The sequence below is a fragment of the Salarias fasciatus genome, chromosome 6, assembly GCF_902148845.1.
Source record: "Salarias fasciatus chromosome 6, fSalaFa1.1, whole genome shotgun sequence".
NCBI classification, from domain to species: Eukaryota; Metazoa; Chordata; class Actinopteri; order Blenniiformes; family Blenniidae; genus Salarias; species Salarias fasciatus.
The window spans coordinates 39,443,554-39,515,129 of NC_043750.1; the positions used below are offsets into that span (position 1 = coordinate 39,443,554).

General features: G+C 42.7%; 4 protein-coding genes across 4 annotated transcripts; 2 read left to right on the forward strand and 2 right to left on the reverse strand.

Moving 5' to 3' along the window:
• Window positions 1-2,870: 2,870 nt before the first annotated feature.
• LOC115391083 (prostaglandin D2 receptor 2-like) lies at window positions 2,871-9,207 on the forward strand. Its single transcript, XM_030095186.1, has 3 exons — window positions 2,871-2,989; window positions 3,196-3,219; window positions 6,335-9,207. Exon 3 carries the CDS (start codon window positions 6,351-6,353, stop codon window positions 7,749-7,751), a length of 1,401 nt encoding a protein of 466 aa, XP_029951046.1. The 5' UTR covers window positions 2,871-2,989; window positions 3,196-3,219; window positions 6,335-6,350; the 3' UTR covers window positions 7,752-9,207.
• A 6,910-nt stretch (window positions 9,208-16,117) lies between these two features.
• On the forward strand, window positions 16,118-37,721 carry cabp2a (calcium binding protein 2a). The gene is made up of 7 exons (XM_030094016.1): window positions 16,118-16,257; window positions 16,387-16,569; window positions 33,946-33,976; window positions 35,551-35,685; window positions 36,323-36,432; window positions 37,038-37,185; window positions 37,594-37,721. The coding sequence occupies exons 1-7, from the start codon at window positions 16,198-16,200 to the stop codon at window positions 37,617-37,619; spliced, it is 693 nt and encodes a 230-aa protein (XP_029949876.1). The 5' UTR covers window positions 16,118-16,197; the 3' UTR covers window positions 37,620-37,721.
• Window positions 37,722-48,604: 10,883 nt separating this feature from the next.
• Window positions 48,605-53,696, reverse strand: LOC115391119 (C-type lectin domain family 4 member M-like). The gene is made up of 7 exons (XM_030095228.1): window positions 53,333-53,696; window positions 53,026-53,139; window positions 52,038-52,136; window positions 51,164-51,958; window positions 50,806-50,954; window positions 50,546-50,655; window positions 48,605-50,270 (listed from the first exon to the last, which is right to left on the reverse strand). Exons 2-7 carry the CDS (start codon window positions 53,129-53,131, stop codon window positions 50,132-50,134), a joined length of 1,398 nt encoding a protein of 465 aa, XP_029951088.1. The 5' UTR covers window positions 53,132-53,139; window positions 53,333-53,696; the 3' UTR covers window positions 48,605-50,131.
• A 6,394-nt stretch (window positions 53,697-60,090) lies between these two features.
• LOC115389876 (N-acetylaspartate synthetase-like) lies at window positions 60,091-61,987 on the reverse strand. Its single transcript, XM_030093442.1, has 3 exons — window positions 61,771-61,987; window positions 61,515-61,679; window positions 60,091-60,458 (listed from the first exon to the last, which is right to left on the reverse strand). Exons 1-3 carry the CDS (start codon window positions 61,985-61,987, stop codon window positions 60,091-60,093), a joined length of 750 nt encoding a protein of 249 aa, XP_029949302.1.
• Between the last annotated feature and the right edge of the window lie 9,589 nt (window positions 61,988-71,576).

Below are 71,576 nucleotides of genomic sequence, written 5' to 3' on the forward strand. Positions count from 1 at the left end.
AGATGCGAATAATGATTGATTAATCTATTAAAGAGAAGAAAATGTATCAACACATCATTAACAATCAATTAGCATGCACAAATGCTGATGATGTTGTGGTTCCAGATTTGTTGCTGTTCTGTTTTACCTTGTATGTATTGCTTTTTTTTAAATGTTCTGATTAAAAAGTAGGGATGCAATTAATTATCACTTAATTGTCGATAAGAAATTACCCATTTAAAATAAATTAATTGCAATTAATTGCAAACCGTAATTTGCTCCTAACAGACAGTTCACTTCTTTATTTTCATGTTTCAAGTCACTCTTTGGGGATCATCTCTGCAAAGATGTGCACAGATCAACAAATGATGGCTATGATTGACAGCCTGTTTAACTGTTCAGAAATCTCTCAAAATAAAAATTAAAAAGAAATCAAAAACTTACCTTTTCTGGCCTCTCATTTCTGGGCTCTGAGTCACGTGACTCATCAGAAATATTAAACCCTTTGCCTTGGAGCATGTGTAGACCCGCAGCATTCTTAATTTACTCTGTTCGTATAGCTGGGCCACTGTTACTTCAGGGGATACAACATTATGGCTGTAATCACGAATATCAAACTCAAAGTCTTCCACCGGACCTTTGGATGTCTGCAGCAGCTCGCCCACAGTTATAGACTTTTGAACTGACAGATGCCATGTTCTGCCTCCATTTCTTGTTCTGATTTGGTGATAAGTGCCTCTCTCAAAGTTGAGTCATTCCATCTCAACCTGCCGGGTGACTTTGACTACGAATGTATTGTCAGCACTGCGTTCTCTGTTAGTGGTAGCAGAGTCTCCCCGTTCCTCCAACCTGTGCCTTCTGTTCCGCAAGAGGGCAGGCTTCACTGTCTCTGTTCCCGCTCGGTTTTTATTTGTTACAGCTCTCTGACGACAAAATGCCTTTATTGCAAGTCGGTCCCCATATCTTGTGATATACTGTCCTAATTCTCCATCAGTCATAACACTAATGACGCTGATGTCGATCTGTGAAAAGGCAGGCAAGCAACAAAAACGTTTGAGACAGCCATCGAGAAAGCTACAGCAACATCACTTTGCAGCCGAGCATACAATGCATATTTCATATTTACCTTGTCATCTCCAAGTCGATTAATTACACTTTCCGGTATATTTCGGCCGCTCAGGAAAGATAACAAGTCTTCCTCTACCATTTTTAAGGTTAGGGAGTGGTTAGCCGGGAGGCTGAAGCACCTCTGTGTGCCTCAGAGAGCTTGGCCTGTACGGAGCATCAGGAAGGGAAGAACCTTCCTGATGCTCTTCTTCTATGTTTTAGGTGCACACGTGAAAATTTCTGGTGAGCACACGAAAGTTTCAGGTGAGCACCTGAAGTGTTTTTTTTTTTAATTTTATTTTTTGCACGTCCCTTTAGAGGCTCTGTATGAAACTGTAAGAAAATATACCTAAATTTATCCATGAAACCTCTTGAACATGTTTGTATGTAGAGCAGTTCAACTCAACTTTATTTATAAAGCACTTTAAAAACAACCACTGCTGCAACAAAGTGCTGGATGGACAGCATGGGAGTAAGTAAAGAGAGAAACAGTGGAGCGAAAACTGATCCCTGAGGGACGCCACATGAGACTGAAGCAGAGGAAAACTCCGAGCCAGCAAGGTTCACACACACACACGCACGCACGCACGCACACACATACACACACACGTTTGTATTTGTATAGTTGTGAGGACACTCATTGACATAATGCACTTCCTAGCCCCTTACCCTAACCCTAACCATCAAAAATTAATGCCTAACCCTAACCTGTATCCTAAACCTAACCTAAACCTGATTGTAACCCTAAACCAAAAATCAAGTCTTAACCCTCAAAAAGGTCAAAAAAGGTCTGTCAGAAAGTGTGGACCGGCAAAAATGTCCTCACTTTCCAAAATTGTCCTCACTTGTAAGGTTATAAACCCCATGGGCCTCACAAAAGGTCCTCACAACTATAGCTGTGCAAGTACACACACACACACACACACACACACACACACACACACACACACACACACACACACACACGCTTCTGTCTGCCAGACAAACCATGTTAGTGCAGACCACTGATAACCGCCAGGTGAAAGTCATGATCCCTGGTGTCACATGCAGCAGTTCAGCTCCAGCTAACAGCATTTTTTTCAATGTGTTTGATCTTAAATTCATGTAAATACTGTGTTACGTGGCTCCAGACAAATTTTACTTGGTGGAAAACCATGAAATCATCTCTTTTGGTCATAGAGGTTGCGGTTCCCTGTTTCAGAAGAGAGATTAATTATATCTTCAACTGTTCTAGTAATAAAATTAAAATACACGCAGTAGGATAGATGAGATGTGCAGAAGATGGGTGAATTCACCAGCAGATGGCAGCAGAGACGTGACTAAATCCAACATTTCTCAGTTTTACAGATTGTTGTTACACTTTGACAGCAGCTAAAGCAAAATAAATTCATTAATTTGCATCTGTTTATATTATTTAACCTTTATTTTGCCAGGGAAGTTCCAATGAGATTAAAAACCTCTTTTTCAAGGGAGTTCAGCGTTAACAACACACAGGATGCTTACAGTAAGCCTGTGTGTCCCATACACTTCACTGGTGTGTCATCAGTTCACACACCCACACACAGCTTGTTGGCAGTTTCAGACCAAGACTTATCTCAGAAATCATCTTTCATTGTTTGCTCCTCTCATTTCCATTTTGCTGTTTGGACTCAGCTCAGTTTGCATGTCTCTTTCCTACTTTATTTTCAGCACGGTGGGAGGAGCTTGTGTGTGTGTGTGTGTGTGTGTGTGTGTGTGTGTGTGTGTGTGTGTGTGTGTGTGTGTGTGTGTGAGAAGTGACAGAACTGGAGGGATGAGTATCTTTAACAAGACTTAGGAGGAGGAAGAAGGCACTGCAGGAATTTTAAGACGCTTTTACTTTCCCTCTTTCTTTGTTTCTGTCCTGTGAAGAAAAGTCCTTCAGGTGAGTGAAATAAACTATATTTAATCAGCTTCACACAATGAAAATGAATGATTAGAATCGGTCTCTCTGCAGATGTCCATAGATTCTCACTTCTCGTAGTTTTGATCACTCTGTTTGTTGTTTATCTTTCTGAAACTATTTTTTACATTTAATGTCATTTTATTGAAATCCTACACATGTTCCATGAGTTGTTGTTTTCTCTCCAGGTTGCACCGACTCTCCTCCAGGAGGTACGTCTCATGTTTTTATTCATCTTGCACAGTTCAAACTTGGTAACATCACAGAAACACACATGTAAAATAACTGGTGGTGCATTCAGGGTCAGTTGTGTTTTTCTCATAAACATTATTTTATTCTGATGTGTTGTGTTCTAATAAACCATAAATGTTAACTGGACACTATTAGTGTGAGTGCAAACAGACTCTCATGTTGGCTCAGTCACCATTGATCGGTTGTATCTCAGATTCTAGCTGGTTATTCGGCTTTACAGTCGTTTTACGGCGTCTCATTATGACATATCTTGTTCTGTCCAATGCGGTCAATGACTGAAGACTCATTATGTGTATTTACTAAATGATTGGACTGAATGTTTCCACCAAACAGCTGCTGTGCTGACCGCAGTCATCAACACAAACTGAGCAACACTCTGACATAATGCATCAGTTTGATCCAATCTGCTGAGAAGTCTTCTGCACCCGCTGTGATCACAGTGTTGTTGTTGTATGTCAGTCAGTCTGAAGTCACTTTTCACTACTCATCATGTTTGTTTGAGTGGAAAGAAGAGATCACTGAGGCGTTGCTACGCCAGCAGCCGTTTACTCACTCGTCTGTGTTCGTGTGCAGGCATGGCGCTATTGATCAGTCTGGGTAGTCAGAGCGGCGGGACGTGACTCGGCTCCAGTTTACATGACAACGTTTCAAATGGAAACGCAACGGTTTGAGTTTTCATTTCAGAAACGTTTCTTGTTTTCACGGACATCCTGTGGACAGACCGCCATGTTGGATTGTTATTACAGGGACTGGGACCAGGACCAGGACCAGGAGGATGATTATAATATAATAATTATATCTTTAATCCCTTCCCCTTGTTTGGGAGATCCTGTAAATGTTAAATACTGACATTAGCCATATGCCTCCTCACCACCTTGTGAACAAACACTCAGCTTTGTGCCGTTTCCATGCGTGCAGGCAATGTTATCCTTTGATTTTACAATTAAGAGATGTAATCACAGAGAAAAGCCTGCTAAGCGTTGGAATCCTCACAACATGCTGGCGTGTCTTGGATTTCTTGGGCTTTCCGTCCCGCTCCGCTGAGCGTGTGCAGTTACCCAACGGCTGGTATGTGGACAGACTGCAGCTGCAGGCTTCGACACGTTCCCATCAAACGGGACACTTGGATGACAGATGAAGTATTACCAAAGCAAACAAGTGCTGTGTGTGGAGTAAATGATACTTTATCAACATTAATTTAGACAGATTCATCAATGGATGCACCTGAAAGCAAACATCAAACATACAACACTTACATTTGTTTGACAATGTTTTTTTTGTATATTTGCAAGCAGTGTAGTGTGTGATCAATAGGAAAGGTGATGTTATGGTGTGTCCCCAGACCTAACCCAGACTGATTAGATCCACCATGTTGCCAAAAGTATTTGCTCACCTGCCTTCACACGCATGTGAACTCAGGTGACATCCCACTCTTCACCCACCACAGGATTTAGGATGTTGGGCCACCATCTGCAGCTGCAACAGCTTCAGCTCTTCAAGGCTTTCCACGGGGATTAGGAGTGTTCATGGGAGGTTTTGAACATCCTTCCAGAAGGGACATGTCAGCCATTAGATGTGGGATGAGAGGGCCTGACTCGCAGTCTCTGCTCTGATTTCTGTTTGTAGAAACAGCCTGCATGGCTCGCTGCTTGATTTTATCCTCCTGTGGTCATGGAAGGGATTAGAATACCCAAATGCATCGATTGAAATCAATGATTTATGATTTGAATAGCCGAACAAATACTTTTGGTAACAGATATTATACTGTTAAGCAAACATAGAGCCTTATCATTGTGTTTATTTGTAATGCATGGGGAAAGTTACATTTCCACAGCTACTGACTTTATTAGAAGATGTTTCATGTGACATTTGGGGACTGAATCCATATTTTTGTTCTATAGCTCAACCCAGTAACAACACATCCAACTCCACATCTTTCTGCTTGTAGGAACTGAAGCTAGTTTTAATGAAACCTTAATGTTCAAAATATCATGAAATGCCCAATAATCTTTCCCTTTAGGTTTTTGCATTCTGCATGTTGCATTTTGTCTGCTACTCTTAAGAAATTTGTTTTTAAAAGATCAATATTTTCTTTGAAATTTAAACAGTCTGCCTGACTTTTTTGGCGAGCCGCATTGAAGCATCTTGCAGGCCAGTTTCGACCCACAGGCATTTTGTTTGGAAACTCTGGTCTAAAACATGCAGGAGCACTCGTTTGAATACTCCTGCCGATGCTGCTGTTGGTATAAATCTTAGTTGATCACCTGAAAAGTGCAATTTATGTGAGTGCACATTTCTGCATGCTTTATACAGAATATCAGTAAATCAGGACATTAAAATCTGAAGCATTATGAGCTTTTTGACTCTACAAAAGATAAACTCAGCTCTACTGCTCATCAATGCACGTCCCTTAGAAATGCCGCGTATTGCAAATAGGCATTGCCTCGATTCTCCACGTCTCCTTGTGAACCTGTTTCCCCTTCTTAAAATCTCCACATGCAGTCGAAGATTGTGTAACAGTTTGACGCTGCAGAGCAAGTTGTGACTGCACGCCGGAAAAAATGCAACCTGTCAGCGAGCGTTATGCTGAAAGCAGGCGAGAGCACAACACAGACTCCTGCTGCCAAATCCAGACTCATTATCACCTTGTTCCTGTCACTCCTGCAGTTATTTAACTAGCTGCCTTCATCAGGGAGTCCTTCACCAATTTCCTGACGGTAATTTGAAATTATAATTGGTGGTTAGAGAAGTTTGAATTCATTTCAGTGAGTCAGCTGAGCTGAAGACGGGGAGTGGAAACAGTTACAACCAGGAGAACATCTGGCATTTATGACAACATCTGGATCATTAATGTCATCACCTCGTAAATGTAGTAAATCAGCTCGTCACTTTTTCCACTGCTGATAACATAAACTACTGCAAGGGGGGGGAAAGAGAAGCACATACCGGGGATTCAGTCCCAGGAAGTTTTTTACATCCTTTATCTGATCTGATATCAGCCACAGATATCTCGACCTTTCTATTGTGAGGCAATAAGGTTTGAGACACTGAGGTCTTTGTCTGGGTTTCCTCCAGGGAAAAGGTGTCCAGCATGTCCCTGAACCGGAGCGTCTCGGACGGACAGGTCTTCTGCCCTCAGCTGCAGCTGATGAGAGACCATGCCCTCAACAACAACACCCGGGTCAACCTGGCCATGGTGTGCGTCCACGGTTTGGTCTCCTGCCTGGGCATCCTGGAGAACGCCCTCATCATCTGGGTGGTGGGCTTCCGGCTGCGGAGCCGCACCGTGGCCTCCGTCTGGGTGCTGAACCTGGCGCTGTCGGACTTCCTGGCCACCCTGACGCTCCCCCTCTTCACCTTCTACCTGGCCTCGCTGCACAGCTGGGAGCTGGGCGAGCCGCTCTGCAAGGCGCAGGCCTCCGTCTTTTTCCTCAACATGTTTGTGTCGGCCTTCCTGCTGGCCGCCATCTCTCTGGACCGCCTTCTCCTGGTGGCGAAGCCGGTGTGGAGCCAGAACCATCGCTCGGTGGCCGGAGCGTGGAAGGTGTGTGCCGCCGGCTGGATTTGGGCCGTGGTCAACACCTTACCGTACTACGTGTTCCGCTCGGTGACGGAGAAGCGGGACGGCAGGAAGCTGTGCTACCATGACTTTGCTTTGTATTTGTCCGACGTCGCCGCGCTGGAGAGAACCTGCAACGCGAGGCAGACTTCCACGGCCGTGTCTAAGCTGCTGCTCGCCTTCCTGTTCCCCCTGGTGGTGATCGCAGGGAGCTACATCAAGATCGGCCTGAGCCTGAGGACCCGGGACAGGCGGAGGAAGCAGAGCACCGTCAGGATAACCGACGCATCTATCATATCAAGCAAAAATGGAGAGTCGGGAAATGTCCAGACAAGCACAAAAAGTACAAATTTCTTCCTGAAGCTCCCGTCCTCCAAGTTACCTTCAACCCCGACCGAGAAGAAACTGTCCCCCACCACCTCCGCTCAGACGAGCCTGAGCCCGCTCTCCCAGAGTTTCACCAAGATGGTGACATCCGTGATCGCGGCCTTCGCTCTGTGCTGGGCTCCTTACCACATCTTCTGCATGATCGAAGTCACAGCGCAGTACCAGAAAGACAATCTGAAGCTGGTGGAGGTGGGCCTGCCGCTGGCGACCACCATCGCCTTCCTCAACCCGGTGCTGAACCCCATCCTGTACGCCTTCAGCTGCCCGCACTTCTGCGTCAGGATCCGGCAGAGCCTGGGCGCGGTGTTCGACGGGCTGGTGGAGGAAGGCGGCGGGCTGCTCATGGTCCCGGGGAAAAGCATCAGGGCTCACATCCGCCGCAGGAGCAGCCGAGACGTCGAGCTCGCGGTGCCCGGGTCGCCCAAAGCCGCCTCACCCTGTCCGTCGCCAGACCACCGTCCTCCACCGTCGTCACCTCTGCTCCCCAGAGACCCGGAAACAGAGCAAACTCCACAGGACTCCAGTAAAGAGATGGAGCAATGTTGAACAGCCTTATATACATGATACCACAGAATCCCACCGGCTGAAACTGGACCTTCGCTCTGATTCAGACATCCCAAAAATGACTGTTTGAATTTTCGTACAGACATTTGTGTGTTCGGTCTACAGCGTGTTTATTCTCTTCTGTTGTTTTATTTATTGACTGTTCTTTCAGTGTGAGACGAGGCAGGAAACAGACCTGTGCTGGCTCCGGTCCCACCGCTCTCACTCAGCAGACTGTAAGTGTGGAAAAATCAGCCCAGAGGAGACGAACATTTCAACATGACGTGCGTTTTCGCCCCGTCATGACTCAGGTTACTGCCAGCAGTGACGATCATTCAGGCTGTAAACGTCGTGAGCACAAAGTCAGTCAGCAGCTTTCCAGGCACTGGAATGAAATTAAAGACCATCATTTCATGACGAACCCAACTCACACCCATGATCTGGAAGATTGATCCTGACTCTTCCTCAGTCCCATCATTATTTAAACATTTAATTTAGTCTTTTTATGTTTCTCTCTATGGCATGTCATTGGCATGGTTCTGTCTCTAACCGGGACGTGAACATTGTTAAAACTGCAGAAAAATGTCTAAAAGATACAAACCCGAGTGAAATTTTATTTTGTACTTTGCATTTTGTGCAGAGTAACTTGTATTGTCTTGATGGACATCAACCACTGAGGACATGCTAATCGTCGATATAGACACTATAAGTGTGTTTGCTTGCTAATTTTAGGATTTCAGCGCAAATCTGCAAAGCCTCTTTTTTTTTGTTGGGTTATTTTGGTCAGTCTGACGACGTGTCAGTGGTAATAAATGAGAACGGTGTCAGAGTGAACTGTTTTTTTTTTTTTCATTTCTCAGCCTTTTCTCTTGTTCATTATGTTTAATTCATCTCAATAAATCAAGTTTTCCACCCCACCAAATTCTGCAATCAGTCATTAGAAAACAATGTATTGGATAAAAATCAGGATTAAGATGATATATAATTCATATTTTATAATATAATATTAAATTCAAGTTAAATGCAAATCATATCTTGATGAACAACAATCTACATTGCTGTCAATAAGTAGAATTATGAGAATTTATTTTTATATGAAATATTTTAATTAACACCTCTAAGCTTAAATTCAAGTTAAATGATAACCTGTATAATTTCTCATCAATAAACTGCAGTATTTACACCGACAAAGACAATAATAACTATACTTTTAATGCATAAAGTGTGTATAGATGCTTTTGCATGATGATCCCATATCTGAAAAACAGATCGTGCATCAATAATGTTAGAACTAATAGAAATACAAAAAGAACTATTTGCCTGAATATACATTTAGGTTAAGATTGTACAAATATTCTGATATTCAATATTGAATTATTTTTAATTATTACCAAGAAAAATGCACAATAATGAGAATTTAGAAATAAATATGTTACTGCAAATAAATATGTTAAATAAAGAAGTTGGATCACTACTTTTACTCTCACCAGTCTTTTTTGTTTGATTTGACTAATTTTCTCTGTATTTTTACTAAAAGTAACTTTTTATTTAATAAGCAAAAGTAGTTTTTCCAATCCTGCAATGTAATTCAACCTGAGTAATATTTTAAGAAATATTTCTGGAATATTTAGCTTGTATATTTACTTGTGAGCAGTGGTAGTCCTCGGTTCCAGGCTGCTGAAGGAAGTGGAAAGGAAGTGGAAGGAAGTGGAAACATGACTTTCTATGTTTCTGCAGCCTCCGGCCAGCAGGGGGCAGATCGCGTCTGACTGCATGAGGACAGTTGAGGCTATAAAGCTGGATTATGGTCTTCAGGTGGTGTAATCCAGGAGCGTTTTACATGTGAACAGCCCGGCGTCTGAGCACCTTTCAGAGTGATTGGATTTGATCGTATCCCATATCCGCTCCTGATTGACCGTCTCATCCCAGCCGCCGCGGCCCTCCGCTCCGGCCTTCACACACCGGCCGGGCGAATCCCCTTTATGTAGGCCACCGCAGGGTGGGATTACTGTGAAGGTAGCTGTAATTCACAGGGAATATTAGAGAGTGAAGATCCACAATACAAAGACAGGGAGGGATTAAATGTGTGAGTGTGGCGTGTAAAGTTCCACTAACAGATTATCTGCTTCTACCTGGCGAACCGAGTGAAATCAAATGAAAAGAAACAAAGAAGGAAATGTTGATTTTGCTTAAAAAAAAAAAGAGAGACCAGACAAAACACATTATAAAAACAGATGACTTTCCTAATCAGATATTAAATGTACTTTATTCATCTCAAGATCTGTTGTGATGTGTGGCTTTTCTTTGAGTCACATTTATTTGAATATAGTTAAAATAAAACATGGGATTAGATTCAATTTCCTCAATCAAAACAGGAGAAACTTCCACAGACTTTATATAAATAATGTTCAATCTTTATGAGACACTCACTGAAAATCTTTGATTTCTGAGTATTTAAATACATTTTTTTTTACTTTTTCCAACTGTGACATTTAATTAAACAGCCTCACTTACTGTATATATGTATGGAACTGTTTTGGAAGGTTTTAACAAAATCACACAAATTTGTTCCTATATAATCCAAAAACTGTTGTCAGATTTCCCTAAACTCCTGCTATCCTATGATATTAAGTAGTATAGCAGGACATAGTGTCAAGTGAAAATGCAAAACTTCAGCAGCGTTTTGGTTGTCTGTTTACACTGAAAACGCCACTTTTTGAAAACTCTCCAACTCCGTCTCTGTGTGAACAATGTGAAAATGCAACTTTCTGACAACGCTCAGGTGCTTGGTTTCATTACATAAACAACCAACAGCACCAACATTTCACATTTTCAGCTGTCGTTTCCAGGGTAACACATATGGTGGGAACGAAAATACAAAAACATACGGAAGAAAATTAAAATCATTCCGGAAAAAAGTGTCTTTAGAATAATTTTTAAAGATGTAAATCGCAGAATTCTGACATTTTGGTCAAGAGTAGTTACAAAAACAAGTTATGTTTCAACATGCTTCTTTGTTCCTTCCTGTTTGTTTCAACTGATTCCGTGAGGCAACAGTGCCAAACTGCTGCACCTCCACGGATCTCCAAATCCACCTCTGCACCGCCAAATTTAATCCAATCCAATTCCAAGTTACAGAGCAACCAGTGGATGCTGGGAATTGTTTAATCCTCACAGAGATTAGCTGATTCGTCCGGATATATTTCCCCTCCAAAAAACAAAAACCCCAGAAGAGACATGAACTGGATGATGGAGATGTTGGAAGATTAGCGGCTGCAGATATAGAGGAGGGAACAAAAGATGGCGACACCGCCGGAGGACAGAGACGGCAGAAGATAGCGAAAATGATACGGCCTCCGAGAGATTATGTAAATCGCTGTGAGAAACGGACGAGACCTGAGGGAAGAATGACATGGATAGCATGAGGACGGAGGTTCAGCGCCGCTTTTAAAGGCTCTAATGCACTGAGCAGGACTTACAGCTGACAGATGCTGGCTGAAGAATTAAAGCCGGGTTGCATGTCAGTGATTTTCTTTGGATCATCATGTACTAACAAATGCACACATGCACACACACACAAAAGAAAATAATCCTGCAAAAAAAAAAAAAAAAGAAAAGATCCAAAGGTTTCAGAGGTTATGTAATGGAGGAGGCTATTTGGAGAGTTTTCTGTTGTCTCCATTAAACATGAGTATTTAATTCCCTGATTCTTCCATTCATCTGATCACATTCATCCAAACTGTTCTTCAAACTGTTTTAATCTCCATGAGGATGAATCAGGCAACCGATCAAAGCAGCTGGAGGCAACGTTTATCCATTTAACAGGGATCAGTGGATTTTCAATTTATCAGTGACGCTACAATCAGAGTTACCAAAGTGTGTTTTAAACAAACACACTCATGTGAGAACCCTGGACGAGGCTGCACGAGTGTGTGAGATGATCATTAACCTCTGTGTCTGAAGGCCAATCAACAGCTTTGGAGCATCCAAAGCACACTGACAACTGCATCCCGTCCATTTAGTTTCCTTTACTGTGGGAAAGATTTTGAGCTAAATAACATAAATTTTGATATGGATATCCACCCTGGTTTTCCACTTTTCTAGTGACCCTGTCAAAACGACCACTTTGACAGAATCATTTAAAGACAAACTCTTGAAATAGAAACATGTCAGGGTCTTGAGTTGTTTCTTTTAAGCCAATGCAATTTTCAAATAGAGTGGAAACAGCCACACCTCTGTAAAAAAACGGTAACAGAGACCACAAACTACAGACATGTTCCTCTTCTCCCACAACTCTCCAAAAACCTCAGGAAAATCTTTATTAACAGATTAAATCAATTCATAGAAACATTTAATTTACCCTCAGAAAGCCAATAAGGATTTAGAACAAACCGGTCAACATCAAGATCTCTAATTGAACTTATTGAGGAAATTAAAAATTCTGAAGACAATTAAAACTCACAACTGGAATTTTCATTGATTTGATCACATTTGATAATAAACTGGAGAAATGTGGGATCAGAGGAGTTGTACTGAACTTGTTAAGAAGCTATTTGGACAACAGGAGGGAATTTGTGAGGATGGGAGACTGCCCATCTGAACCTCTGGACATTGTGTGTGGCATCTTCCAGGGTTCAGTGTTGGGACCTAAACTGTGTATATTGTATATCAATGACATCTCAAGTATTTTAGGAGTGGTGTTGATGTTCAGCAACTTTTTGAATTAATCACTTCAGAATTTATATAAAAAAAAAAAAATATTATGGTTTGATAAAAATAAGAGATCAATAAATCTATATAAAACAAAAATCATAACTTTTGGAAAATATAAAATAAAAAATCAGGTGAATGTACAGATAGAGGGTGTAGTCTGGAGCGGAGCCAGAGTGGGGGCAAGGGGGCGGTCGCCCCAGGGCCCACAAGGTCATAGGGCCCCGTTTCATGTGATTTGTTCACATTTACTCGTAAATAAATTACTATAATAAAATGTGCAGTGTGTGCCAGAAGGTATACCATATGATTGGGGGCTCCATTTGCCAATTCTTACATTACGACTGTCCATGAATGCATCAGAGCTGTAAGCCAGCGCTGATTGGCTGTGCGGCATGAACCAGTTTTTTCTTTTGCACTTGATCTGAACTCTTTGGAGGGAAGTTAAACAGTATGCTAAACACTATGCTAGCCGCTAGCAGTACTACCCAAAACCTAACATCGGAGCCACTGGTGAGTCAGTGAAACCTTCAAAAATATTATCTTTATCAGAATGCTGTGGTCTTAAACACCTGCCTATTTGAATGTGCCTTGTGTTGCTCTCAACTATAAGAGACAGCTGAGTCTATTTTTTTCTAATATACGTGAATTCCAAAAGATATAGATAGCTGTGTCTATATCTATCTGAATAGATTGTGTAATTTTAGACCAGCTGTGTTCATTTTATATTTAAGCTGTATCAAAGATGCAACAGATTTAGCCAGTGAGTTTTTAATCAGAGTTTTCAGCACCATGGACAGCGGACGCTCTGAGATTGACAGTTGTCAGGCTGCATTTGTCTGTGTGTGTGCGTGCGTGCGTGCGTGCGTGCGTGCATATGTGTATTTGCTCTTTAGAACAAGTTTGTGAACTGGTCTGTGACTTTATTCTGCTTTCTGAGGCATATAGGTTTGCTTGGCTCAATAAAAGTGAGCATTAGTGTGTTGTTTGATGGTAGAATGAGGGATTGTTTGAATGGTAAAATTACTATCATAAGGGCCTGTTGAGAATGCTCCGCCCCCTCTGTACTGAGACTCACGCTCCGCCTCTGCACAGGAGTCCTGCATGTGTGAACTGGTTTGTGACTTTATTCTGCTTTCTGAAGCAGATAGTTTTGCTTGGCTTTCAAGAAAATACAAATCCACTTTTCTCACAGTCATAAAACTTAAAATTTTATGGATCTTGTGGAGTTTAAAACTACTAAAATTATTTATAAAGCAAAGAAAAACTTATTACCTGAGAATATTCAAAACACTGTTCTGTAACAGAGAAAACGAAAGAGATTCGGGAATTGATTGATTAGAATTGATTCACGGTTTGATGAGGACTGTTTTTTTGTGGTTGGAGTAACAGATGTGTTTCAACTGTTGACATTAGAGCATATTTTAGCCCCACAGTTCAGCCGCCATGTGTTGGAGCTCACCTCGGTGAACAAGAGGATAGCGGTAGGGGAAAACGGAACTTTTCAGAAATGCTGCTTTTGCACATGTTCAGTAGACAAACAATCTGAACGATGTTTTCTTCCAGTGTCATGACTTCAGTCCATATTCTCCTGGTCCTGGTCCCTGTCCAGGTTCACCTGGTCCAGGTTCTGGTCCATGTTTTCCTGGACTTGGAGTTGACAGTCACCATGACAGCAATCCAACTTGTTGATGTTTATAGCGTATTGCTTGCTGCAGCTTCTGTGTGTGGTTTTAAAATAAAAACAACACGCCAACTCATGGCCCAACATGATAACTACCTAGATTTTAGCATTTCTACCATTTCCGTCAAAAGAGACATTTTTGTTTTTAAGCTGTTGTCGTGTACACATAAAACCTTTTCTGAAACAACGTTGTTTTCATCAGTCGGCGGGACGGTGTTCTGTAATCTGGATTGTAGCTGGAATTACATCAGTTAGGAGGAAGACGTGTGACAATCTCGACGCTATCTGAAGTTAAAAGAAATAGTGGGATTAAGATGCTTTATAGTCTGGATGTCAGATCTTCTGTAAAGGATTTATGAATTCATGACAATAAGAGGAAGCAGATCAATGACTAACAAGCAGTCGGATGCTAGGAAGAGATGCTAATCTGGATGCTATCCATCCACCATCCATCCATCCATTATCCATCCATCCACCATTCATCCATCCATCATCCATCCATCCCCGCATCCACCCATCCATCCATTGTCCATCTATCATCATCCATCCAGCCATCATCCATCCATCATCCATTCTTCCACAGTCCATCCATCCATCCTTCCATCCATCCATCCATCCACAATCCATCCATCCTCCATCCATCCATCCATTCATCCATCCATCAATCATCCATCCATTCATCCATCCATTTATCTATCCATTCATCATCCATCCAAAAACCACTCATTCATCCATCCATCCATCCCTGCATCCACCCATCCATCCATTGTCCATCTATCATCCATCCATCATCCATTCTTCCACAATCCATCCATCATCCATCCATCCACAATCCACTCATCCATCCATCCATCCATCCGTCCATCCTTCCACCATCCATCCATCATCCATCCACCATTCATCCACCATCCATCCATACATCCATCATCATCCATCCATCATCCATCTACCATTCATCCATCATCCACCATCCATCCATTCATCCATCCATCATCCACCCACCATTCATCCACTATCCATACATCCATACATCCATCATCCATCTACCATTCATCCATCATCCACCATCCATTCATCCATCCATCATCCATCCATCCATCTATCATCCATCTTCATTCATCTGGATTATCTTCTTCTGAGCTGCTTCTCGCAGTCTTGAGCTCCTTCTATCTTCTTCCTAATCTCTCATTAACTGATGTTCTCTAACTTTCCTGCATTCCTTATTTTACAGTTAATGAAAGTGTCTTCCCTTCACCCTCCAAAAAGCTTCAGTTCTTGGCTGAAGACCAGGCAGACGCCGCCACTCTGCACACGTGTGAGCCGTGTTCACGCGTGTGCTCGTACACCCGCGCCCTGGACATTCCCATATGGGGAGTGTGACGAACAATAGGAAGCACATAAAGTGCAGAGGATTGAGGACAAGCCCACATCAGCACCGGAGCAGACCAGATCAGAGAGAGAGAGAGAGAGAGAGCGAGAGAGCGAGAGAGAGAGTGAGAGTGAGGGAGGAAAAAAATAAATACGGGGGGGATTATTGGAGATGTCACATACGTGGACAGAAAACAGTCAAAAACAGTGTTGGGCTAAAAAGACAAAAGATACGTGTTGACAGCCTGTCAGTCACACACTGCTTCTGGATGTGTCAGCTTCAGGATGCTGCTGTGTCAACCAACATCAACCAAACGAAAGAAAACACACATTCACTGACGTTTAGAGAGGAAAACAGGCAACATAAGCAATGATGATTTAATAGCTTCACCTGGATAAATTAGCAGGTGTGTGTGACGGTAACACACACACACACACGCACACACACAGGAGCAGATGGGAAGCTGAGCGATGGACGCAGATGTGGGAGGAGGGAGGAAAAAGATGGACAGAGCCGAGCGAGGGAAAGGGATGAGAGAGGAGAAGGAGGAGCGACAGCGGTGGGAGATACGCCTCAGATTACCGAGCAGCGCCGGACGCTCCAGAAAGGGATAAAGAGGCGGAGTGGACGCGAGCGTGGCACACAGAGGAAGAGGACGCCTGTGTGCATGAAGCTGGGCCGCAGACATGACTGACGTGAAGAGCGTGTCGTCCATGGAGGTGCCTGAGGGGAAGCTGATGAAGAAGGTCAGTGCATGTCGACTGGTCTGACAGGTCTGATCGCTGAGATGAAACAAGAGTTCACCTGCTTTTTTTTTTTTTGTTTGACTGCGTCTCCATCAGTAAGCTGTTGTTTGCCTCGTCTCCTTCCCTCAGGGTTCCATCAAGAAGAAGATCGAGTCCTTCAGGCGATGGAGTTCAGCCAGTATGAAGCGGCCCCCGAAGCAAAAGGCCAAGACCCTGAGCCTGTCCTCCCCGGTGGGAGACCCCGAGGACCTGTGGCTGCAGGAGGGGGACCGCAGGAAGCTGCGCCCCATCGTGGACTCGGTCTTCGGACAGGTAGGACGCTGAGGCTGGCATCTCCACCGAGGACCGTGGTCAAGCTGAGGCCCCTCAGCTGGGTTTGCAAGGAAACAAAACAAAACATTCATCGTCCACATCCACACCAGAGTCTCTGTGGTTTCCATCCTGAGCGAGTGAGAGGCGAGCTGGGTGCTCTCACACTACCCTCACAGCCGCGCTGCAGGGGGCGTTTGGACAAAGTTTGAAGGACATTTCAGAGAAAAACATGGCAGTTTTTTCACTATGTGGAAGATTTTTTTCTGCTCTGAAGTGGTGAAAAGTGGAAACCTGTGCTTTACTGTCAGTATTCCACTTCACCTTGACTTGTTTTTACTGATAAGAGATGGTGGAGTTGGACCGTAATCTTTCTCAGAGCTAATCTAGAGGGATGTGTTTCACATCACTGGAGTTTGGATAGTTTTATTTTATTTTATTATTTTTTATTCAACCTTTATTTATCCAGGAAAGTCCCATTGAGATTAAAAACCTCTTTTTCAAGGGAGTCCTGGGAGTTGCAGGGTTACAAAAAGTTTGTTTTATCACCATCAAGAACAGGAGATGCATTGCAATTGCTAATTCCAGCTGGTTTCTTGTTAATTGTTAACTAACAGGCATGTTGAACCATCAGCATTGTAATTCACGACTAAACTGCACCAACAAGGACACACCGTAAGTGATAGGTACAAAACTCTTTGTAGCGAAGAACTTGAAACGTGAAATGCCAACATGATGAATTACAAATGGTTAATGTGTAATTTCATCATTTCCTTTTTATTCATCCTATCTTCAGTTATTTATAAGTAGCATAAACAATACATATTGTCCATTTTTATCGATTCCCTTTGTTCTGATTCCTTTAATTGATTGTTTAATTGATGCCATAGCTGCAACACAGTCAATTTAACATTTTAGGTTAAATAAAGTACATGAAAAACAATCTGTAGTGATGAAAGGGAATCATTTAAATCAACTAGTTACTGAACTGAAATAAAGTCTTTCAGCAGAGTTTAAACAGAGCAGACGTACAGTTTGTTTCATGTCTTATGAATTAACTTGAGGGATAAATCTAAATCTTTCTGAGGTCTTAAGCTCTCGTCTGGTGTCTGTTTCTCTGCGTTCGTTAACAACTGTGTCAAACTGAACGTGGAGGATTGCTGTGTTGGTCTGAATGAAGAGGAACTTTTCAGCATCATGAGTTACATAAGACACGCAGGATGATAAGCTGTGGAGATCTGAGTAACCTGGAGCGGCCCTCTGACCCCGGAGTGACCACCACCCAAAGACAAACATGACGGGATTATTCTCTTTCCAGTTCAGCTCCGTATGGAGGAACGTGGAGAGAAACGGCCAGACAGGAGGATGGTTCGTGTTTTGATCCACGTCAGCCAAACGGATCAGAGACATGCTGAGGAGGAGTCAGACGCCACAGAGAAACGCAGCTTTCCAGGTCTGAGGGGGCAGAATGAGGACAGGAAGGGTTTTAAACTGTCAAACATAAGGTCGGTGGGCCAAAATTGGCCCAGAAGAGGCTGCGATCTGGCCAAACCACCAAGAACATTGAAATATTTCAAATATAACACTGGCTTTTTGTTTTAAAAAATTCTTTAGTGTTTTGGACACAATATAACTGAAATCTGAGCTTCCTCTTTGCTTTCAAACTGGCCTCCAACATGCAAAATGACACAGCTGGAGGTGACTTTTTTTTCTTAATTTCATTGCATTTTGCAGAAGGTTTTATGAAATTTGGCTTCATGTTGAGATTGGAGTCATTTTCAGGAGTAACTGTGAAACATTTTGGAAAAAAAAGAAAAAAAAAAACTTTTTCACAACTTACACTTCACCCACAGCAAAGAGGAACTCCAGACTGACTGTGAAGGTGATCCGGTTCTGGTTCACCGGTCAGACACACAGAAGACGAGGCCTCAGTCTGCTTTAACTTGTTTTGGTGTTTGATATGAGGTTAAATCATCACATTATGAAGAAATAAAGAATAAACTAAAAGCATTAAAATGCCCACTTTCTCGTGTTGGCATGTTTAAAGTCAAACAGATACCAGAGCAGCAGCTTTCAGAGCAGATCCATATGTTATCATGAGAAAAGAAAAGTTCCTTTCTTTGGCTTTTGAAAGGTTTAGACTATTTTAATTCTCTACAACACATCTGGTTAGTCTAAGACAAGTAAAAACTAAACTTTTTGAACTATTACATGGATTTTTATACTTTAAAATGTGATTTTTTTTGTGACAGGAATTAGCTTTTTGCTTCACAGTTGGTGGCAAAGTGTTTTGTCTCCTTGGCATTTCAAACGTTTCTGATATTTTGAGAAAAATGAATCGGGAACAATAAATGTGAGACCGTGAGTCTCGAATCAGGAAATGTTGCATCTCATGTTGTTTCCAGTGAGGACGGGAGCGGCTAGCGCCGCTACAGGAAGAAGCTCTTGGGTGGATTTCTCTCTCGCTGGGTTTGCTTGATCTTCCTGAGCTGAGTTGAGCTGACTTCTGAGTCTGAATGATATGACGGAGGATTATACCCAACCTGCAGCAGACATCTGATTCATTCATTCATTCATTCATTCATTCATTCATTCATTCATTCATTTCCCTTCTTTTGAAAATGAGTCTGGTGCAAATGTTTAACAAACATAAAGACTGAGAAAAATGATCAACTCAAAGTTTTGAAAAACCTTCATGGAGCTGCGGAGTTGACCTCTGACCTCAGGAAGGATTTATTGTTTTTAAACAGACTGCTGTAGTTTGCACGTTCGTCCAGAGGTGCTGTTTGCTGCCGGATCTTTCTCCTGTCCTTCACCTCCCTGCTGGAGCGAGAGACTCCGGCTGGGAGCAACAGATGGGCTGAATGATGAGAGAGCGACGGGTGGGGGGGTGGAGGGGGGGTGGAGGGGTGGGATGAGGCTGGACCTGACGGATGACTGGACGTCACGGAGACGGAGAGACGGGATTGATTATGATCTAAAGAGAGATTAGAGTTGGAATGAACGAGACATTCTGTGAGGGAAGAGCTCAACTTGAAGGAGTGCAGTTCAATCTCAGGCTGTTGTTGGTTTTTCTCTCACAGACACAGAGGATGAAGGAGGATGAACGAGTGAACGGGCGTTAATCAGTGACACTGCAGCTGATCCCAGACTTTAATTACTCAGTTTAACGATCGTGTCTGGCAGATTGAACAAGTCAACACTGACTGCTTCACCTTCTTCTCCTCACTGCTTTTTCTCTTTTCAGTCTGAGTCTTTCATCCCGCTTTGGAGGAATTCACACTGATTTAACGTCACAGCTGAGCTGAAAAGGCTGTAAATTCAAACTCAGCCTTCAAATGTGTTCACGCCTGAAAACAGAGAAAAGGTGAAAGTGTTTTCTGTTGGAGAGAAGACCGATCCGATCAGCCTCTCACACTCACACTCCCTCGCCTCCCGCTTGTTTTGGTTTGAAATCATTCCTACATTTCCTCAGGTGGATTTCTTTGGATTTCGTGATTTTTCTTTGGTTTTTGATTTCGGCTCGTTTTTAAGACGAGAACTTCTGTTGGTTTTTGAGAGCCTTTTTATACGAGAACAAACAATGTCAGAAAGTTTTGCGTGTCACCGCAGAACTCGCTAAAACTCGGAGAAACATGGATTCTGACGGTGGCCTGAGCGTCTGGGGTTTCTGTATCTTTGCCTCACAGAAGAATTTGTGTGTTTGACTGATTTCAACGAATAAAGTCAGAGGATTGAGGGGATTTTCATCTGGTTCCTGGTTGCATTATCGCATTTCGTTAGTTTCTGTTTGCACCTTTTAGATTAGATTAGATTAGATTAGATAGAAAACAGAGTGATTAAAAAAAAAAATCACAATACAATGATCCGTTAGCAGTGGGTCTGAAATGGGAATAACTTCCTTGTGTACATTATTGTAATTAAAAGTTGCAGCGTGATTCCTGGAGCGCTGATGAGGACATTGTTATTAAAAGAAGAGCGGCTTTAGAGGACAGATTTAAAAGTGGGTTAGTTGATGGTTGATAATGACGGAGCTTCATACTCAGATAAAGAACAAGCAGTTCTGACCTTCCCGGGACTTTCTATCCCTTCATCCTCATTTTATCTATTTATCTATTCGTGTTTTTGTTTTGTTTTTGGGAGAGGGCCTCTAATCCATCGGACCTCCAGGACCTCCAGGAGGAAACCGGGATCTAACTTTTAGGTCAGGAATGAAATGTGGACAGGTGCAAACGGCATTATCCTCCGTTTGGGAGAGAGCAGTGGATGTGGGCCAGCGCAGCGCCGTATGTGCCTCAGGCTGTGAAACCATGTCAGAACACAGGAGAAAATCCTTTGTTGACTGGATCAGCACTTCTTCTACAACAGATTTCATGTTTTTGACACAGATACCGAAAAAAACCAGGCTGAAATCTCCAAAAAAAGTCTCTTTTTTTCAGCTTCTGACTCTGTTTTTTGCTCAATTAACCTAAAAACCAACATAACTTAGAACCTGAAATCACTTTTCGCTTTATGTTTTAGCTGCTTTTATTCACAGTCTGAAGTTGAAGATGCATTAAATGTCAAACGTGCTCCTTCAGCAGAGACTGATTTCAACATCATGTCAAAATAAAATGGAAAGGTTCAGAAAACGCAACAGTTCGTTACTTTTCCACGAGATCCTGTTCAGCCATTGTTAATGCTGATAGTGTACTGTTTTCTGCGTACACTTATGTGTGGTTTCATGACAAAAAACAGCCAACAGTGCCAACTAGTAGCCCGGCGTGTTAACTACATCACTTTCAAGACATTTCCATGTAGAAGCGAAACTTTTCCAAAACGAAAATGCCAAAAACAAATGTGTTTTCACTTGAACCGCAGCCTGAGACACTATGGAGCGACCGCACAGAAACACAGGATGACAGAAGAAGACCAACATGAACCAGAGCGAGCAGAGCGAGCCTGCACAGCCTACAGTGTGTAAAACACACACACAAACACACAACATCCTAAACATGAACATGGCATGTGACTGTGGCAGGTTGTAATTGAGTTTAAAACAGATTGGTTTGATGGATTTATATTTATTTTGCTGACGCGGTAAAAACTGATATTTCATCGTCTAACCTAAAAAACAAAAGCAAAAATACTGTAAGTTGGATTTTCTTTTATTACATCCCACAATAAACTAATGTAAGAAGTGATCCACTGCTTTAATGTAATCTCTAATCTGATCTCCTGTGTGGTGTTACTGAATGGACTGTTCCTAAAAATGATTTTAAAAAATTAGATGAAGACATTGATCTCTCTCTCCCACAGATCTCTGCAGTCCTCACTTTGATTATTTACTGGAGAAATTTGATGCCCTGAGATCAAATATGAATTAAAATAAATTGTATTCTATTTGCATTAATTAATATTGCAAAAAAACACAAAGTCGAGTAAAGACAAAATGCTCTTTTCACAGAATTTGAACATACTTAGTCTCTATTAAATGAATATCCAGGATGTAAATATTTAGAAAGCTAAAATATTTATAAATTTAGGCTGTGGAAGTGTGGATAATTGTTGTACAATAAATAAATAAGAAATAAATAAGAACATAAGCGAAGAAAGATAAGTTTTTACTAGTTTTGAACGTTTTTTAAATCGTAACATTGCCCTGAAATGAAAGTGTTTATACATATGATGGTGAGAGGGTGAATCCTTGTTTCATCACTATATTTCCTCTCGTCTGATGGATGAAGCTGAAAGGGCTTAAGGTCGTTTCATTTCACTGAGTTCTGCTGCGTTCAGCTTTAAAGCACGAGTCGCGCGGCTCGTCGATAATGCCGCTCACGGTCAGATTGTCACAGGAGGAAACTTCATTTCTCATCTCTTATCTCACGTATTTGTTCATTTTCCAGACAGATCATCTCGCGTTAAAGGTCAGAAAGTTACGTATGGATTATGTATAAAATGTTTACAGAGACTGAACCGTGTGAGCTGTTCTTCATTTTCTCTCAGTAAAGTGATTAAAATTAAAATATTACAGTTTAACTGGCCTTAAAGCATCAGGAAACTCTAATTACTGTCGTTAACTCATATTTTTATATACTTTCATAGATATTTTGGAGAAAAGAATGTAGCTTTACTCGCACTTTAAACTTGTTAATCGCCTTTACTTCCTTTAGAATCATAACTTAATTCTATTTATACTGCAAAATACGTGTAAATTTGGCATTTTGGCATCTTATTAGCTGTATTGGCTCAGCTTCCTTCCACCTTTTTAACCCTAACCGTCAGTGCACCACACCTCCCCACGTCACCAGGCCCCGCCCCTTGTGACGCGAGATTTCCTAATCCGCAGACACCACTGTACTGTAATTACCTTAATGTTTGTCGTTGCAATGTGTTTTGAAATGACATAACTGACAGCGTGGCTGTACTTGAATATGTTTTAACCACAGTTTATTGGTTGACAAAACAAATTTGTGTCCAGCAGTTATTGTTCATGTTTATTAGATGTGTATTAAGCTCATAGACATTTTATACAGGTACACTGACTCTTTAGGAAGGTTTCTATCGGAAATTATGCATGATTTTTCTGGGAAATTTGCATTAAATATGAACATTTTATGCAGGTAATTTGAATAGAATTTTAACACTGTCAAAGTAAAGTGATCCTCTTCCAACCTCACAAACACTTTAATCAATCAGAGATCCATGTAGCAGGCATGCTGTTGTCGTTTCTGGTCTAGGAGGGAAAATCTGAACAAAGCAGCTCAGAACCTGCAAGAGAAAAGGCCAGCGACCTTTATTTAGTGGCGTTATGAGGCAGGTCATGATGGAGAAACTGATGAAAGAGAGAGGCCTTCTCACAGCGACACTCTGCTGCGTGTTGACAGTTTATGCATCTACATGATGTTTAGAACTGCAAAAAATCAGGGAAAAGTTACACTTTTTGATGGAAAAAAAAACAATGCAAAAGAAGCAAATCTGGTTGTTCAAAAACAGGCTCTTTGGTTTTAAAAGAACTTGTGAAACTGCAGGGAAATGATTTTCACAATGATTCTGTCATCAGCTACAGAAATCTAGCCAGATGTTTGTGCATCACAGTTTTTTAAGCTGCTGATTGTGAAAAAAAATGAGATTTTTAAGTCTTCCTACATTAGTAAACAGCTCTCTATAGCAGGGGTTTCAAACGTAAGACCTGTGGGCCAAAACTGGCCCTCATGAGGCTCCAATCTGGCCAAACCACCAAAATTTAAAAAAAAAAAACATTGATTTGTGGACTTTGGTTTGAGTTTTTGTATATTTTTCTGCATTTTGCACCAGAAAGTTTCTATACAATTGTTCTTCTTCTCAGAATGTAGTAGTTTTCGGTTGTGGTAGGGGAATTAGTGTTTAGTCGTGGTGAAAATATCCATATTTTCATCATGTGCCACAACTAAGAAAAACTTAAAAGTTTGAATTTTAAGGTTATTGTGGCTCCACCTTACTGCTCCACACAGAGGAGTTCATCTGAGTTTCCTCTCCTCATCGTCCATTAAATCAATTCTGACTTCTGGAGATAGAATTATTACAGTCAGAATATCATGACGACTGGGATTTTTTTTGTCCATCTGTGGAGTTGAGCGCCTGCAGCCTACTTCCCTCACATGACCCTCCCGCTGAATTTGTGTTTGTGTGTCAACACGTAGAAACAGTGATTCTCCTGCTCTCGTCCAAACCGTCTGACCCACCGTGCGGCGCAGCGGCGAGCGTGGCGTGCCAGGGAAAAATCCCCGCTGCTGGAGCGCGTCCACCATGTTGTTGAGGGCGCGGCGCCGGGTTTCCTGTTTGGCCTGGCCTCCGGCCCGGCCTCTGGGGCATCTGTTGTCGAGGGATGGAGAGTCGCTTCTCGCCCAGCTGCTCGGTTTTGATGGGTTTTAAAAGCTTTGTGTTCACACCAGGTGTCCAGATTTTATTTGAAAGTAGAAAAAAAACAAAAGTACGAGTGCGATCCCACAGCTTCTTCTGCAACTCTTTAATCCCACCTGAAGATGTTTTTTAATCTCACACATCCTGCTATTGTTTGAAAGAGAGGGAAAAAAAGCCTTTACAAGGCCGAATCTTCCATTTCCTGATCAGTGCTGTGTCCAGCTGGAAGGAACACGCTATTATATAACCGAGACACTGAAGATTTAAATCCCTTTGTTCTGCCTCATCCAGTTTTATTTCATTTCCTGTAGAAAAGACGGCTTCGCTTTGTCTTCATCATTTATCTGAATGTGTTAAAATATCACATCAGTCTGAATCCGTCCTGCTCTCTGATCCCTGGATGGATCTGAATGAATCTTTTTTTAAAAAATCAGATTGAGGTGTGAGACTGACACCTGCTGGTGGCGCGAGAGGATTACAACTGAGTTTTTGTAATCTCTGTAATTCACAGTCTGGCGCCTCCTGCTGGACATACAGCGGCACTGCACGCTGAAGGGAAAATCTGGTGTCTGCTGCAAACTATCAAACTCATTTTATGTCCTGTTTGTTTTCAATCAGAGGTGAACTGATAATCTAAAGGGATTAAATGAGGCCTTCCGTTCTGCACACACGTTTCAATAATCACAGCAATTAGAATAGAAAATACTTTATTAAACTTGCAACCCAAGCATGAACAAAGACACATATTTTAGTCTAGTTTGAAATGGAAATGCAGTATAAAGCTTTGGTTACAGTGTTTTTTTTTTTTTTTTTTGTAGGTTAGATATAAATGTTATTTTTTTCATTCAATTTAATGGATTTTAATATTAAATTACATATTCTTTTGCTCTCTGGTTTTTCAAATCATCTTTTAAATTGATGTAACTGCTATTGGGTTTTTTATGGTTTAGTTCCTACAGATCTCTGTCAATTTTGTGTTTGTTTCTTTTAATTCCGATGATCATTAAGTTGCAGAGGAGTGAATCCTACATCCTTATAGTGGATAATAAACATTCAAATGACATAAATGAGCAAAATAAGCAGTGGAAAGAAATGATGCCGGTTTTGGAAAAAGCTGAAAGTTTAAAATGTGTACAGTAAAAGTATGAATAACTGAGTGCATCAAAACTGGGAAGGTCCTCTGGAAATGTCAGGAATGGCTTCATTTGTAACTTGAACCCTGCTGTCAGAATAATCGATCAGAAGTCAGACGTTTGACCCAAACTGACCTCCTGCTCCTCGTGTCGCTCTCTATGTCTCTCTACGCCTCACATTTCCATTTTTTTCTCTTCCTCATCCACCTCTATAGTACAGTATCATCGTGTTCGGTTGCTTTATGAGTTTAGTATCCCTGATAATATGAAGCTAACTGCAGGTTCCACCCTCGACAATAATCACTGAGGATGCATAATGACTGGATTCTGAAGTGATTTCTAAACAAACCAAGACAAAACCATAAACTGAGGAGGCCGCCGGGCGGAAGGGGCTGACCCAAACCCCAACGAGTGAATATGGAGAAATGTAGAAAAATGTGCCAGTTCTCCTAAAATGAGCAGGATTAGAGGTGGAGTTGCTCTGCACTGACCTCGCTCAAACTGTGCTAATCTCTGGCAGACGCACAACACCACACGACATGATTAGTCCCATCAGACCCACAACCACACACTGATGTTCACATCCTGTCCGAACAGACGGCACCGGCAGGGGCGGAGTGGGAATCATGACTCCAGACAGAATGTGTTCAGACTGGAAAATGAGATGCAGAGTGTTGAGTTTCCAGCACATTAATCGACTGGCATCCATTTATAGCTTTCAGTTAGGCTGTTTTTAGTTTATTGAAGCTAAAGATAAAACATACTTTTCAAGTGGTTGACGACAACAAACCGCTGTCGTGTAAAAGAACTCCCGAAACAGTGACGTTTTTACTGTCTTCACTTGAGCACGTCGTGGTGTAAACCGGGCTTTACTTCCTCTCTTCTGGTCTCAGTCACAGCGTAGGTTTAGTGACGACTTCACTGAACTCATTTCAGAGTGTGTGTGGGTGTGTGTGGATGTTTGCCTCTTGTTTGCCGTGTGGTCGACTGAGGAGCAGCTTGGAACGAAAACAGAAATACTGAGCAGAAGTGATGAGCTCCAACTGGAATATTCATCCCTGGTTGCACACTGAAGCATGACTGAAGTGTGGAGTTTGCATCTTCTCAGTGCAGCTTAACATGAGAGGTCAAAGGTGACCCGTCTGGTTGAAACCACCCTGCTCATTTCTTACCAAGCTTGTAAAACCAAATGAAACTTGATATAATACAATTCTGTAAACTCTGACATCAGTTTTGATGTGATAGTAAGCCTTGAGATAGAAATCTGTCAGAGAAATAACATTTTCACATTTTATTTAAAACTTTCTTGCTGGTATTCAAGGACTTGCTGGATTTTGTGGCTCCTGAAGTTTTATTTTTTTCGTTTTCTGCCAGTTTTTGTATTTTCACTGCCAGTGACAGGATGAGGGTGTTCAGTGGAGGATGTTGGGATCTTTTTTTTTTCTTTATTTCAGATTCTTTAAAGTTGTTTCTCTTTGTCTTTTTACTTTTGACGGAGATTCCGTTTCTCCCTCTTCAAGCCCTGATATTCTCTTTAGCCTGTCAACATGGCTCTTTCCCTCTAATCTGAAATGCCGGGGATTAAACCGGCAGCAAGCCCTGCCTCTATAAATCTGCCCCCCCCAACCACACACACACACACACACACACACACACACACTCATCGCCCTCTGTCCCTCTCGTTATGCCAGAACAGTCATTTTCAGAGCGTAAGCACGATGTTTCCCCGGCAGAGAGGGGATGGTGGCGGTGATGGATTGGATTAAGTTGGTCCAAATTCAAAGGATCACTGGTGGCGAGATGGGGGTGACAGAGAGACAGGGACAGAGAACATAGTGTGTGAGGAAGAGAGAGAGAGAGAGAGAGAGAGAGGGAGATGGGCGAGTCATGCAATCAGAGGCCGGGCCTGGCAGCAGCAGCAGGTTGTTCCAGCCCAGATTTGCAGCCCTCTCTCACCCCGCCCCGTCAATCCCCCCGCCGCCCGGCCGCCGCCCTACCAGCACCACGCTAAACGCTTCAGAGCTCATCGCCGCAGCCTCCAGCAGCCTATAGGATCTCGCCGTTTAATGCGGCGTGGGACGGCCGTGGTGCTCAGCCCCCCGCCGGACCGCCGGGATCTGGGACGCGGCTGCTAGTCTTGGGTAAAACGCCGCTGGTCGGAGCGGCAGCGCTGGCCTTCGCCTCGCCGGGGTCACACGGCGGGGTCACACTCTGAGACGCTCTGGATCTAATATGGACTCTGGACCTTGATGTAGCGTTCGAGCAGAGAAAGGTGAAAAAGAGTAGAAACCTGGGAGAAGCAGAGGAGGAGAGGGAGGGAGGTGATGGGAAACATCAACAAGGCTTCTAAAAAGAACAGCAACAGGAAAAAGGTAAGAACTCTTGAATGTGGGCTTCAGGGATTTCTCAGTCAGTCAGTCACGTAACTGACGGATTTCTGATTCCTGATGCGTCACCATGACAGAATTATTAGTTTAACAGTCTTTAACCTGGACTCATGATCTTCTCCAAGGCGAGGTCGCCCACAGAGGGGAGCGGCGCCCCGCTGGCGGCCGCCGTGCTGGGGGGCCTGGGAGGTGGCGAGGGGGAGGAGGTGGAGGCGGACACGGAGGACGAGGAGGAAGGAGGCAGCGAGCGGGAGTTCGATGAGCCGCTCTGCGCTCTGGTTAAGAACTGCAACATGCTGCACAACATAGTGGGGCCCGCCTGTATCTTCCTCAGACAGGGCTTCGCACAGAGCCAGCTCGTATGTATCACACACACACACACACACACACACACAAATAGATAGATATATAATCAGAGAATCCTTTCATTTCTTCTCATATTGTCCAAGTGAAGGTGATGTCAAGATCAACCAGCAATAGAGAAGTAAGGAAAAAAGAAGCAGATAGAAATGGTGAAGAATTAAAGAATTAAAGAGGTGATATCTTCACCTTTCAGAGTCACCAGCTGTAAAATGTGGAGCAGGGTCAGGAACAGGTGAACTTCTACACTGTAACTGTTTCACATCATGAATCAGACTGTGCAGTGGAGCCGGTGGTTTAATGCTCCGCTCCTCTGTCAGATTAATGTCTCCTGAAGGCAAGGCAGAGGTGGCAAAATGAAATACAGTCCTTCCCTGGCTAATTGCAGAGAGCCATTAGAGCAGTGGAGCAGTGGTGTGGTCAGTGAGCAGGTGGTGCTGAAGACCCCTGAAGACACGCTGGGCGACCTGCAGCTGCATCTGAAGGACAAATACTGGAATACTGAGAGACTGAAATGTGTGAAATCCTCTTTATATTCAGTATTTATTCTCTTATTGTCGTCTAGAGTTGACCGAGTGTGTGTTTTCACTGAGCAGCAGAGAGCTCAGGTTACTTTCAGGGTCAATACCATGAAAAATGACATTTCCATCAACTTTCACAGTATGTCATGACTGGTTTTCATGTAACAAATCAACAAAAACATGTTTTATAACTCTGTTAAACAGCAAGAAAAGAAATGCAGAATTTCATGAACTGATCAAGAAATTATATCAAGTGAACCAACGTGCATCGACTAAGGAAACATCCAGTCAAATCTGAAAAGTAGCGACAATAACTCTGACCTTTTGCAATAATTAATATAATTATATAATCAAATATATACTTTAATTTAATGTGAATTACACAACCTGGGGTCGTATCATGTCTATAACATAATAATGTCCAAGTAGTCAGTGACATTTATGAATGTTAAAAAAATCCATTGCATGAAGAAAAAAGAAGATGTTAAGAATGCAGAATTTTGACGAGACTATTAGGTCGTTTTTTTTTAAGATAAATCTGTGTAGTCAGATTTTGGAGAACAAATTAAGGACCTGTATCATGCTTTTTTAGCTAGTCCAAACCCTATTATTGGCATTAACATGGTAATAGTTTATTTTTGGCGCTAAGGAAAAGTCATTTTGTGTTAAATAAAGGATTTTCAGAGGTTAATTCTGAAACCCGGAAGAGAAAATGCTCTGTTTCACTGAAAATCCCGCTTCTCCCCCTGTGGACTTTGACTGACAGCGTACTTCAACCAATCGGAGCTACGTTAGCGTCTCTAAGGGGGTTAGCGCACTTTAGCGCTTTAGCTTTAGCTTGTCTACACGGAAAGACACACGAAAACGTCTTTTCCTGTTAGAAACTCACCAAGCGCAGACCCTTCAGACTCTTGCTCTTGCTTGATTGTTGCTTTCAGACGAGGGTTAAAGTTTATCTCCGTAATCGGAGATACAAAAAGCGGCAACGCTGATTGCCGGGGGGAGGGGGGGGGGGGGGGGGGGGGAGGGGGAGGGGGGGGATCCTCAGTGGAAAATGCAAATCAGCTGCATGCTGGTCAGAGGACAGTTGGCGTGTTGTCTGCACGGGGGTGGGGTGGGAGACGAGTGGCGGGGAGGAGTTCAACTTTTGTGACGTACTTAGGTTTGAAGAGTTTCAAACGAGCTGTTTTCTACCTGAAGGGAGGGGCTGCTGTAGAGAGCAGCAGACTGAAAGAGATTACTCAGACATGTGTGGAAGAACGCAAATAACATTTTGGGGGTGGTTTTTAAGGGAATTCAACTTTGGGGCATGAATAAAACCTTAAAAAAGTGGATTTTGCATGATATAGGTCCTTTAAGGATTAAAGTGTAGCAGAAGACTGATGCAGAACAGGAATCATCGCTGATCAATACATGTAAACAAACTGGGTTTAATGAGGAGATACAATCATGTTGAACAGATTTCAGATCAAGTTTTGATTCTGCCTTCTCCAGGAGGTTTCTCAATAAGATCTGCCCACTTCTGCTCTGTTGAATCGTATTTTGGGAGTTTTGTCGTCTCTCCTCTTTGTAAGTCACACATCATCCTTAGAGACAAAACCATTTTAAGTGTATCAGTGTCTTTACAACTGGCCGGGACTTTTATGTGTGGAGCCTGCATGTTCTCCCTGTGTGTGTGTGTGTGTGTGTGTGTGTGTGTGTGTGTGTGTGTGTGTGTGTGTGTGTGTGTGTGAGTGTGTGTGTTGGCTTCCTCCAGTTTTCTTACATGCCTGTAATTTCAATGGCCGAGGTTTGCCCTTCAGTGTGAATGTGTGTGTGTGTCAGTGTGTGTGTGTTTGTGTTTGTCCTGTGATGGACTGGAGGTCTGTCCAGGTTGTGTCACCCATAGCGAGCTGTGATTGGCTCCAGCTCCCAGCTACCCTGAACAGCATGGTGAAGGACATCATATCATTTGCATCATATCATATAGTATCGTTTTGCATCGTACCGTTTGTCATTTTGCATCTTTTGTATCATATTGTATTGTATCATTTCTGTCACACTTTGTCCTGTGCTGTTGCACATTGTATCATGTCATCATTTGTATCATATTTTGTCGTTTGTATTATTTTGTATTGTGTCATTTTAATATCATATTGCATCATTTGTATCTTCTCATATCACTTCAGTAGTATTGCATCGTTAATGTACATACTGTTTGTTTCATATCGTGTCGCATTGCATGTTATTCTTGCCTCTAAAATAAAGTATTAAAGGCACAGAGGATGTGACAGTTGATTTCTGTCACCTTCAGAACAGGATGTGTGCCATTCACTCTTCACAGAAAATCACATTTCTTGCTGTATGACGACTCTAAAGCTCCAGAGAGTCGCTGGATCCTGCGTTGGAGTCTTGAAGCCCTCTGGGACCGCCAAGATCACATGGCGCTGTGTGGACTGTGAGGGTCCACGTAACAACAAGAACACAACAGGGTAGTCTCTCTGCAGCTGACTTGGGAAACCGGCCGTGGTTCTTTTGAGGTTGCTGCTGTTGCTGAGATATATTTTTGAAAGTCATGATGAGAAAGGGGGTCCTCTGCCATACTTAGAGGGGATTTTCAGCGGGGAGTCGTTCTGCAATGCGTGAATAAGTCGATATTTTGGAGCAACAGCCCCTTTTCTAGACTGGTGGTTTGGTCTCTCATCAGGTCTACAGACACCTACCAACAGATGCTGCCATTGGTTCAATGAGTGTGTGAATTAATGGGTTAACGTGTCGAGCAGCTTGAGTCTGAAGTGTTAGCATCTGAGTTCTCATCGGTAGTACACCGCTCTGACATGTTTCCAGACAGCTGGGTGAATTCATGAGCTCCATCCAACAGTGGTCTCAAACTCGTTTTACACCTGAATGACTCAAACATGCTGAATGGATGGTGTGTTATCATCGGCATCCTGGAGGATCCACAAACTGCTTTCTCCACAAGATTTCCTATTTTATCTAATATATTACAAATTAACAGTGGTTCCAAACTTCTTTATTCCCTGATACAGCTCCTTCAGCACACATTGAGAAGCAGTGCTTCAGGCTCTTGACAGTGGATTTCATTGATGATGTCTCACCAATACTTTTTGCCACCTTGTAAACCAGTTGAACAGAAAAGGTTCCTGATCTTACTGACGGCTCCAGGAAGGGTAAAAGGTTGGGATTCCCCGGTAGATTACGCAGATTAGGATGAGGCTCGTCTTTGCTGAAAATTAATCCCATAATATCCTTTCTTACTTGAAATAGTGAGCTACAAATTAACAGCACAGACAAGGATCTTATGTGTGCATTTTATTTCATTGTGGGTCTGTTGAAGACACACAGAGTTACAAAATCAGCTTATTCTAAGAGTCACAGATATTTATTCAGACTGCAGAAGTTCAGCCTGCCTGGCCGTTCAGGCTGTACAGGTGCTTGTTTATTAGAAGGCTGACAGGACTTCTCTGCAGATGTTAATAAAAAATAAATAAATAAGTAAAAATCAGCGGCAGATAGCGAAATGAAAAACCGATAAGCCTTCGTGATTTGTAATACAATTTACTGCTGTAATCTCCCTGCTACTGTTCTCTGGCTGCATCCTTTAATCCGGGCCTGTATTATTCCTGCTGCTGATGTTGCGGGCTCACAGGACACATCCTGCACACACTCCTCCCGCCGTCGCAGTGTGAGCCACGCCAGCTCAATGTGCACACAGTTTACAGTCTTCTCTCAGATGCTTCTAGATCCTCCTGATTCAGTTTTGTGTTTTTGGTGGTGACTTATTAGACAGATTACTTGACTTGGATTGCTGCTGCACTCGCTGCTGAAGGCCACTGAAAACACAACTTTTTGGAAGCAGATCCCAGGGTGGAACTTTTTTAAAATGCTGTCACCGTGTAAATAGATGAAAACGACACTTTCTGGAAACGCTCACGGCCCGTTCCCATGGTGGAAACAGTCGTACTGCACATGCTCAGTAGAGACAACCAGAACAATGAGTTCCTCCAGAGTGTCAGGACTCCCAGTCCAGAGTCTCCTGGTCCTGGTCCTGGTCCTGGTCCTGGTCCTGGTCTGGATTCTCCTAGACTTGGTGGATGTGGAGTTGACAGCCACTGTAATTATGGTCCCATGCAGTTGTTTGCCCATACGGATGCCGTGTTCTACCATTGTTAATGTCTGTTAATATTATATTTTCCAGATTTTGCATTGTAAATATAAAACTTTCTGAAAGAAATGCAAAAATGATACATCTTCACAAGAAACAACTGAAAACCCTTCAAGTGTTCAAAGAAAGACAATTTGATCTTTCTAAATGCAGCAGTGGTTTTTAAGATTCTAGGTGATTGTCCTCCCAGTGTTAACTCTTTCTGCTCCCTTTCACTCTTGGTTGGTGACTGTATTTACATGGAGCCTTTTTATGTTACAACTGAATGAAATAAAAACAAACAAACAAACTACTTATGTAGAAAAGTCCACAGGGGATATTTCCTTCTTCTTGAAATACTTATTCATCGTTATGGTAACTGTAACAGTGTGAGGGGTCGAAGGACTAAAGATTTGGGTGTTTTTAACCTTCAGAACATCAGCAGTTCATCTCTTCTTGATCTTCCACCACATCTGTTTCCATCTCATCCCATCCTCCTCTGCCTCTTCAGCCATCTACCTCCAAACTCTCCTTCGCTGCATCTATGGTTGTTTTCTCGGCTCTGAGTTCACAAAAAGTTGCTGTTCTTTCAGGATTTTGTTTAATTTCTTTTCCTCACCAGCTCTTTGAATGTAAACTGTATTGAAGTGGACAGTAGTTTATGATTCCTTTGCAGATTTCAGCACCTGTGCAGGTCGTTCACAGCTGATTGAATAGTTGCTGAAGGAGTTCAGACACCAGACGTGCAGCAGACTGCCTCAAAAGTCAACTTGACTCAGATCAAAAATCAGTTAATGTTATCATCGACTCTCTGCTTGAAGGAGTGCAGAAACGAGGGAGGATTCCAAGTATTTTCTGTGCTTTTCCTGAAATAGAAGAGTTAAACTGATCATTTCACCCAGCTGACTGTCTCTTTTTGTGCATCCTGTCTTCTGTCCACGCGGCGGCTGCAGGACAGAGATCTCCGACCGGAGGAAATGGAAGGTACGGAGAAGTCAAAGGCTGAAAGTGAATCCTGGCTTCATCTCTGACTTCATCCTCCTCCTCCTCCTCCTCCTCCTCCTCCTCCTGAACTCCCTTCTGTTCAACCCTCTGATGGTTTCAGTGTGTGTGCTTTTCTCTGCAGCCCGGATTTTATAAACATTAAAAAAAAAAAAATCCCGCACTTTAGACACATTTCTCTTTTTTTCTTTCTGGCTTGAACTGTGCAAGATCAAAGTGAGGGATTATTGTGTTTTTTATTTCAAATGAAAAGATTACTCTTTCCAGTTCAAACACAGATCACCTCTTTTTATTGTTCAGTTGAACTTTCTGTAACACAAACAGTAGCAGAAATACTGTATACCACCCAGAAATATACCTGCACAAAACCTCAGTCGCATGATGAGAATCACGCATTTGTGGGATGAGCAGCAGAGTGGAGTTGAAGGGTTGTGATCAAACACAAAGAGAAATCATCAGGTTTTGCAAATCTATCACATCCTAGATTGTCAGTCTCAGACAAAATGACATTTTCCTGCTGGTTCATGTACATTGAATCTCAGTTTTCTGAAGAAAGCCAACAAATATCTGCACAGCAAGTGAACAGAAACACGTCTTCTTTTGTTTCACTGTTATTTCTCAGGAAATCTGCAGTTCATAAATTCTTTGTGGAATTCTAACGACAGAATGAATCGGATCATTGTAATGAAGACACTTGAAACCTTTTTTTTTCATTTAATTAAAAAAAGATTGGTTCACTTTAAATTTGACTACAGTAACACTTCTCCAAACTGATGGGACATGAAGATACGACTGGCGAGAAATTAAAATAGTAGAAAGAGAAACGGCTTTGGAAGCCTTTTGCAGCCATCAGGTTAATTAGCAAAAGTGCTTGGAGGATTTAAAACATCTGCTCCCAGCCAGATGTCTCTTTCAGGGATGGATTTGCACATTCCGGCATCGCGGTGTTGGACAACACACTACCCACAATGCCCTGCCTGCAGGCCAAACCTCTCACAAATCCAGGACATTGAATGCATCATGATTGAGTAGTGTCATGACGCCATTTACTCAGCAATGTTGACTGACGTGTTGTTGTGTTGTGTCCTTCATCTTAAAGTCTAACTTTAAACTTCTTCTTCAAGATTGAGCTGGGTAACTGCTGACTTTATTGGTTTTCACTATGTTTTACACATCCCAAACTTTTTTGGAATTTGTTGTGAAATTTTCTGAAACATGTTATTGTTCATCCTAAATGGGTCTCATGTGGTATGAATCCATGAATCTTCAGCACTTCAACACTAAAACACACATTTTATCACAAATATGTGTAAACAGTTGAATTTGCAATTTCCAAATGATATGTAGGTTCATGTCAAACGATTTTAACTTCATGACTGGGGGCAGAATTTATATATTGTTTTTGAGGCATGTGTGACACATCTCTATTCCCACATTCACACACTCATGTATCCATCTGGGAGTCGCTGATATCAGGGAAACATTGTCTAGTATCTCTAGTACTGTATTTTTCCTTCGAACCTTCTGATTTCCTCCTGTGTGTCCGTTCCCGGCAGAGCTGCGTGAGGCTTTCAGGGAGTTCGACAAAGACAAAGATGGCTTCATCAGCTGCAAGGACCTGGGCGAGTGCATGAGGACGATGGGATACATGCCCACGGAGATGGAGCTTATCGAGCTCAGCCAGCAGATCTGTGAGTTCTGAACACAGACTGCTGAAGCACTGAAGCATACGTTGAATAATCCATAAATCTTCCATGTATTTCTGTGCAGGGCAACCAGCATCAGTCATTTAGCTGTGATCTAGAACATGTAGCTTACCCAGCATTCACCTGGTAATCAGCAAATATAAAGTCACCTCATGTAAAAGATTTTATGCACTTATTGTAGTTTGAGTACAAGTACAAACCTTTCGCTACACCGAGTACTGATACCAGTAGCCTACTTATTATAAGCCATAAAAGCTCATTTGTACTTAACAGGTAAATGATACGTGAAGGTTATGTGTTACCACAAACCATGTCCACACAGCCTCTACATCGACACTCCATCCTGCAGCCATAGTCTACTGTACACACAGGCAGTGTGTGTGGTTTATTTACACACTCTAGGATGCATATTATGTAGACTATAGACCAAAGCTCGCTGTAGCGTAGCTCTTTAGCATGTAGCATGTAGCACATGGTGAAGATCAAGTTCCTGTTGTTTTCATAGCATTAGTCGTCCTGCTGTCCATTACACCCTCTGGTGGGTCGGTTTTTTGACCCACATGCTAAATTTTTATGCATTAAATCAGTGTTTTAGAGTGATGTGTGCTTGCTTGCCCTCTAGGTGGTGGCCGGGTCGACTTTGAAGACTTTGTGGAACTGATGGGTCCCAAAATGCTTGCTGAGACTGCAGATATGATCGGAGTGAAAGAACTGAGAGATGCCTTCAAAGAGGTCTGCAACATTATCGCTTCACACAGGAACAAAACGCCTGAAGTGCAGATAAATAAACAGTGAAGCATGGTCATGTCTTATTTAGATGAGTTACTCCAAGAATGAATCTGGAGAAGTTTGTTCTTATCAGCAACTCTTGCTTTATGTTATTTGGTGGATTAGAAGACTGAAAAAACGATGTTTGGATTGGATCCTGCCAGAATTTCTTCAGCCGATGTGGTTCTGTCTCAAGAAGAGCACATTCAAGCTAATCTCCCTAAATGTTGAGTTTTGTTGAGATTAGATCTGCTCTCAGGCCTCTCCAACATCTCCAATCAAAAATTCTGAAAGAATCCTGCTCTGTGGTGTTGAACATTTGATCATCAGTGAGGTTAGAATTTGGTCCCAGACTGGAGGTAAAGGATTCTGCCTGGTTCTTCAATCTCATGTCGTTCAACTCTGCATTAGGTGGTGACTGCCAGTCCCCAAGAGTCCTGAAGGATTCTTAAAAAAGAATCACCAGCAAATCATGTCTGCTGCTCATCCCACAAGATATTACACTGCAGATGGATCATTACAAAATGATAAACTTATTAACTGAATTTTAACCTTTTCTCAATGTACAGTTTGACTCTGATGGCGACGGTCAGATTAGCCTCGGAGAGCTGAGGGAAGCCATGAAGAAGCTCATGGGAGAGCAGCTCAACCACCGTGAGATCGACGAGATCCTGCGAGACGTCGACCTCAACGGAGACGGACAGGTGGACTTTGAAGGTGAGCTAAGTAGATTTCAGGTGGAGCAGCTGATAGGGGGTATTTAGAGACACGTCCAGTCGTCTATCTTGGACACAAATTGCATAAAACACACTTAACAACCTCAACAACTGGACCAGTGTGTCAAACACTGTTTAGTCCACATGAGACCCCAGTTTCATCTTGACTGGCCTGAAAAGGTAAACTAGTGCCATACATTTTAAACTGACACTTTTCTTTGCTGTGGTTCAGAGTATAGGTGGTAAAAAAAAAAAAAAAAAAAATTATATTTGCTCTATTTACAACTAAAAATGACAACAATCTCAACACAGCGAATTTTAATGATGCAAAAGTGTAGATTGGTGAATGTTTGAATTGATAGAATCAAACTCGCCAGTCTGAACGCTTTTCTTTCTTCTCCTTCCACAGAGTTCGTGCGAATGATGTCTCGCTGACTCCACAAACCTCAAACTTCCAGACTAAACTCGACACGGGCCAGACTGCACACCGTTAATGTTCTTTCTTTTATGTACAAAGCTGTTTAAATGTCTGTAATTTACCTCCATAACCTCTCAAGTAAGACACGATCCCTTTAATGTTTCTGTCTAATGAATGTCATGTGAGATTATAAAGCGAGGACAGTGTTGAACCAAAGCTCTGGGTTCTCTCTTTAAACTGTTGATGTACATTTTGTTATAAATGAAATACAAAGATAAAAACAGAAGTCTACTTTAGATAGATATAAAACCTTAAGTATATACGTTTTTTGTTTGTTTTGATCAGTTGGCTTTGTTCAATCTGAAGTTTATTATTTCATCTGTCTTGACTATGAAGGCATATGTAGAATAAATATGAATAACTGACTGTTCATCAAAATTACAGCAATAAAACCACATTTGAAATCCTCACTTCAACTTGAATGTACCTGTTGACTGTGTTCTGTGTGGTAGTGTTCTCAAACAGATTGTTAAAATGTATGCATTGTTATTAAAATATACACAAGATCTTTTACATTTAAATATGTTTATGATTAAAAAAATGTAATCGCCACATGAATTCAATGCTGATAGATTTCAACCAGTGCAAACAGACTGCTGATTCTGCACATTTTTAATATCTTTTTTTTTATATATATAATGATTGGATAATAATGATACAGTATATTACAGTCTCAATGTACAAGGTCACACTGGCCTTGGTTTTCAATTTACATCACTGAAATGGTAACTATGACAAAACCAATTACAATAAACAAGTTTTTATTCATCAGATACTGTCCAGATTTCTTTGTGTGTGTGTGTGTGTGTGTGTGTGTGTGTGTGTGTGTGTGTGTGTGTGTGTGTGTGTGTGTGTGTGTGCGTGCGCATTACTCTGCAACTCTATGCAAAACTGACTTTTTTTTATACTTTTTTATTTCAGACATGTAAAATAAACACCTATAAAACATATTTACAGAAGTAAATTCACAACTTTAATATATTCTCACAGTCTCCACAGATATGACATTTAAACTCAATTTCAACCAACATGCACACAAACAGCAGTCATTTACTGAAAGGAGGAAGTGGAGATATCTGGATGTCACCCCCTCTTCGATGACTGACACCCTGTTCACATGACAACGTTTCAAGTGAAAACACATCCTTTTTGTATTTTTGGTTCAGAAAAGTTTCACATTTAGACAACAGGGATGGGGAGTAATGGATTACATGTAACAGCGTTACATAATTAGGATGCAAAAAAAAATGTAACTGTAATCCATTACAGTACATCAAAAAAGTAATCTCGTTACAGGTATGTCTGATGAAAACATGGATTACTGAGCGGGTTTACTTTTGAATATAAGTTGGAAAATACCAGAATTACAACAGACATCTGCGCCGTTCATAACCATCGTGACACTTTGCAGCACTTTACGGCACAAACCTGACACCTCCAGAGATATAGAAACAATAGACAGCATAGACTTAAAGCGATACTTCAACATTTTGGCAAATTGGCCCATTTAGCGCAATTCCTTAGTCATTTCTAACAGCATACTTACTTTTTTTGTGAGGGCGAGCTGTTGTTTATTCAGAGGTGAGTTGGGGAAGGTTTTCGGGACGGACACAATGGAAGTGGATGGTATTTTTGGTTCCCCTCGTCAAACTCATCAAATACACAATCCAACAACCCCAAAACACTTTGGTGGACACGTTATAATCTGCACATTCACTACGCTGTGGAACACCAACAAATAATATTGTAGCGTTACGACACTGAAGCAAATACTGGGAACTATTTTTTCTTTTGAAATCACTACGCCCAGACGCCATGTTTAGTAAGTAGTTCCGTCTTAGCAGTCTTCGCATAAACAACTCAATCTGGTAATTTTGCATTAATATTTCACAGCGTAGTGAATGTGCGGATTATAACGTGTCCACCAAAGTGTTTTGGGGTTGTTCGATTTTGTATTTGATGAGTTTGACGAGGGGGAACAAAAATACCGTTCACCTCCATTGTGTCCGTCCCGAAAACCTTCCCCGACTCACCTCTGAATAAACAACAGCTCGCCCTCACAAAAAAAGTAAGTATGCTGTTCGAAATGACTAAGGAATTGCGGTAAATGGGCCAATTTGCCAAAATGTTGAAGTATCCCTTTAAAGAATAGACACCACATCGACTGCTGTCTTGAAGCAGTCGTCCGCTATACTGTTATATGAATGAAACAACCAGCGATTCCATGGATTTTACCATCTGCTGCTGGTGTCGTGGCTGCTCCCAGGGAAAGAAACTCATTCTTTGGCTGGAAACAACACGGAACACGCGGACCCTATAAATCTAACTCCAAACATGGTGTTGAGTAGAGTAGATTTTTCCTGAATCCTCCTCTCCAATGAAAATGACTGAATGCGTGATACAGTGAAATTCAGTAAGCACAGCAGTGATCCAGGGCGTCGGGATGGATACTTCTCCATCCAGCAGCATCTGGGCACACAGCCCGGGGAGGTTTTCTGTGGCTTTCCTCTCTCTGTTCTATTCTGGGAGGGAAATCACACATTGAAACCGCTGCCCACACTCATGAAAAAAAGAGCTTCACTCATAGGAACAAGCAGAAATTTGCTTGACAATCTGTAGCTCTTCTTCTGCGTCTTGGGGGGATTTCTGGCTCAGCTCTTTGAACCGATCCTGCACCACTGACAGCTGATGGCAGCAGCGATCATCCAGCTCTATTTCAAGCTCCTTGAGGAAGTAGTAGCACCTCTGAAGGAAGGAAACTCAGTTTTTCAAATCTTTGCAGCTTCTTTCTGACCTCTGTTTCTCTCATTTTGAAAGACTTTCAGTAATCTTCAGGGTATCTGTTATCAGCTTGTTGAAGCCTCCAGCGCTCAGTTTACAACCATGAAAGTGCTTTCCTGATTTGTCCCTGGGCAGGCAGTTGCTGCTCCTTGAACTTTGAGCTGTCAGTAAGATGCTCAGTGATATTATCCAAATTTTTCCTGGCACTCTGACATTGTTCACTGTCCTAATCGACTAGGATCCCACACCTGCGTGCTCTCTCAGCCAGACTCTTTACAGAAGTTTCATTCAGGCAGCTTTCCAACATCTTGGCACTCGATTCCTGCAGCAGCTTTATCCTCTCTTCTACAGTCTTTCTCTTCTGACTCACCTCAGCTGCCTTGATCCTCGGTCCCATAGTCATCATTTTTAGTATGAAGTGTTTCCCCTGTGTGCCGCTGACCCACAAGACTTTTGCTTTCATGTCTTTTCCCTGCAGATTGTTGAAGAAATCAGTGTCTAGTTCAGCGCTGAAAAGGTAAACAGCCGCAGACGTCTGACAAAGAAAGGAGAACTGCTTGTCAAAGGCCTTTCCGTCACCTCTGAGGTTGGCAACACTTAGTGGTTCTATGGTTCCTTGATGCTCCTGTTCCCACAAGGGAGGTACCAGCTGATTTCAACAAGACCATTGGAGATCCTCCTGGCAACTTTCCACACTCCGTAATAGTGATAAAATGTGTCATGGTAATGTTGAGTGTTATTGAGCAGTTTTTTAAAGAACTGAGTCTTGAAGAAGGAAATCCCAGCAAACAATACCAGAGGAATATCTGCAAGCTCCAGTCTCTCTTCAAAGCTTAGCCTGTTGAACGCCTGCTGGGAGGATCTGAAGGTTTGAACAATTTCCCACAAGGATCAAAGCACCATCGGAATATCTCTTCTTTCTCTGCCTTGCAGTAGAAGGGAGATGTCAAACTGGGACATCAGAACAATTTCCTGCTGCAGGACGGCATCAGAGCACAGAAACAGAGCAGTTATCAAGTCTGTTGGATTAATGGCATCTCACTTGTCTTCATGCACATCCGGGATCACGTAATCCAAAAGTCAGGAAGAAAATCCAAAACCACAACAAATCCAAACACACAAGGAGAACGCGGAATGGCCTGACTAGGATGTACGAAGATGATCTGGCGGGGGCATAAATACACAGACAAGACAAGGTGGCACACATTAATAGACTCACGGAGGTAGACCAGACAGGAAGAACATATAGCAGAGAGTCAGAGAAGACAAGTGAACCAAAATAGAACAGGAAACATTGCAGACAAGACTAAGACAAAAAGAGAACCCTAACACTTGCGTCTCTTTAAAAATATTCCTTAAATTGGTTGTGGTGACTCCGATAAATCGTTTTGATAATCTCCAAGAGTAAGCTTATTGCTGAATGATCTTTGAATCCAGCCTTTGACACACTTCCATGAGACATGGCTCTGTGGGTGAAGATATAGGAAATGAGTCGAAGCTTCGGTGTTACATGGTGTGACTGTTTCTGTCACGGTGTTTGGACCCAGATGGATAACCAACAAAATATAGTGATGTGACATAACAAATTCAACAGGAGAACCTCGGCTGAGAGATTAGGACTCCAACAGCAACCAAATAAATTAGCAAATACCAATATCTATTGACAAGGTTGAAGTCTGTCTTTTTTCACCTAAAAACTTCAATATGGCTAACATTACATTACAAATCAAAATGCAAAAGTTCCTATTGTGATTTGGATATTTTTTAATTGGTTTGGTTTTGTGCTGCTCAGGCATTTGAAAAGTGCTCTGTGAGTAAAATCCACTCGCCATTCACTTCAACAAGTCCCAGAATAGCAGATTAAGGTTCAAACAATGTAAAATGCAACCTGTCTTCTCCTTCCCAACAGTTCGTCTGAATGACGCATTTAACTTTGAAAACATGTTCGACAGAAGCTCTGTACTCACAAAACTATACCCAATTTTAGAAACAATTTTTTTTTTATGAAGTCATGGAGTATGTTTTTCACAGATAACGTACTTTACATGAGGTGATCATGTACTGAGTATTTTCACATAAATCCAGCCAGGCATAATAACTTAGAGACTTTTAAAGTGAAAAAATGTGAACTGCAGAGGGTATCAATCACTTTGCTTTGAACAAGTTTTTGTCTCATAGATTGGATATTTTAATGGGTTTCATTACTTTGCATGACTGCATTACTCCAGTAAAAATATATTTTTTTGTTTAATACAAATCAATATAACCTCCAAAAATCAGCAGACTAAGACCTCACGGTGACATGTTGCTGGTATACCCATTTAAAGCTGCAAATTGTCCATCTTGATATACCAGTTTGCACCACAAGTTGGTGTATTGAGCCAACAGCAGGAGGAAAATAAAAGACTATGGGCTCTAAATTGACGGCGCAACTTGGCGATGATCAGCGGCGGAGGCAGCGCATTCCTATTTTCGACAGGCGCAGAAGAGGGTGTCTGGCAGGTCCGCTGCACTTGCGCCGAGATGGGCGTGGCGGCGCACCAGGGGGAGGGGTCGACAGAATCAGCTGGGCGCAGTGATAGTTTCGTGCAGAAGGTGTGAGCAGGCTGGGGAGGAGGATCTAATGACACTGACAGCTTGTCAGTGTCATGAAAGATACACACAATCACTCATGAACCACATAATTGTTTTTATTATCTTCTTTAGCACTAGAACATCCAAGACAATCTGACAGACCATTTGGGTTTTTAGAATTCAAATAAATCTGTTAAAAATAATTCCCCTGTCCTCTAATTCTTTGACTTTTCCTAAATATGTGTCTTGTATGTTTTTCTGAAGCAAATAAGGTCCTAACAATAACACAGATAATATTACAAAGCATTTATACCTCCAAAGGCCAACAGTGGTCTGTGAGACTTATTATTTATTTATTATTATTATTATTATTATTATTATTATTATTATTATTATTATTAGACTGATTAAAATGATGCACTTCACGGGGCTTTTTTTTCTTCTGTGATTGATTTGTTTTGGTTCATGCGCGCATCTGAACAGGGGGCTAGCTCTGACAGCAGACAATCAGACAGATGACCAAAAATATCAAGCAAATCCCAAAAGAAAGATAGTAAAAACAGGCATAAATAAGAGATATAAGGTGGAAGAAGCTTTAGCAATGATACAGGAGGTCAGTGAGGGGGAATCGGATGGCGGAGACGTGTCGGACATCAGCGATCTTGACTGGAGTGAAGAGGAGGAACGTTCTGAATCAGAGTCAGAACAGTCGCGGGACAAACAGCGAAACAAATATAATGCTGCTGCCCCAAAAATACCCGACCGACCTCCAGCTGCTGTACAGTCCAGCGTAGAACCTGCAGTGGCGCATGGAAGCGCTCACGCGTCACCTCCAGGTAGAGAATTACTGTAGGCTGCTGTCAGTTTACAACTAAATAATAATAACATAAAATGGTGTAAAATTATTATTATTATTATTATTATTATTTAAACTAATGTAATAAATCTGAGCACAACAGTGAACACGGTATTGACAGCAGGGGCACTGCAGCGTCTCCAGATGTGCCAGTTACAGATTCAGGTAAAATATTATATCCTCCATTAAAGTACAGCAAACCATGTATTTTTCGTTTCCAAAAATTAATTTTAGAACGAACATATTTTCTGAATAAATACCTTTGTCCTGTTGAGCCTGCAGTCCCAGAATAAAATGAGCAGGGTGAGGACGGGTCGGTGTGGGAAGGTGTCCGTCCTGGTGCGCAACCGGGGAGACTTATTTTACTAATTTTAATATGTTCTTGATTATTATTGACAGTTAATAATACAACTATTTTGTGTGTGTTGGCGTGTGTGTGCGTGTGTATCAGGGAAACGAGTGCGCGGAGTGTGAATGAGAGGTACGCTGCGCAAATGCGCACTGTAAAAAGTTCAATACATTTTAAAACCTGATTTTAGGCATTAATAAAGCAGATATGAGGCAGACGTTTTGCTGATCCACTTGATTTAATATTTTGTTTCTTTACCTTAATTTCTAATGCATTAGATTACAGAAAAGCAACCTGTTGGTGTGCTCCTGCGCAAAAACACTGCATATGACAGCCTGGCTGACCATAGTGGCCTTTGGAGGGGGGTAAGAATGCTGGCAACACGTGAAGCAGAGCGGAGGACGGAGCAGATAGCAGATGTCGCCACCATTCTCTCATAAATGATTATCCTTCGTCTGGGATGGCCGGAATGCCATGTGTGTGATAGGAATTACAGGGAATCATTTCAGAGGACATCGATCTGATGACAACTGAACCAGCAGTCCTAAGTAGACTCACCCAGCTCCGCTGTGCAGCTGCGCTGAGTGATTGGCACCTGTAATTCTTTGTGCTTTCCCAAATGTATCTTTAAGAGTTATGATGCACACAAATAAAAACAGATTTTCCCTTTCCCTACAAAGTCTGTATGTAGCCGCTAAATGCAGGGTGTCTGCATTTTTATTTCATTTGTCTGGCTCCCCAAGCTCTACAAGAGATTATTTATTTCAAAATGCAGTCATATACATTGTTGCTTCACTATGGTTTAGTATTGAGGCCAGGAAATAAAATGTATTTCATCATGTTAATGTAGCAGTGTCCTTCTTTGAAAAAAAGGAGAGGTGTTCATTTGATTGGTCAAATTGCGCTCAGCTGGGTTAAACCCACTTTCTCTCCTCTCTCTTGCGCCACCTGCGCCGGTGGGCGGGATGGAGGCGTGACTGCGCCTGGTTCACGAAATTGGGACAATTTTCTGGACACGCCCCGTTGACTTTATCCGCCGACGGCGCACTCTGCCCTCCGCTGACAGCGGGCGGATTCGGCGCAGTCTGCGAAGTTAGAGCCCTATAAGTTTAGGCTGCTCCACTGTGATTCTGTCCAAGAGATTTTTCTACTAGACTGAGCAGTGTGACTATCAATCAATAAGAAAAGACAACACTCTGAAATCCAGGGGAAGGACCTTTCAACAACAAGGGAACTCAATACCGCCACCCAGTGGAATTACCTTAAATTCTACTGAGTGCCCCTTTAATTAAATTAAAGGTATTTCAGCTCAGTGTTTACCACAGTGCTGTCTGGAAGACAGGTTATAGAGTTGTGCACAGCTGCATAAAGAAGCCATGTTGTAGATGAAACAGTGATGTTTAGAGAAATGTAGATATGTCTTGGTTTGACCTGTGCAGACAGAAGCTGTCATCAGGAACTCAACTTCTCCAGGAGGGGGCGCCACTACAAAACATATCACCAGGCACCAAATCATTGGGATTCACTTGAATGCTCATTGCTTCTTAGTGAAACATTTTTAAAGCGCATATTCATCACCTGGCATGACAACCAAACTGCTACCATCGGATGCCTTGCATGGCAGCCACCTCCATCGGTGTGTGACTGGATGAAAATTATTAAGAAGATTATCCTTCTAGGAACAATAAAGTATCTCTTTTCTAACTCGAATCTCAAAGGCTCGGCAGCACATTTCCCACACATCCAATCATGCCTCCAATCATGCCTCCACCTGACAATACACTGGACAGAATCACTCTATTCACATGTTTTGTTTGATGAATTTTAATAACTATGATCTGATCACAGCATCCATTCAACAGGCAGCTTCATATCAAGTTGGGCACCACCAGCACATCAGGACAAAAGCTCAACATACACTGTATGTCCAAAAATCCACAGCTCTGGCCTGGGCGTTGGGACTTTGGGGCTTTGGGCCTTTTTGCCAGTGGGTTTCCTCCGGTTTCTTCCCATAGTCAAAAACAGGCCTGTGAGGGGAACTGGTGGCTCCTAAACTGCCTTGTTTTCTTTTAATTTCTTTGCCTTCGTTAGTTGTTATTCCTGTGTCTCCTTCATGTCTCCTCTCTTTGTGCTTTTCATCACTGTGAACTTCTCCCTTCTGTTATGTTCAGTGACTCCTCCCTCTCTGATTACCCTTCAAGTGTTTCCACCTGAGTCTCTTCACTTCTTACCTCCCAGTGTGTGTGTGTGTGTGTGTGTGTGTGTGTGTGTGTGTGTGTGTGTGTGTGTGTGTGTGTGTGTCTATATAAGCTTTGAGTCTGTCCTCCTTGATTCGTTTGATCTATTCCTGTGTGTTCGGTTCCCTCAGCAGCTGTAGTTCCTGTTTTAATCAGAGACTGCCTGAGTGAGAGCCGAGTTGTGTGTCGGTGTCTTCTCTACTCTCTCTGGATGCTCAGACCATGGTCTCGGTACCAAACAGATCATTTTAACATACAGACTACCTGTGTGTGTGTGGCAGCCCAGGGTCAAAATGTTCTTCATCCGGTAATCAAAGCAATACAGAGCCAAACACAGCTTGTCACTGTCAACAGATATTTTTTTGTTTATTTGTATTTTTCACCTGTATCCCGGTCCAATCATGAGTCTGCCCTGCTTAACGGCAGATATCACAGATGAGCTCCTCATATCTGGTTTCAAACGGGTAGAGGATGTTGTCTTTAATGTTGTGAGAAAGGAAAACATGTCTTCTCTTGAGTTTACCAGAAAATATGCAAAGTTGCTGATTTTGAAGAAAAATAATTTACTTGGAAATCCATCTAAAGGTGAACAACGACAAAACATTCAGCCTAACGGTAAATGACTGTGGTGTCAGAGAGGAAGCTGGAGTACCCAGAAAAAACTGTAAAAGCAGAGGGAGAACATGGAAACCTCCCTCTGAAAAGCAGCCTGTGCAGAATTAAACCAGTTTAGTTCTGAGAGACCAAAGTTTCCAACCATACTGCCAGTCCATGTGCAGATTGTAGGTTTTCGAGATCACGCTTCACTGTTGTGGATATTTCTTTATCCTTAGGACTGAGGGTTTCAAGTAAATATGGAAAACTTTCAGTGCCTTTTTGGGGTCCATTTACATGACAATTTTCCTCGGAGGCACTGAAAATCCAACTTTCAATCTGAGCAAGATTTAAATCTAAACTGTAACATGTGTCAAATGACATGCATCCTCCTGTGGATGTATATTCAGAGGTATAGTGAGTCTTTTTGATCATATCTTCCTGAGGGTTTGTGTTAATGCACACAGAGCTGCTCCCACACAAACAAACAGAACTCTCCACCTACCCGACTGAGTGGGAGTCGTCCAGAAAGAAAGATGGATGGATGGATGGCAGAGAGATACTCTCCCAAGTGTGTGTGTGTGTTTGTGTGTGTTTTTGTTGTGTGGGCTCACCAGTGCAGTGGCGACTGACCATCAGTGTCCCAGTGAATAACATATGAACTGCACCATGCACTGATCTTAAAGGGATACTTCAACATTTTGGCAAATTGGCCCATTTGGCGCAATTTCTTCGTCATTTTGAACAGCATACTTACTTTTTTTGTGAGGGCGAGCTGTTGTTTATTCAGAGGCGAGTCTGGGAAGGTTTTCGGGACGGACACAATGGAAGTGGATGGTATTTTTGGTTCCCCTCATCAAACTCATCAAATACAAAATCCAACAACCCCAAAACACTTTGGTGGACACGTTATAATCCGAACATTCAGTAGGCTGTGAAATATTAATGCAAAATTACGAGACTGAGTTGTTTATGCGAAGATTACTAAAACGGAACTACTTACTAAACATGGCGTCTGGGCGTAGTGATTTCAAAAGAAAAAGTAGTTCCCAGTATTTGCTTCAGTGTCGTAACGCTACAATATTATTTGTTGGTGTTCCACAGCGTAGTGAATGTGTGGATTATAACGTGTCCACCAAAGTGTTTTGGGGTTGTTGGATTTTGTATTTGATGAGTTTGACGAGGGGGAACAAAAATACCATCCACTTCCATTGTGTCTGTCCCGAAAACCTTCCCCGACTCACCTCTGAATAAACAATAGCTCGCCCTCACAAAAAAAGTAAGTATGCTGTTCGAAATGACGAAGGAATTGCACTAAATGGGCCAATTTGCCGAAATGTTGAAGTATCCCTTTAAAGATCAAAAACACAAAAAATACAGAATTTTCAAGAGAAGAGTAAGAAGGATGACATAATGAGGAGAACAAGACAGAACAAGAAATAAATAATCAAAACTAGAATAACTGTGAGGAATGAGATTAAATGACTGAGAAGACTTTCTTCCCATAGTTGAGACTAGACAGGAAAAAGGTGGATACACCCAGAGCAGGTTTAATCGGAAAATATCATTCAAGCATGGTTGGAACATGCAAACTCCACACTGACAAAGTCCAAAGCCTAAAACTGAACCCAGATTGAATAGAAAAATATTCACACCACAGTAAGAAAGTACAGACATTTTAAAATTCAAAAGCTTTACCCGTAAGGAGGCAATAACAAAGAGTATAACGTTCATCTGGTATATCATTCAACTCTTCAACAGCTGATAAAGTATGAAAAGATGTCAAAGATACTGAAAAAAAAATTGAATTTTCACATCAGTCAGGTCCTGCTTTCGTCCTTCCTGCTTTTTTTTAGAGCTGTCAAACAAGTTTGGTTGAAATTGGAAAAAGCTTTGCTGTCTAGACTCCGTCCGCTTATTTTTCTGTACACCAAGGTTTAAAATCATTCATCCATCCATGATGGAGCCACTCTACTGCTGCAATCGCACCGTGGTTTTATTTTAACCAGATAAGAGTGAATACATCAGCAAGGTCTGCGCACACAGAACAGAAAAGATAGAAAGGAAAAGGACACCACTCGCAGCAGGAATGGATTGTGTTTTTCTAATTACATTTCCACATGTAGGAGAAACCACAATGACGCATTCTACCTGCTGGTGAGTGTTTGTCATGCTGTGGTCTGTCAAGGTGGGGGTCTGCAGCATTCTGTAAAGCCAATGTGGAGGCCTCAACACGAAAAGAAGGTTGAAAACTTCTTGTTTTTAAAAAGAAAAAGAGTTATGGTTTCATAAGATGTTTTGACCTTCAACTGATCATTTACGCTTGGCCCGAGGTAAAGCCGTGATGTGGCAGCAATGTTCAGACACTCCAGGAGGCCGCTGAGCTCTCTTTCCAAAGCGGGTCCATGTTGGTTTAGGTCTTTTCTGACAGTACCAGCATGCAACAAAAATAGAGTCACAATCACGACGTTGAACATTTCGATTCGTCCACGCCGTGCGCACCCCAAGGCACATGAAACCTAGTAACCCCCTCCAGACATCTCCACTGTATATCTGAAGTTAAAATACAGAAAATCAGTTTTATTGAAGGAAGCATGCATGGTATATACAGACAGTCGTGATAACACACGGAAGTGAAAGTTAGCAAAAGCACTGTGTGCCACAATATTTGATTGAAATGCAAGTTATTTGTGACAGAAAACGGGATGTTTGGTCAGGTATGTGCAGCCAGGGAACATGGCGGCTTGTCAGCTGGCGCCCTGGAGCACAAAGCATTCGCATCAGTTAGAAAAAATCAGACTGAACAGTCTCATCAGCCCTGGCCTCATATCTCAGAGCTGCCCACGTCAACCTGTGTTTGCTTCAGCTGGTATAGATGCTAAATTTAAACCCACAAAACATCACTCACCACAATCAGGCTCCGTTTCAGCGTCACTGAGAGTAATTGTGTGCAAATTAGTCACAAAATACATCATTGTTTGTTTTGTTTTTTTGGTAAATTCCACTTACATAACACAATATTAATGAGCGATAGTTTGTGATGCTGGTCAAGTCACTGGGCTTCTGTTTGCAGGACGGCTACATCTCACAGATAAAGTTCTGTTCGATGGTGCAGCTCTCGTCATTCCACTCGCCGTCCCCTGATGTCTGGTGCCAGATCTCCACGCAGTCCTGGTTCCTCCCGTTATGGCTGTTGGGCTGGTCTTTACCCCAGAACCTAAACACATGGTCAAGATAGATACAGTAACTATCAAGTTAAAAAAAAAAATCAAGAAAATTCAAATTGTAGTACATGATTCAAAACTCTGAACAGATGGGAATTCATGATGTCCACTACTGGAACGGTTCAGATTGACAACGAATCATCGAAGTTAACACCATGGACGTTAAAACCAACACACATTAATCAAAAAGAAAGAAGAAGAATGTAGACTTCAGCAGAAAAGCGGGTTTCCCAGCACTGTAAAGAGATGCATGATTGAGTTTCCCTACGTTAAGGTCAGGTCGGTCCCATCCACCCATTTCCACTCTCCCTCCACTCCTCCGTCAGTCAGTCCGATCCAGACCTCAGTGTTTCCAGTGTACAGCTTATTGACGAAGACCTGCGACAGAAGAGGTTTACATCAAACAAGAAACCACAAATTCGAGGTGAGCGATGAAGCAAAAACATTCAAATGTGGTTCATGTTAGCTCCACATTTCTCCATGCAAGTTATTACTTGGTCTGTTCTTGCAGAACACAGACAAACCTACCATTTCCTCTCGGCTGTTGATGACCACGAGATCCGCCTGTTTGTTCTTGCAGTACTGTCGGCCCAATTCCCAGCTTTTCTTGCTGAAAGACTTGTAGTAGCAGCTGTTTTGAAACTTCTGCCAGCCGGACTGGCACTGCCTGTTTGTGGCTGTAAAGCATGCACTGATTAACTGCTTCATACTGAAACGAGCATGTAGCAGACAGCAAGTAGCGTTAAACCCTAAAGCAAGTGGGTATGCAAGATTGGCTTCCCCCACTTGCCAGGCTTATAAGCCACTGCTCGTATGTACCGCCACATTCTGAACACGACCCAAACGATGAGCCAATCAGCACGGCGGCCCTGTTTTCTCTCCTCACCTTGAATGGTGGCGTTGAGTTTCTGTAGCTCCTCCTGCAGCTGGTCCCTCTGAGCCGTCAGGTTGTCGGTCTTGGCCCTCAGCTGGTCTCTCTCTGCCGTCGCCTCGGTCAGCCTGCTCTCCACCTCGTGCTTCTCCTTCACCAGCGAGTCGTACGAGGCGCGCAGCTCGTCCTCTGCCTTCTTCACCATGGCGCAGGTGGCCTCCAGCGTGTCCTTGTATATGGTGAGGTTCTGGTGGCTGCTCTCGATCTTGTCTTTCTCTCTGCTGGTCACGTTGTAGCTGTCCTGTAACTTTTCCACCTTCCCGATCATGTCGTTGTAGGTCATCTGCAGCTGCTCCCTTGACCTGGTCACGTTGTTGAACTTGTTCTGTAAATTGTCCCTTTCTTTGACCGCGGAGTTGTAATTCTGCTGCAGCTCGTTCCTACGCTTGACGACGGCGTCGTACTGGGTTTGAAGCAGGTGCTTGGCTGTGGTCAGGGCGTTGCTGTTGGACTCCGCCTCATCTTTAAGCTTGGTTGCTTCATCCAGCCGTTTGGTTAGGTCTGCGTTGGTCGTCTCTAACGTTGCTTTAGCGGTTTTAAGTTTTGCCGCTTCCTCAACTAGCAAATTGTTATTGGTTTGCAAATGATATTGAACACTATTTACATAATCATGCATTCGCTGTAAGTCGTTAAGTCTGGTTTCAGTCGCCTTTTTCGCCATGAGAGCCGTTCTCAGGTTCTGCTGCGTGGTCTCTTTGTCGTTAGCCATGGCTTTCAGCGTGGTCTCGTGCTCTTGATTCTTATTCTTATCTGTCAATGGGAAACAACACCGTGAGGGATTTTACATTTAGGTGAAACTGTGAGGGTGAAACCAAGACGACGGGCTCACAGTGGACGCCTTGCCCGATCACCGCGGCCAGCAGGAGGAGGCCCAGCAGCCCCAGGCAAACTGTGGTGACCTTGAACGGGTTGTTTCTCAATCCGTACACTGAAAGGCAGAAACAGAAACGTAGAAGTGATGAAGCCATGTAAGGAAGTTGTGGTTTTGGAGGTGGATGTCGCAACATGAGGCAAAGTGCACAAAGTGAGTGCGACTCTGGACGTGCACGTGTGGTTTGGGAGATATTCAGATATTCACTATATATTCCTCATACTCTCTTTATATTCACTCATAAATATGTATGAAATAATCACTTTCATATGGACCTGGAAACAGGTTTAGTGGCATATGTTACATTTCCATTAGGAGTTTGTATTAACGCTAATCCCATGCTCAACTGTGACAAAAACATTCTTTCATATATTATCATTATAATATTGGTCATTTGAGAGTATTTACATACCTGAACAGATATGAAGAAGAATCGTTAAAGTTTAAATGTATTATTTCACCACTCAAGATGAAATTCAGCTTCCTGAAGTACCATGTGTTCGACGCGCCCGATCTAGATTTCTGGTCAGAATCTCCCTGGTTTGAGTTCTGGCTGGCATTTGGGAAACCTGCCGGTTCAGTTTGCATGTTCCCCGTGTGGCTTTCTACAGCCGTTTACCTTCACAGTAACAAAAATTAAGCATCTGAGGTGAATTCCACATTTTAACTGACTCAAAGGTGTGAATGTCTGCTGTTAAAAAAATAAAAACCTGCATTTGTCCTTGTACAGCTGCTTTGTTTCACTTGTTTTGCACCTGTCACTAATATATCTGTTCACAAATCTGCCTGTATGCACCATGCAGATTGCACTAACAAACCAACGCATGGCGGAGTGTGTGAATAGGGAGAGGAACTGAAAATGATTCCAGTTCCTCCTACACTCAATTCCATTTCAGGCTGCGGCATTCAGAAAAGTTTAAGGTTTATTTACGTTTTTCTGTTTTACCTGAAAAGTCAAGGTGCTGGCTGTCTCCAAAAAACTGCTTGTAAGCGATTTTACTGTCGTCGGCGCCCACGTTGTTCGTAGTGGAGGCGCTGTACACAACGGCCATCTTTGGATCTGTCTCGTGAGCATCATTAGGAGAAAAAGTCACCAATAAATGGAAGAAATTATTACAGTTTACAGCTAATATTACAACTTGTGAATCTTTGCAGCGATCATAATATGCATTTCTTTGCCTTAAAATCATTTGAGAAGAAAAAAAACTGATATCAGATATATCAATGAACCACATGAGTGAAAAGAAGCGTACCTCTTCTTGGAAAGATGGTCCAAGATAGAAGAAGGAGAATTCTTCAATGGCTTGTTTTGAGCTGTAAAGTGCTAAAAAAAAGTTTTGTGCAAGTCTCACTTCCACTTGACGAAGTGGAGTTTGGAGCAGAATTTGAGGACTGATTAGTGGGTGGAGCGAGAGTCGTGAGTCAGTCTGAGGAATCAGGTGAAGGAGCGTCGAGTCGCAGGCCGGGAGGTTGCTTTGTCGTCATTAACAAAAAAACCCACGCTGGCTGGTTGTAATCAAGCACTCTCTAAAGACAGTAATCAGAGTAATCAGCTTGGTGGGTTTCTCTGAGGTTCTTTCTCCTCTGAGGTCTCCAGGCAGCTTCTTCACACTGTGGTTCACACTGTGGTTCATGTGAACGGATATGAGGAAGAGCAGATTTCACAAAACCCAGAATGCTGAAGACGCAGTTTTGATATAAAAGCACTGGAAAAATGTCTGAGTCAGTTCCGAAATGCTTTCGAACGCAGCGTCAGCACTTTTAGTGAGTGTTCAACAAAAACCACGAAAAACAAATTTTGGTTTTCTGCTTTTCAACGAAGGTCATGATTTGCGCTGAGTGCCTCTGAACTCCAGTTCAACAAAATCTGCCGTAGAGGAGCTGCATGTTTGTGCAAATACTTGAGCAGAACATACTTCTTCAAATGCTCTGCTTTCTACAAGTTTCCTCTTAAAGGCACTCACACATCAGAATGAACGACTGTTGTCTTCATGACACAACGGCACAGTGAACTATACTGCACATGAAGAACATGCAAACTAAACATGCAGCAGGTGTAGTGACACTTTTAACCATCAATGCACCGTGCATTTATCTTCAAATATCCCAAAAGCTAGCCAAGTGGTATTTCAATTGAACTATTGTCTGTCTTTTGTACTTCCTCAGCAATCAGGATACATTGATCAGCTCAAAATAATTGATCTGGCATTATTTTAGCATTTTTGGGGATTTTTTCTTCTTTTTTTTTACCATAATCTCACAACCATTTGCCACATAATCGACGATCTAGCAACCCCCCCAACAGCAGCATTTAGCATCACATTGGCTGTCATGTCACTGATGTGGAAATACTCAGACCCTGCCTACGTGACGCACACATTCTGACTCCATCTCTGTGGAAACTGGGAAAAAATAGTTTTTCAAAGCGCTGCAACTGTAAATGTGCATAAGACTCCATGGTTTTCAGCGTCACTGTCATTTCTGTGGAAATGGGTATCATTTTCAAAACATTCCTGCCTGAACGTGAAACTTCCCTGAAGCAAAAATGCAAAAAGGGAGCACAGACCACCAGCGATCAGCAGGCAAACCGAAGACAGGCACATGTATTCATCACAGATCATGTATTTTATTATATATTATGCTATATTATTTTATGAAAAAAAAGTATTTTTTGATCTGTAGAAAGAAAAACAGACGACGGTGAGACTGTGAAGTGCAGCATGCTTCATGAGTCACATGTCATTTGCTTCTCACTGCACTGATGTAGACATCTGAACAACAGTAAGAAAACTGAGCGCATGAAAATGGGTTTTCAATTCTCAACTGATGGTTTTGGAGGTTTGAGGTCTTTACCTGGAAGAAAACTTTTCCTTGCTGAGTTTTAAACTCGACCACAATGAAGCGATGCAGGTTTTCATCATGTTGAAGACGAGTGAGGACACGAGTGTGTTTTTGTAAAGAGCTTTTGGCTCATAAAAACTAAAGTGGGGCTTTGACTCATGCTGTGAAGCTGAATTTTATTTTGTGTTTGTTCATGAAAACATGAGTTTCTTACAGAAGGCTTTTGTTGCTGAAGATTTTCAAATAAAATTGAAGTATTTAATCCTAGAAAGGAATATTTCCCTCTTTAGGCCCCCATTTGAAGTCATTTAGTTGTTTTTTGGCTTTGTGTAATATTCCATCAAACTGTATAAATAGTCATATGCCACATAATTTTAAAGAATATATATATATATATATATATATATATATATATATATATATATATATATATATATATATACATATATATAATTTTCTGAATTTCTTTTAGGTCTGCAGCCACCAGCTCCACCCTTCTGTTATCTCCCCCCGGCAGCTGGGCTTTAACATCAGTTGGGAAACAGCCAGAGATAGAGACTGGTACCACAAAGACACGGAGGACCACTTTTACAAGCTGACATCAATGATTCATTCATACACTGACGACTTGCATGGCCGAGTACAGACTTAAAATAGAAAGCTCGAGTAAGATTTAGTCAGTGTGAGTAAAGCTCAGTGAATCTTTATCAACGAAACTTGTTTATGATCAGTGAAAATATGATGCACTGTGCAGAATATCTTCAGTTTGGAAGCTTATTGTGAGTTTTTTGAGGATAAATGAAACACAAATACGGTTACATAGGAAAAAATTACACAATGACAGTAAATAGTGAAAGCACACACATAAAGATGATCTGTTCACACTACTCAGTCCTTTTTCCCTCCTTCTTTCATACCTGCTGGCCATAGCAGAGACATATACAGGGTGTACATACGTATAAATGCAACATTATTTAAACCTTCCAGTTTAATGTAATGAAAAATAGCAATTAAATAATGATTTTTTTTTTTTAATTCTCCAGAGGAGGCATACTTGAGTTGTTTTGGAATATTTCAACTGGATTTGGCTCACATGGCTCACATCTCAGAAATACATCCACCCGACAGATGAGGAGACTGTTTTTATGAATTTATTTTTGAACATGAACAACATTTAACCACAGTACTATAAAGACATCAACACAACAAACATAGAACAACAAAACAACAAATCAGAAACAAACAGAATCAAAATTAGTTTTTCTTCTTCATGTTCAAAAATGGAGTGGGAGGAAGTCCAAACTTATTAGTCCCACCCCTTCACTTCCCTGAGTTATCAACTTAAAATACCTTCTGCAAAATAATGTAATCATAATAACAATAATAATCACTGAACAGAAACAACCAATAATATAATGGCACAATAATTATAATGAAATTATATTTATAAAAGAAAACTAATAAGAAAGTAGATAAATAGATTTTATCTTCACGAAACAGAGAGGCCTTCTGGAATCAAACTGGACTGACGGAGAGCGCAGGAGATGGCACAGTGTGGTGTGAAGAACAGGTCAGGAGGTCAGAAGGCCTCTCCATCACAGCACAATACAACCCGACGCCGCAGATGCAGGTCAGACGAACGGTGTGGAGTCGCTCACAGAGCTTCCTCCGTCTCATCACTCTGGACGTTCAGACTCTTCAGGAGCGGACCGTTCAGCACGGATGACAGAAACAGCATGACAGGTGGCTCATGACTCTTCCTGAGCTAACGGCGTTCGTTGCCGTCCTCCTCTTGCAGGGGGATCAAACTGCATGACGCGTGGTCGGCAGACATCCTCTGATCCTCGGCACCATGGCCCGAAACCACTTCCAAGACATCAAGTGACACCTCCGCTTTGATAACATGAACACACGCAGTGAGCGAGTGGGACAGACAGATCTGCTGTGGTCTCTGACGTCTGAGGGACATTTGTTGCCAACTGGGTTCATCCTGCAACCCAGGCAGGTTTAACTCACTGCTGTTTCCTGGAGTACCCTACAACAAAAGTGGACCAGTTTGGCATCAAGTTCTTGGTGGTATGCGACTCTAAATCCATGTGTGCAATGTCATCACAGATCTGGCAACGACCCCGGTCGTCCCAATGTGGTGATGGAGCTAATGGAACCGTTCACGGACAAAAGAAGAACCGTTACCACAGACAACTTCTACACATCACTGTCGCTTGCACAATGACTGCTCAACCGGAAAACCTAGCTCCTCGGCACAGTCAATAAACTTCACCGGGAGTTTCCAGAATCAGCCAAACACTTTGGACCACCAGGAATTCACCACTCAGAAGTTTCAACCTCTGGTGCCACGTTAACGGTTTACGGACTGAAACGTTAGAAGACCGTCTGCATCCTCAGCTCCACCAGCACAGAGTGTTTGAAACGGGGATTCCCGGAAAAAGAAACCAAACACAGTGACTGATTACAGCAGCATGAGATGTGGTGTAGATGCGATGGGTCAGGTGGTGCCAGACGACACTGCGGTCAGGAGCACGTCGACGGCCGGTCGCTGTGTTTTATAACATGATGGACACGGCAGTGCATGTGCTTTACATGGCTGGACTTCCTGCTGGAGCGTCAAGCCAGCTTGCACCGTCACGTTTTGGAGCCAAGAAGGACAAACTTTGAGAACAACCTCCCACATTTGGCCAAGGTCAAAGGACAATGTGCCAGGTGAGCAATCACGCCACTGTGCTTCAGGTACATGTGTTGCAAATGCAGGAAAGCGGTGGAGTGGCGGTGCCAGGTGTGTTCAGACAGTGCAGAGGGCTGAAGAGCTGAAACGCTGGTCACACACACCAACAGGACACGCCACCATCTCGGCACATTTTGATCCTTTGATTTTTGTTTTTTTTTTGTTTTTTTTTTGCATTGGGTATTTTTTTTCTAAATAATTTCTTCCACATGCTGCAAAGATTTGTGTATTGTAAAAAAAAATTACAATAAATTCTTGGAAAAAATGTCTTTTTCAAATTTTATGCATCCGCAATAAATACCTGCAAGAAATGAAAAAAAAAAAAAAACTGTGTCGACCTCTTACTAAGAAGAGAAGGGAAATAATTTCTGCTGTGATCACAGAGTGAAAATACCATCACTCATTGTCGTTTGCTCAGCGCTTACTGGACCGCGTCTGTCTCGGACCTGTCTATACAGGGAAATTTCACCAGCGCTTGAAAAAATGTTGTCCACATTGGACTAAACCTGCTCAACTGGCCGTGCAGAACCTGGCCATAGAACACCGATCTCTCCCATAGCATAGCTTTACATTTCCTCTCATTTATATCCAGTATCTGCAACGCTTTCCTGAAGATTTCATCAAGATCTTTCCTCGATGTTTCAGTTTTGTTTCCTTCTGTCTTCAGGACATGCTTTAGTATTTCAAACGTGTCTTTCTAATCAAATGGGCCAATAATTCTCTCACTTTTTAACTCATAACTTTAACAAGTTAAACTGTAATTCGGAAATTTGTGAAAAATTTATTTCATAATCACAAAGACAAACACACACATTTGTGTGTTTTCCATGTGAGATGCATTAGCCAATGGATACTGTGAATTTTCTAAGGCCAAGCGACATTCTTTCTTTTTCAGTTGCGGATGAGTAAATCCCCTCGTTAACAAGACACAGGCGTTCAAAACTGCTCCAGCTGGTTTAGTCCCAGAAGGACGACATTCATTTTGGCGCAGCTGAATTTGGCCCAGATGGCGTGTGTCCCATACGGGCCCCAGGACAAATTCTGGTCAAAATACTGTTGAGTTAAGTACCTTTTCTTTACTTCACTCGCTCAGCCACCCTGCTCAGCCGTGCCTCACAGCTGAACAGCCAGAGGCACGTTCAGCTTAGCTATATGTTTCTTTGAGAGTTATGATGCACATCTGAGCAAAGTGGCTGAGCAAAAACACAAAACAAAAAGTACTTAATCGTGTCCTTTAAGGGCTTCCGTGGTAATGTAAGATGTAACAACAAAACGTTTTGACCAGAGTTTGTCCTGAAATGCGTGTTTTAGCAATGGGGGCGCCCGTACGGGACACGCCCATCTGGGTAGCGTCTAAAAGGGTCAAATTCAGTGTTGCCTAAATGAACGTTGTCCTTTAGGGATGACACCATCCAGCCGTTTGGCAGCTCTCTGGACATGATAGTTAAGGTACATGGCTGGGCTGTGGGACGTCAAGTAAGGCTGAATCCCATTTCACCCCTTAGCCCTCCCCCTTGGCCCTACCCCTCCATTTTGCGTGTTCACATGGAGGGGTAGGGGTGTCCCGATTGTCATTATGACGGAAGGGTAGGGGGAAGGGGGAGGGCTATTCACCCCTCCAAACGGAGATTCTCCCGAGGCACACTCCAAACGGAGGGGTATGATCCAGTGGCGGCCGGTGGCGAGGGGCGGCGGGGGGAGCACTTGTTTTGTCCGCCTACACCGTGAGTGGCGAGCGGGGTTAGTTAACTTCCGCATTGGCGGGAGCGCTCGTTTCCCACCTGCGCATTCCAAACATAACAGATAGACGATTTTTTTCAATAAACTGGTTTCTTCGACACCGCCCGCCTGGAATGCTGGATGGGAAACGAGCGCTCCCGCCAATGGAAGTGAACTAACCCCGCACGCCACTCGCGGTGTAGGCGGACAAAACAAGCACTCCCGCCGCCGCCCCTCGCCACCGGCCGCCACTGGAAAGCCTTGCAAGATCGGCAAGATGGCGGCGTCCGCAACGAAAGAAGTTCATAAATGTAAGTATTTTCTCAATGAGTAAAGTTTTAAAATGTAAGAAAAACTTTCTTCTTCGGCAAACAATTGTCGCATCTGCCTACGTCATCGGCAGCGGCGACTACTGATGACGTATGCGATTGTCGAAGGGGTGTTCCAATTCAGAGGGATTAACTTTCGGCCCTACCCCTTTGAAACGGAGTGCTAAGGGGTAGGGCCAAGGGGTAGGGCCAAGGGGGAGGGCTAGAAAGAGAAATGGGATTGGGCCTAAGGCACGACTGAGTGCACATAAAGTTTAAAAGTACACGTGTGTTGTATCAATAAAACACAGAAAACAGTCTTTTTCTGTTCATTTTGGTGTCAGAATTGTTGGAAAATGCCTGCATTGTGTGATTTAAAACAACATAGCACGTTTCTCTGTCATGTGACTTTATAGGTGTAGTGATGATATCGGACTCTGTAGAAAAGTCTTTCAGGTAACGACTGCCTGGAACCCGGTGTGACGTAACCTTCGGTGACGCCGACACATTGAAATCCCAGGTGCTGGTAGAGCCGGTGTGCCGCCGGCGTGTACGCTGTGGTCCCCAGGTTAACAGAGGAGCAGCTGCTGGCAGCGGCGAACTCCAGGAGCCTTTTCCCCAGAGCGATGCCGACGCCGCACCGCCGGTACCTCCGGTCCACACACATCCGCCGCAGCTCCACGGCGCCGCCCGGCTCCTTCTGCTGGCCAACCGCTGCCACCACGCCGACGACCTTTTGGTCCAGCACCGCCACCCAGAGGCAGGAACCTGCGAGGGAAATGTCATGCCGGATACAAGTGATGATTTATTCAACTTGCTGGATTGTTCCTGTACTGATATTCAAAGATTCCTATCTCTTTTTTCACTTTCAGACATAACTTGATGGTTTCAGAACAATGAATTAAAATCTTCCTGAAAAGTAAATTAGTGAATAAACAATGGTTTGATACTCTAAAACTGCTGCCATCAATAATAAACCCAGTCTTCAATTAGAGTCATGAAGGAGGAACTGAAAAAGACTTCAGTTCCTCCTGAAAAGTCCAAGTGTCCCCGAGAAAACTGCTTGCAGGCAATTTTACTGTCACTGACACCCATGTTATCTGTACTGTAAGTTTTGACACACCAGATCGCAATTTGGTTAATCTCAGGCACAATCTGAGATGAAGCACAGCAGCACGCTGGAGTCATGCTGAGGTCTGTGGTTGTACGTCCTTCTGCTGGGTCATCCACTGTCTAAAAACATGCACTGAAGGTGAACTGGAAACTCTCATGTTTCTGTTGATGTTATTGTTAGTGTGTGTGATTGAATTGGATCTTTCTCCGAGCACACTTTGGACAATAACTGAAAAAAGTACAATTTAGCCACTAGTTGTCAGCTCTAAAGCGTTTAAATGGGCTGTCAAACCTGCAGCCAGCCGGCCGAACCGAGCAAATAATTTATTCTGATCATAATCTGAGCTAGCCTGCTATGTAGAGGACCAGCTAGATGTACAATTTCTTTTTTACCTTTAAAGGTGTAAATAGTCAAATAAAAATACGCTGTGATCTGTCAGTTTTTAAGCACACAGTGAACTGAAGCTGAATATAGTTGAAATTACAGTTGTTTTATTCAGATTTCAAGTTTTTTCTGAGTTGTAAAAGGACAGTTTGACTAAATGTGAACTTATCAGTGAAATATTAACACTTTTTCGCACAAAAATGAGTTCAACACCACTGGTGGAGTAGATGATGCACAGGTCTGTAGTTTGTTCTGGTAGTGTTTTCCACATTTTGGTCCACTTCATTTAAAAAAAGAGGCTTTAGTGACACATTTCATGTCTTTACCTGGTGATTTCATGTAAAATCCTTCGATGTTTCCCATGTCTCTGCTCATGGCCTCCACCAGGTAACCGTGGATCACACGTCGGCTGTAGAAGTAGCGCGCACCAACCACCAGTGCAGGGAGGAGTAAAATCAGCCACCAACACATGGTGAGAGCAGAGCTGACAACTGCCAGAGGAAAGAGGCGATATGATGCAGACAACGGAAGGTTTTTCACAGAAAGCAGAGGAGAGAGCTCCTCTGTCGGACAGTTACTTACCGGTGATGGCTGCGTACAGCAGCAGGCTCTCGGGGTGATGTCTCAGGCCTCTGAAGGCAGTGTCAGGGACCATCTCCATTAGTCCTTCATGGAAGATTCGCAGCACCTCTGGTTCATCCGCTGGCTCAAATTCCCGTACCGTTACAGCCTCTCCATCTGGACGTCTCAGTCCAATGTGGGATTTTTTGTTGCCCAGTTTTGGTGCTTTCTGTCCCATAACAAAACTCAGAGGAAGACCTGATCGTTGACGTCCTTTCTGCAGTGTTCTGGTGAGGGAGGTCCTTTCCCGCGCTGTCAGAATCAGCTGTGCCACAAGGTGGATGTCACTGCTATTGTTCTCTTGTCTATCACAGCAACTCTTCAAGTATTTGACAGTGAGTGAGCCGTTGGAGCGTGTAACAACAAGCAGATAACAACAGAAGCACTTTGGAAGCTGCGTTACGCCCTCTTATCTCCACTGAGCCCGTCCGAGCGGAAGGGTGTGTCAATATCTTGTATCACAAAAAGCTACTGGACTTACATGAAGTTTAGGTTGGTTTTGATAAATGTATAATGTTCAAACCATCCCAGAAGATGTGGAAACCTCACCGCTTCACTGTGCACTCATCACTTGGGAGTTAGAATTAAGAACCATTCAGTCTTACTCTTGGAGCTGGTATGTGGGCTGTACTGAGACTCAGAAGGCAACTGAAGGCAGGAGTGAGTGATTCAAACTGGGATTTATTTAGCTTCTCAGTCTGATTTCCGGGTCAGAGAGTCGAATCCTGGAGAGCAGGTGTAGCAGGGCCGACAGACAGAGGCTGAGCCGAGGGTAAATCCAGAGGATAAGATGAGCAGATTCCAGGCGGAGGCAGGCGAGCGGCTGAGGCGGGTGGTTGGAGACGGACGGTTGACCCGGCTGGGCCGTCTTCAGGATGGAAAAGAGGAGACGCAGGGTGAGATAAAGAATAAAGTCTCTGGGCGCGAAAACACATTCCACAAAACTAACTGCAGAAGGAGCAACGGACTGTAGAATCCAGCGCCGAGTGGAGTCTGAGGTCTGTTTGAATAGACGTCCTCTTCATCAGGAAAAGTGACCTTCACTCCCAGTAGCAGCTGAACATCATTCCAGCCCAGCCCAGACTTCTATAAACAAACCTCTGCTCACCTGCGCAGACAAGGCAGAGAAAACAGGCCCTGAGCGCCCCTATGTGGCCGCGGAGGTGCAGGGTGGAGCGTGAGCTCCTTCGCCTTTAATGAAAGCAATGCAATTGCGTTTAAGATATTTGAAAAGCTGAAAGAGATTTTCCTGGATAGTACTTTTTGAGTAATTTGTCACACTGCATACAGGAAATCAGAAAGTCTCCTCTGACTCTGTTTCTGCAGAAAGTCTCCTCTGAGTCTGGTTCTGCAGGTTATATCAAGTTTTTCTTTTCCACCGTCTCCTCTGCTCACTCACGTGAAATTACTGTTTTTTTTTTCTCTGTAAAGGTTTCTTCAACTGTTTTTTTTTGCACTATAGAAATAAAATTTCATTGAATAAAGGCAATATAAGGTTAAAATAAATTGTACGGTTCTCCATTAAAACTTCTTAGTGATGCGCTCTACTGTAAACAAAGTCTGGTCTTTGCTTCATGAGGAAAACTATTTAATCCAGTCATCACACTGTATTAACATCGAAGATTTAGATGAGCGAATGACGTCTGAGAGCATATAAGTCAGAGGATGGACAAACACCAACTGCTTCCATGTTGGCCGAAAGCTTAAGGCTGAGCCATGGAAGATACCGTTTATCCGCTCGCAAAAGAAAACAATGAATGAAACACATTCATTTCATCATAATTTGCACTGAATTAAATATAGACTGTGGCAATGACAGCAGAAGGCGCGGGGATGGCAGGAAGCGCGGAAACTTGCAGCGAGTGACTCACATGGAGTCCGTGAACTCTCCGAAGGTCCGCCGGGACTAAAAAGAACCGCTACACACACAACACAAGACCGAGCATGCCAAATGTGACATGAGGCTGGGATTGGATGCTGTTCTATATTTAACCCTGATGACGCTTTTGGGTTGTGATGCATGTAAAATGAAACTGATACCAATGTTGGTGTTGAGGTGGGTGTAGGGGAGGACAGGAGGGAAAGAAATGGAAAAACAATTAAACATGGATCACATCAGTTTCCAGGGTTCATTACCTGAAGCTGCCTCGGTGGTGTGAACACTGGAGTGTGTTACTTCAGCCTCTCAAACAAGATCAAGTAACACTATAGACTTAATGAGGCTTTTTTTAAAAATGTAAATGAGTAAAATCATCACTTGTTGAGAGAAACCTTCAGGGCGTTTGGATAAACTTCTCCCAGGATAAGGTGAAACACAAAAAAATGGGTGATTATCATATATTAATGAGACCAAATTCAAGACTTGTCAGCAATGTCAAAGTAAAACTGGCAAAAGAAACCTCAGTTCATTAATCCAAAACCACATTCACCCACGCACTCAGGATCCTCATCTCCCGTCTCCAATATACGTACTATGAGCACTTGTTTCCTCCCACTCACAAACACTCATTTTTCCTATGATATCATTGACATCCTCACTATCACAATTATTCCAGTTGGTTTTTAATGGAATGCAATCCTCAGCAAAGCTGTGCAACCATTAGTTAAAAGATTTCCCTTTATTACAAAACATAACTGAAGGAGTGCAGATCTCCAGAGAGAGCAGCTCTGCAGCGAGGCCAGCAAATCTGCAGTTACTGACTTTCAATACTTTTGTAAAGCAGATTTGTGTTAAAACAGATAGACAGCTCCATTCATCCTCTGTCCATCACGGGGAATGTATAGTTTGACAATAACTGGCCTTTTCCCATTGCACTGAATGACAGTTTGAAGGCCAAAAGCATTATCTTCAGTGAGAAGGCTTCTTGGTTCTGATTCAGAATTTAATGTGTTTTTCTGTTCTTCTTTGACCTATGCAACAATCTGCCAAGTCTCGTAGAAATCTGGTCTGTTGCCCCGCCAACAAGCAAACTTGTGCAGACTGCGACTGAAGCTAAGAACCTACTAGCTTAAATGGTAAACGGACTTTTGCTTACTGCTGCCTCAAACACTCACACACCGATGGGAAGCTCCTCACACACCATCAGGGAAGTCTTGGGGTTCAGTGGTCCAGTCCAGTACTCAGAGCCCTTCAACAGGTGGGCAGAAGGAGAAGGGTGATCAAACCGAAAGGCGGCCTGTTCGACCGACTGAGCCACAGTCAGATCAGAAAAGACAGCAGCAAGTCTGAATTCAGTGTTTACATCTGTTACTGAAGACATGGCATGGCACTGTCGGGTATTTGCACTTCAACCAGAAAGTGTACATGATATATAAATGATACATAAAGTACACAGATTATTACCATAGATGCAAACAACAATGGTCCTAATGTTGAGCCTTGAGGAACACCCTTTGGGACAGAGAGTGATGAAGAATAGGATGCTGCAGGTGAACACATCCAGTTCTGGCTGTTAAATCTGACATCCCCGCTCTTTATTCCAATATCAAGGAGCCTGTTCACAACTGTCTTATGATTAACTGTGTCAAAGATTGACAGGCTGTACTGTAGTTTTAGTCGTCTAGGGCCTCCAGGATGTCATCCACTACTTTATAACCAGCAGTGGCTGTACTGTGTTGCTTTCTGAACCTGGATTGTGATTGGGCCAGGGTGTTATTTAGGTCTAAAAAATCTTTTAGTCGCTCACAAACAAGTTTTTCCAAGACTTCGGCCAGATCTTGCCTCTCCAGGACTAGGGTGATGTTGTGTACAGGAATGCGTCGGCTCACTCTCTGTCTCTGTTGGATTCAGTATATCATGGAGCACTGAGGTTCATAACCAGCTGTAAACCACTCACACATCACTGCATGTTATACTCTAATGCCAACCTATCATCACTATCCCAGCGCAGAACCATGCACTGGTATGTATTTATTTATAAATCCATCCTGGGCCTGCTGCCTTCTTACCTGTCTGAGTACATGTCACCTTCTCGGTCGCTACAGTCTCCGTTCATTAGAATACTTAACCTTCACCATCCCTCCTGTTCATACTGAACTTGGAAAAAAGGCTTTTTCATTCTCTGCCCCTTCAGCCTGGAACAAGCTACAAAGTGAGCTGAAGCTCTCCAGCTTGATTCCTCTTGGTGAATTCAGAAATCAATTAGGAAAGCTGAATAGCCTGTCAGCAGGGGATTGCTCATGTTTTTAATGTTTTAATATTATGACTGGTGTTTTTACTGCTTCTTCTTAGTGTTTGTATATTTTAATGTTTTATTTATTTTATTTTTTTCTGTATGTCTGTCTGATATTTACTTGCTGCTGCACAGGTCTCTCTTGTAAATGAGACTCTGGGTCTCAATGGGATAACCTGTACAAATAAAGGTTAAATTAAAAAAAAAAAAAATCATTATTACAATTGCAACAAAACATCATCAGTACGGTAAAACTAACCTGTCTCACGACGGTCTGTGGAGATGGTCACAGACTCCAAACAGTGTCTGTAATGAACATTCAGTCCAGAAGAACAAACTAATCAGTTACACATCGTAGTCATTCATGGATTCACAAGCCCATTGCAAAACCGTTTTGTATCAGTTGATATTTGACATAAGTGCTGCAGTGTTTGGGACTCAGACAGACTTTCCTATCAGTTTGTTCTTGCATCATGTTTTGGAGCTTGCCAGAAAATGTCTGCAGCTTTTCATCATCCCCATCTATTGATCTCAAGGTTAGACGGGCCGGAGTCCGCTCGGCGCTCGGAGAGTTTCCCGCCAAGCCGTGATGTCATTCAGACTGATTTTCCACTCTTTGATCATTCAAATCTTGTAAATCCCCCAGACATTTTGATTTTCTTTTTTTTTTTTAACTTATTCACTTATCCTGATGTTGCAGCTGTAAAAACTGAAAGCTCATTTATGTCCTAATTTAGCCGGTGACTCAGTGAATTCAAAAGGCAGCGACAGCTTAACTCATTATGAAGAGACGTGTTTTCTTTAAAAAAGATTTAGCCTTGAAAACTGTTCACTGCCATAAAAATACTTGCATGGACAAATTTTGAATGAGCATGTAAGACAAGTACTATTCACACAGTCAGACAGCAGCGTGGCAAAGCTCACAAACAGGTTGTTGTGATTATTCAGGCAAGAGATTCTCTGGGGTGCGGGATCACTTGGAGTGGATCAACGATGGAGGGGGTTTTGGTTGGGTGGGTGTCTGCTCTGAATAGTAGATCTGCACAGGTTGAATAAAAACACAAAAAAGACAAGTTTGAGAATCTGAAGCCGTCACGTCCCGTGTCTATTGATTCTGACCAGGGGAATTGCACATTGCCTGCAGTTTGAAGGCTTGTGCTTTTGCATGTGAGTGAGAGTGGGTGTGTTTGGCTTCACTGGAATGTTTTGGTGATCGGGCCACTGGAGAGGGGGTGTGAAGAATCTCTGAGAAGCCATCTGGGAATTCAGATTCAACAAAGCTCCGAACCACAAATTAGGGCCCGTTTGCAATGAAAACGTAAAACTTTTGTATCGTTTTAGTTGGCCATTTACACAACAGCACTTTATGAAAACGCTGAGTCTCCATGTCATCAGCAGAAACACGACTACTGCACAAGCACACCACGCAGCCATAGTAAACAGTTGCTCTGCACATGCTCAGTTGTGCTTAGATGAACAATAAGAACAATGTTTTCCTCCAGAGCATCATGGCTCCCAGTCCAGACTCTCCTGGTCCTGGTCCTGGTCCCGGTCCAGATTCTGTTGGACTTGGTAGTTTTAGAGTTGACAGTCACCGTAATAACAGTCCATCTTGGTGGTCTGTCCATATGAATGTCCATGTTCTCCCACTGTCAGTGTTTAGAGTGTGTTGTTCTCTGCAACATGCATTTCTAAAAGAAACTACAGCACCCACTAGTGGCCCGACATAGAAGCTACATTGTTTTCAGCATTTCTGTCTTTTCCGTGTGAACAGACATGAGTAGAACTATTGACTCAGGTGATGACATGAATGTGCATTAGCAGGAATTCCACAGTCGACAAAGACAGCCCTTTTCAAAAAGTTGCATTTTCAGTGACTCCGAGCATCGTAGTCCTCGAAACGAATACCCAAAACCAAAGTTTTGTGTTTTCACTTGAAACTGGTGCTCATTCCCTGTGTCTTCTGCTCTCCATCTCTGCTCTCTCATTTTCTCACTTCTAATCCTCTAATCTCAACTGGAGCATCAGAAAATACACCATCTTTTCTTTTTCATTGTAATTGTTCGATATAGAAATACATAGATTCATTCAGCAGAGTAGAGATTGCAACATGTAGAAAATCCTCCACCTCTGTGTCTGGTTCTGCATTCAGTTTTTGCTTCAGTATTTCTTCTTTACTGTTTAATTTCCAATGACTTTAAACTGAACTCAGTGGATTTATTGAAGTTGTCTACTGATGACAGCTTCTCATGTTTTCAGTATGTTCCTGTTTTGACTCTTTTTTCATTTTCAAGGCAATTTTTTTTCACATTTTTTGCATCTTAATTTTCAAATATTGTAACATTCTAACTGAAGCGACTGTTGGCTGTATTTCGCTCCTGAGGAATAAAATGGAAGCTGCAAGAGGGGTGAAGCATGTCCCTGAGGGATAAATACTGTCAGAACTGAATTAAACTTGGTCACAAATTGGCCGTCTCATCATGGAAACAGCATCTTTGTGACGTTCCCCTCCACTGATCCAGAGTTTCGGATCTGTTTAAAGTCACAGGAGACGAATATTGTTTTGAAGGAGTCTAATTGACGCGCGACCTGTCTACACTGTGCCAGCTTCTACTCCGCTGTTAGCTGGGATCGGCTCCAGACCACGTTCGACCCTAACTGGGATGAAGCTGCGGAGAGGCAGAATGGTTTGATGAATAATTGATGCAGCAACGAAATGTTGTCGAGCTTTTGTTTAAATTTCCGTCTGATGAAACTCCAACATGAAATTCAAAAACAAAGCTTGTCCCCAGGCGACTCAGAGGCTTTAAGACCTGGGTCAATAATTATTATCTCTTCACTGGAAAAGAGAAGAGAGAGCTGAATGTGAGCCAGGGACGCCGCTTCTCCAGCAGCTCTCTCACACTGTGGGGAAACGAGTGTCCTTGTTGTGTTTGTTAGCGAGCAGCGATCGGCTGGGTCTGTTTTCGGTGTGTGTGGGCTGCAGTGTGGAGGCCTCTGTCCTGCTCCGTCATTTCCCTGTTCACCCGCCATGCCTCAGGTCAAGCTGTGCTCGCTGCTGCTTCTCCGGGTTCTGAGGTGCATTAGTCACCCGCACACTACAGAGCTTTTAAATATACCACTACGACATGAGCTTATTATTTTCATCCTTATGTTACATCACAAATAAAAAGATGTGAGTGGGCTAAAAGTGAACTCTTCCATCTGATAAGGGAATCTAAAAGGTCTGTGTGAAACTTATCAATTAGCAAAGGCCTGTGTGCTCTAAGCTGCTGCATGAGAACCCAATCCGGTACAATAAAGGTCTTTAACATGTCAGACAAAGCTCCATCCTCCTGATGGCGGCTGACTTTGTTCCAAGAAAGGCCGTCGACAGACCTGGGCACGGGAACTGGTGGACAGCACGACAAGCTGAGGACTTCCAGGAGAGAACGGCTTCTCTGCAGAGGAAAGCCGAGAAGGTCGGACTGTGGATCAGCACCGCCAAGGCAAAGGTACTGAAGGTGGGAATCAATCAACACCAACACCAAACCAGCAGGATCTAGAACAATCTCCATCAGTTTAGCTGGAAAGTGTCGGTAATTATGGCCACATTGAGTTTGACAGCTGGAGTAGGAAGGCAGCTGCAGTTTACTCTCGTTCCTCAAACAGTCCTTTTAGGTATAACTGGTGACTATATGGCAGTGTGTGTGTGTGTGTGAAAGAAGGTGGAGAACTTACCCGCTCTGTCTCTGTGTTTACTCTGTGATAGATATAGACAGGTCCACTGCATATCCTGCTTTTGCCTTCAGTAAGCTGGGATCGGCTCCAGGGCCCGCCAACCCTCAAATGGATTAAAGCCTTATGGATGGATGGATGGATGGATTGATGGATGGATGGATGGATGGATGGATGGATGGATTGATGGATGGATGGATGGATGGATTGATGGATGGATCATTTGAGTGGATTGGCCATAAGAACATTGCTTCAACAAAGCCCACACTGCCAACTAGTGACCTGGCATGGTAACTACAGCCTGTTGTGTTTGTTCTGTAATTATTGTGAAAACACAATCTGCAAATATACAAGATATATCAGAAGATAGAGTAAGTACAATTTGCAGTAGTATTTTCTCTTGCCACCATGTCCTGAAGAGAGTGTTTCTGTGTGACGTCCTGCCTCTCCATGATGGACAGGAGACCTGTTCAAGGTGTTTTAAACTGTTTTTGCCTGCAGACAGACGGGTTCTGCTCCGGCTGACTGCAGCCACACGTGGTGAAAAGATGGATGGAAAAACTGGTTACTAATAATTGCTGGAGGAAGGTCGCTGAAAAACTGACAAAAACTGACAGGACTCAACTTGGAGTGTGCACACCGTACCCAGTAGGGCCAAATAAAAACCCTGCAGCCGAAGTGCAAACCACTGAAGTGATGAATGAACCATGACAGAGAACAGTCATTGATAGTCTCCAATACTAATGTGGCATTGATATCACTTTATCACGCATAAAATGAGAGGGAGTATTCTTTGATGATGTTACCGTTTGGTCAACAAATCTCATCACAGGTTTGAAAGACAGCCATTGGTTTATATTTGGAGCAATTGCAGGCCATATCTGATAAGAGCACCTCATGACCAAATTTGGCAAAGTTTACATGGTGATTTCGAGTGAAAATGCAAAACTTTCATTGTATTTTGGGTGTTCATTCATTTACATGACAAAAATTTCTGGAACTGCTTCACTGAAACACTCAGGTTCAGTCACGAGTAGACGGTGGAAGAATGTGAAGCAGTTCATTTCTTTGAGTACTGGGTAACCTTCCTAATATAGCATTGCAACAATTGGTGTGCAGCATTTGTTTTTGAGCTTCCTGTGCCAACTTTAACAGAAAGTTTCCAGCCCTGTTCATCAAGTAGGACGCTCTCTGTTCATCCAGTCGAGTGAAAATGCGGAGAAGTGAATCCAACCAACAACACTGCAGCGGATTACAAATGAGTGTTGACTAAGGCAACACCTCAGTCATCACCGGTAGAACAGAACAGAGCGTACTGAGGATGACACGGGACAAGAAACGAGGAGGGAGAGCAGGGGGAAGGAGGAGGAGTTGGTGAGAGAAAGACTCAAAGAAGGTGGGAAGATGTTGAGAAGTTTCAGAGCGAGATGAGGAGAGAGAGCCAAAACAAGTGCAGAGGCTGCACGTGACTCGGCAAAACGTGAACGCTTCAATGCAGATAAAGTCTGTCACGGACCGACCACACGAGCCTGAACCAAAGCAAGAGGGGATGGTGGGTAGGAGGACTCCTTTATTGGTGCTATATCCTGATTGCACGAGACATGCCCACCCCCTTGTGTTTCCTGGAGGATTTTCTGAGCTGCGGTCTGGCAGCTGTTAGCGTTACAGTTTTAGACATATCACAGCTTCCTTGAGACCGTTTAATAGGCAGACGTGCAAAGATCAGCTGTAAATCAGCCGAGCTTTTACAGCCTGAGAGGAAACGTTGCATTATTCAGCCTCTTCTGAATTCAAGCAGTACGAAACATTTCATTAGACAGACCATCAGAATGTGTTCAGTGGAGTGAGCAGACGACGTTTTCAAAGCGTTGTTTTGTT

Bases quoted from the DNA above. Each gene is read 5' to 3' on its own strand.
- LOC115391119 (XM_030095228.1), bottom strand. From the start codon at position 53,131: ATGGCCGTTGTGTACAGCGCCTCCACTACGAACAACGTGGGCGCCGAC. The intron at 50,955-51,163 runs GTGAGGAGAGAA...CATGCTTTACAG, and splicing joins ACTCAACGCCACCATTCAAG to CCACAAACAGGCAGTGCCAG. The intron at 50,271-50,545 runs GTAGGGAAACTC...CCATGTGTTTAG, and splicing joins GGGACCGACCTGACCTTAAC to GTTCTGGGGTAAAGACCAGC.
- LOC115391083 (XM_030095186.1), top strand. From the start codon at position 6,351: ATGTCCCTGAACCGGAGCGTCTCGGACGGACAGGTCTTCTGCCCTCAG.
- cabp2a (XM_030094016.1), top strand. From the start codon at position 16,198: ATGACTGACGTGAAGAGCGTGTCGTCCATGGAGGTGCCTGAGGGGAAG. The intron at 16,258-16,386 runs GTCAGTGCATGT...TCCTTCCCTCAG, and splicing joins AGGGGAAGCTGATGAAGAAG to GGTTCCATCAAGAAGAAGAT. The intron at 35,686-36,322 runs GTGAGTTCTGAA...CTTGCCCTCTAG, and splicing joins CGAGCTCAGCCAGCAGATCT to GTGGTGGCCGGGTCGACTTT.
- LOC115389876 (XM_030093442.1), bottom strand. From the start codon at position 61,987: ATGGGACAGAAAGCACCAAAACTGGGCAACAAAAAATCCCACATTGGA. The intron at 61,680-61,770 runs GTAAGTAACTGT...TTCCTCTGGCAG, and splicing joins GCTGTACGCAGCCATCACCG to TTGTCAGCTCTGCTCTCACC. The intron at 60,459-61,514 runs GTAAAGACATGA...TTTCCCTCGCAG, and splicing joins ATTTTACATGAAATCACCAG to GTTCCTGCCTCTGGGTGGCG.